A 72,089-nucleotide genomic window follows, 5' to 3' on the forward strand; every position below is an offset into this window, starting at 1 on the left:
CTCCAAGAGCATCAAAAACATCTGAACTTCATTCCACAGGTGATGCTGAATCTGGGTAGAGGTGAGCTGACACCCAAAATTCTAAATGAAAAAATTCAGCTTTCAAGTGTAAGGCTGGCCTGTCCTGACAAAACGCCAAAAAAATATTATTTAGGACGGAAAGTGTTTTATTGCTGTTGTGTCATTTCAAATACAGTTTTAATAAATGCACTGCATTGTGTGTTCATTAGTGAACAACGCACATTTTGAGTTTTCTAACTTAAATAATTGACTAAAATGAATAGTGATGAACTTAAGTAAAGTCATCTTATCCAGTTTAATAGTGTAATAAACTGGCAACCGTTTAAGCGTGTAAGTTAAAGCCTATAAGTGTGAGAAAAATTATGAGCTAGCATCAATTGGTTATTGCCTTTAAAATATTTTAAAACTCAAAATTAGCCTTAATGTATGTGTATTAGTCTACATTTGATAGAATAGGAGCAGCAAGCAAGAAGAAAATAAGAAAGCCACTGGTTGATTCTACGCCTCGACTCCCAGTTCTGCTCCCCAGAAAGAAAGCAATAAAAGGCACCAGAAATCCCATCTCAGGTGTCTGGGCCCACTGTATGCTAATAGGAAGGCTCAGACGCTCTTCTCACATAATGGGGTTTGACAAAGTGAAAATTAACAGAACCCCACTCCTGCTGTTACTGTTAGAAGGGGTGGTTGATATGGCTTTGTCTCAGACTAGACTACACACACATACACACACATACACACACACCTTCCGACAGATACCAAGGCAGCCGTCATTCTCATTCTCACCCAGACATTTATGTTGAACCCCCCCCCAACCATCATCCCTTCCTCTCACTCCCCCCTCCCCCAGCACCGCTTCCTCTATCTAGGTGTTTGTGTCCCCGGCATAAACATCCCTCCATCCCTCCTCCTTCCCTCTTTTCTCTTCTTCTCCAGCGACTCTGTTTGCTTCAATGGACTTTCATGACAACTCATTCTGTAAGGGTCCTTTTTTCTCTCCCTCTCCCTCTCTTTCTCCTTCACTCTCCCCAGGTGAAATATTGATGGATTTTTTATGAATAGCTATGAAAAATTCATTCAAATTCCAAAATGAAAAAGCGTAAACATTCCGCATCTGCCTATGCCTCCCGCATTCATTATCCTTCACAACATCCTCACTCCCTCCTGCTCACTCTCCCTTTTTTCCCCCACTCTTTACCTCCCTCCTCCTCCCTCGCCCCCTGTCTACCTGAAAAAGACATGCCGCTCTGTCTCTTTTTCCGCCACTTGGCCTAATTGCTTAATTTGACCTGCTCTCTCATCAATTAAAAGTCTGTCAGTGGTAGACAGATGGAGGATGGATCAGAGGGCCAGTCGATGGACAGATCAATGGCAGAACAGCTCAATAAGTAAATGGAGATGGCCAGTGATGGAAAAAGGAAATGAGGGAGGGAAAGAAGTAGAAGAAGAGAACAAATTGAAGGCTGTCATGACAAAAAGGTGCAGCGCCGACGTGCCTCACTCGGATGCTCTGACTCTCTTCTCTCACTATGTCTCTCTGATGCTCTGAATCCCTCCCACCTTTTTTTACCTCTCTGAATCTTTGACTCTTTTGCAAAGCTCAACAGCACAGAGCATCTGCAAAATCAAGTAACAAATATTAAGAAAACAAAATAAATGTGGGGCACAGAGATCTCAAACAGGAATAAGGCTATTGAGACTTTAAATGAAAACAACCCTGTCAAAGGAAATAAAAGTCATGTGGGTGGAGAGCAAACTAAGAACAGACAGAAAATGAGGTGAGATGGAGAAGGAGAAGGGTTGGGAGCTAAAACACTGAAGATTTACCTCACGTTTGACTGGGTAAACAGAAAATGCAACTCCATAAAAGGCAGATTTCAATCAATGAGCTGCAGTAAATCTGCTTGCCTCATTCACTCAGCCACACGCATGCATACATTCACATGCATGCATTGCATATATGGAAATGCATAAGACACGAAACAAATAAAATACAACATAGTAAAATGAAAACTTCCTGAGATGTAGCGCGTTTAAAATGTACTTTTGCTTAGAAACGCATGATGACTTGCAAGCGAGCGAACCGCAAGTCATGTTTTGGTAAACAAACACGACTTCACTGAAACATAGTCTCACATGAATATACATAGATATTTGCACGGGCACACACACACATAACTAGAGGCGCGCACACAACCACAATAATTTTGTTATGCTCCCCTTCAACACCTTGTTTTAATTAGCTTTCTCATGAGACTCCAACTCAGACCAATTAGGGAAGATTATCAAAGAAGGTCTGGAGTAGGGTGCATGCCCACTATGACTCTTGTCCCCAGGGATAAGCCGGGATGAAAGAGACCTCAGCACTGCACGCGCGCACGCACACACACACACACACACACACACACACGCACACACAAACAAGTAAGCAAGCAATGCTCTCCAAAGTAAAAATATCAGCCCTCATTGTACCTTATAACATGTCGGGAAGCTGCCCTGCACAGCACAGCAGCATGTATATACAGCACATCCATGGTCAATCATTTGGTATTGACCAGTCGCAGATGGATCACTGAGGAGATACAGAATGTGGTCCTTCGGCCCCGTCCCTCAAGGCAAACTAAAACCACTCCGTTGGTGCAACCACTAATGGAGACACTTCAAAACATTGAGAGAGATTACAGACTCAGAATTAGGCTATAAAAACACACATTAGGTGTTTAGGATGAACACAGGACTGGAAGAAATTATAATGGTGATGCCAAAACTTGCGTTCACTTGCTCTTATCTTATGACAAATCAATGAAAGCTCTTTTGGGGTTGTGTTCTGTTGAAAGATGATCTGATGTTTGATCAAGGGAGTTACCCCCAAGGAGAGTGTGCCTGTATAATTACTAAGATGTCATCATTTATCTCTCGCCCTCTACATTTGTTTCTACTCTAAAACAAGAGAAATATCTACTTAACTGCAGCCTTAATAGCGTGTTTATCTCACTGTGATATGTCAGTATAATACAGTGTGTGTGTGTGTGTGTGTGTGTGTGTGTGTGTGTGTGTGTGTGTGTGTGTGTGTGTGTTGTCACAAGCTAGTCTATAACCTGATGGTAAGTTAATAGCACTCAGTGGTATTATGTGCAACAGTGATTAGATTGGGAGAGGCTGATGGCGCATATTGGTTTGGTCCCTGAGGGCCTGCCAGAAGAGTCAGAGATCAAAGGTCAATCACCAAGGGATCAATGTCACTCAAAGAACCTGTGTTACATTCAAATACAAACAATATGGCTTATATTGAGTTGTTCTAATGTACTGTATATGAGAACTTATATCGGTTGATGTTTGATGTAAGAAGCCCAAGAGAGACTATCTGCCTACTAACTTCCACCATCCAGGGAAGCAGAATTGTGCAGGATGTAGTACGCTGAGAGAGTGGAGTTGTGGAGTGGAGATCCGTCCAAAGGGAAAGTGACTTCCCCGGGACTTCATTAAGCTAATCTGGCCACCGATACTAACAAAGTTTAGAAGAGGAGGTGAGGAGAAAGCTCAGAAATGAGATGAACACTTATTAGATCAAACCAAGCAATTGTCTTTCGCTGCTCATGGCAGAATTCACACTCATACACATACATACACACATAGTAAAACAGGCTCAGACAAAAAAAGACAGTTTGGGTTTTGACAGAAAGAATCAAATGCACCAAACTCATGATCGCATTAGAGCTGCAACAAACAATTATTGTCGACTAATCTGTCAATTTTTCTCATTATTTTCTTATTTTGGTCTATAAAAATTCCAGAAAATGATTTAAAAAAATTTTATTAATGGTTTATCAAAATACTAATTTCGTGGTTGACAATAAATCATGGTTGACAATAAATCAATATCATACATGCAACACTAAGATAAACGCATTTAAGCAATGCATGATTACATAGAAATGTATGATTACATATAAACAACATGGAAAGAAAGACAGACCTGAAGAAGATAAATAATAAAACTAAACTCAAACTGTAAAAAGACAAAAAGTGATACGATCTTGTCAGAAAATAGCCATTATAATTCCCCACTGCCTAATGTTACATATTCACATTGTTCCTTTCATCCACCCATATAAACACATATAAAAAAAGTAAAGGAGAAGCAGCGGTTGCTCAAATTTGGGAAACTGGAACCAGCAATTTGTTGGTGAAAAATGACTAAAAGGTTTTGATTGGCCAAATAAACTGACAGTCACCTTTATGTTGATCGACTTAGCGATTCATTCAAAAATAGCACAACCCAATGACTTACTCGGCCCATGTGTGTGGCAGCCACATTATCTCTAATCCAGAACATCAGGCCTGGTCTGACAGTCTGGGGACAAAAACAGAGTACTGCCCATGCCCACTAACCTGGGAGTCAGCTCCTACCATAGACTGTATAAAAGAAGTGGATGTAGCCACAGTGACGTCACCCATTGGTCTGTGGACTACTGTTTTGAAGCCTCGAATTTGGCGTTTTGGCTTGTTTTTTTTAGAACCAGAAGTGACCACATTTGGATGAGAGAGTGGAACTGGGGAGAGATACACATTGCTATGCCTGACAGGTCTCCATGGTAGCGACTTGTCAATCACAAGGTAGCTATGCCCTAAAGCATACCCTGCTTTATCATCTATTTTTACTCTGAATGGGACCATAATTTACAAAATGAGCATCATGCTGTATCGAAGAAGACTTGAAACTAGCGACTGAGATTATAAACTCATCAGGAAAGTGATTACAGGCTAAATAAATCAAGTGAGAAGTAGGGTCATTTTGTCATAGACATCTATACAATAGGACTTCTTTTTGCAAGCAGAGGAGTGCCCCCCCGCCCCGCGGCCATTAGTAAGAATGCAGGTTTAAAGCACTTCCCGCAGTGGCTTCAATTTTCAGGTTGGCTCCTGCTCACCAGTGAAGAGGAGAATGAGCCAGGATGCCGTTATCAACCACTATATATCCCACACACCAGTGCGTAAGGTTAGTAGAAGGGGAAAGCATGACATAACAGTTTCTGCTCGTCTTAGCCTAGGCCCTCACCCTATAGTGAGGCACCAACAGGTGGTAGCGCCACTCTTCCTCCATCTGACTACTAGGGCTGTGGAGAAGGGGACAACAAGAGTGTGAGAGGAAAAAATGTTTGATTCTGAAATATTTTCACACTCATTACATTTTTAGAGAGAGGATGTGAAGGAGAGGTACCACTGACAGTATGGCAAAGCTAGGGCAACTAAGAGGTAGTCATATTCTGTGCCTTTTCCAGAGCGACTCACCTCTGCCAGGCTGGGAGTCAGAGAAGAAGCAGGGGATTTCTCCATGTTACTTGAACAGGCTAGAGGCCACTGAGCTTTCCACACTGCACCTCAAGGTACGGGCGGGGAGGGACCAGCTGCACAATGTTCCAACCATCAAACTCTTCAAATGTTAATTAGCCATTGGAGGCACCACCTCCATTTTGCACATATTGTCCCCAAACACACTAAAAGCTAGTCTAAAGGAAATAGGAGGTGAGGAGATCTGAGGAGATTGCTGGCTGGTAAAAGAGCCACTGCTGCTTACAAGCAATCTCCGACTGGTCCTGGATTCTGTTAGTGCCGCATTTAATACCAAAAGCACTGCGAGAGTGGGTCAATTGTGACAATCATGCCAGGGCAAGAACTGCAGAAGCTTGCACCATCTTCCGACAAAGTAATCTGTGGTTATGAATCCAAGCCTGCTGTTGCATAAGAAAGGTGGGTTTTTTGATGCAGCACACATACATCATGTGGGCTCATCCTGATTGGCTGATAGCATATGCAAGTTTTTGTTGGTGAGATGCACGAAAATGAGCAAAGACAAGTTGTAGAGTGCCGTTAGAGGACAAAGTCTGTGTGAAACACAACAGCGTATTCAAAGACTACAAGAGCAAAGAGGAATGAAGGAAGGAGAACAGGGTAGACGGAGAGGAACAGAGGGTAGACAGAGAAAGGGAGGGAGTGCCACGTCGTTCTTAATCTAGTTTGTCTGTCGTAATCGTGTCAATGTCACTCTCAATCAGGCAGCCACAACTAGGGCTATACAACTTCAGTTTGATTGGCCCAAACCTTGTCTTTAAAATGACCTCTACAGGGAAGGTGTGTGTGTAGATGGAGAGAGAAAGAGAAAAAAAAAATAGAAAGAGCGGGGCCAGATAAAGGGGAGGAGAGTCTCCCAGAGACAATATGAGAAAGACAGAGAGACGGAGCACAAATTAACTTTAAACCTGTTACTCCCCCACCTGTCTGTCAATTTCACTTTGGTCTCTTTCTTTTCTCTGATTTTTCAGTGTGACAGTATCGATTGCACTCTCTTATTACACAAGAGGATACAGAGAAGTCTATGTGAGTGGGTGGTGTACAGGTGCTTGCGTACATTTCAGTCACATTCCTGCCTGCTGGCATTGAAAACATTTAAGATGGGCGAGGGTTCCATGGGTTTGAAACACATCATTAAATTTCAAATTTCTGTCTTATTGTGGAGTTCGACCAACGTCAGAGCATTCGTATTGGGGAGCAAATGGACGTAGATCGTCAAGCAGCTGCTCCCGTTTGCATGCACATTTGGGTGTATGATGTTACATTTGGAATGAAGTTAGCATGTGAGAGTATATGGTTACATTCACAGGAGCAAGCCACAACACTGTGGTTGTACATAAACAGGGTGGATTTTTGCTAAATCTGCAAGTGTCAGCAGACCCACTTCCCTAAAAATGTGTACAAGCAACCAAACATCTGTGCTCACCAATAACAGGCATACTGACATTAAATTTAAAAATACCATTTGTTAAAAATCTTTAAAAATACAATTATGTAACAGGTTTAACAGTTTTAGTTTGATCACACACAATGATATTCACACTGCGGGGCATTTGATTTTGTAGGCGGTTATTCTTTTCTGATGCTCTCTTTAAAACCAATTTTCCAGCCATGATTTGAGAGATTAGTCTTTCACCACAGAATATTTACTGAGACCCACTAATCCCACTGTGGCGTCGAGTTTGTTTTATTGTAGTTGTCTCTGTGTTTGAGCATGTTGCATTAAGCCACATGCAGATTAGCAAGAAAATGTTTGTACACTGTTGGTATTTGCTTTAGTCTCCTCCGTGCACAGTAGAGTTTTTTAGTACCACTTTAGAATCACTGGTTTTGATTATGTAAATTCTATTGTACTGAAATGAGTATTTCTGTCTTTTATTGATTATGGCAGTTTTTGGTTGATGGCAGTGCATGGGAGGTACATTAAATCTAAATCTAAAAGTATTTGTGAAAATGAAATGGTAAGTTTGTGCGGCTTTTTTATTGTTTGCAACCACTGTGGAGAAACTGGGTTGTAATTTGAGCTTCAGTGTGAGTGGAAAGTTTCAGGATTAGTGGCTCTCTACCCTATCATCGGCCTTACCCTCCAAGAATCTATGAACACATGCTGTAATTGATGCATTCAAAATAAATCCCAGTTTTAAATTGTTAGCTTGATATCCAAACCCATTTCATGATACTGGCCTGGGCGGTTTGGGTCTGATATCTCCTGCTGCCATGAAAGCAAAGGGGCTCCAGTACAACAACATAGTTCATTGTTCAAGATTAAAGTTTGTCTTCTGTTTACTCTGTTGGGCCAACAGGCCAGTAAGAAAACATTAAAATTACCACTATGTCATGAATTTAACTAATGCATAATGTATGGGCCTAATAAATATGGTTAAATGAAAAGACTGTTTCTTTACATGTGGGAACTTTATGGGAAAAACTACACCTACCTTAATGCTTTGCTTTTTATGAATTCCAGTGTCATGATTACTTAGCCAATGTGATTTCAGTTTTTTTTTGATTGATGTAAACTGAGCCAATTAGGGATCACTTGAGAGGATTGCCAGTTTAGACAACAAGCGCCGTTTTTACCGGGAATTCTACCAGCCTGTGGATTCTTTTGAACTGTCGGAGCCGCGTGAGTAAGGGGAAACTTTTTCTGAACATTGAACTGAACTACCAAGGAGTTTAAAGATTTCGCTTTCATATATGCACCACCATATGGGCCCTAGCGTTTATAAATCCAAGCGCTTGGTAATAATCTGAACATTTCTTTGAATTTGAACTGTGATAGTACACATCTCTGTACTTGGGACTTTGTTATATTGAATTGGTACATTATTGTCTATACCTACTTATCCTGCCTGAAGTCACTCTAGCGACTATTAGTAAATAGGGAATATTTAGCCAGCTCGCCATCAACAGCTAAGAACCCAGGATCCTGTCTTGTTTTAATCAGCTGTTCCGGTGTTAACAAGGAGTTACAATAAATAAATAAAATAATTAAAAATTATAAATAATTTTATTAATTGCAAATACCAATGGCCCTTGATCCATTGTATTTGTAGATTCCCCTGTTTTATAGGTATATTTGATATTTTTTTCATTTTCAGATCTGTTCCTGTTAACTTGCTGTTGCTGCTCATAATGCTGCGGTTAATCCAAACTCAACACTTCCTCAAACCGTTTCACATTAAATGTCTTCCATTCGTTCAGAGGGCATAATCCATTCCTGGAAGACTTTTATTGTTTAACATGCAGCAGAAAGTAAAATGAAGTTCCATAACATACATAAGAAATGTAGATTGTGCTAAATTGACTATGTGAAGCATTATAGTACAAGAAAAACAGAGGTGAAATGTTGATGAGTTTCTCCCACTTCATCTGATTTGCCAATGCAGTAATAGGACACTCTGAAGGGTTGTCAGCTACCATGTGCCAACAGCTGTTGTTGTGTGCTTCAAGTGTGTGTTGAGGTGTAATTATTGGTATTAACATTCAAGCTGTACATATTTTACTCAAAATAACTTAGTAATAAGGATGGCTTCTATTCAGCAATTCAACTCAGGGATACTGTTTACTTCTGAAGCAAAGCAGCAAAGAGTATTTTATTTCAAATAAGCACTGGGTGTCAATGAGCAACAGCAATGGCTGGCTAAAGGGTAAATGTTTTTATCCAATGAAAATTTTTCCTAAATGAAGTGGGAATGACCAATTCACCATGCACAATGATGCTCATCACTGCTAACTTTCACTGCTGGCCTGCGGAGACCTACTACCAGCTACTTCTTTTCAACAAACACGAGCATCACCAGGAGGGACTGACACATAGAAGTTCATGCCACAAAAAAAATACAGATAAAAAAGGTACTGTGGCCACACAAGACATACTACATCACTTGGTAACACATATGATAGTGAAAGTGCACGGTAAGCTGGCAACTCAGCTGATCACAGTGGACTCCTAAAAATTCCTTAACAGGATTTTAATATACAGTTACTAAGTGTTATAGCAAAATATTATGAATAGTGCATATTAAAATATATTGTACATTAAGGATCATATTTTGGGAATGCAATCATAGTGTTAGAGGAGCGTGATGATGCAGTGTCATTGTTCTATTCTTCAAGAAAATCTCTGGATTGGTCAAACCATAACACAGGTCTGAGTTGGACAATAGCAGATCAGATTGCAGTAGAAAGACAAAGATACAGGCTTAAAGCCTGTGAGGAGCAGCAAGGCTAAAACTTTTTTTTTTCCAGGCACTGGGTCAATTTGGCAACTAACTAACCAGGCAGCTAGCCCAAATGAACCTCCAACTGGCCCTTGGCCATTGGGCAATCCTTATTGTTGAACTTTGCAACAGTGCTGTCTGTTGTGGCCTACTGCTGCATAACATATGGTCCTAGGCTTTTCATCTCTCCAGGGATGAAACACCCACACAAACACATGCACAGACTTATTCACACACGCATAAACACACACAGAAGTATCAACGCAGAAAGAGAGAGAGAGAGAGAGAGAGAGAGAGAGAGAGAGAAGGAATTGCGAACAATCACACCAAAATAGCCACTAAACACATCCACACACACATGCCGGGCTTCAGAGGAAACATTAAAAAAAAAAAAAATAACAAGCCACCCCGAGTGACAGGCTGGATGAATAAAACATCCTTTTGGGGCGACCCCGCTCTGGCGCGCCCAACTCCTCAGAAATATTGTACAGCAGGAAATATTCCCAGGGGGCACCAGCAACAGGGGCTATGTGAATGATGACCAGCTCCAGTAGACTTCAGCTTTGTTTCACAAGTGAAGCTGTCTGGCAGAGGTTTGTCTCGACTGTTGAAGAGTTGAAAAAGGAAGCATAGGACATGTTAACCTTTTTCATTCTACTGTGGTGAGGAATCCTCCTGGTATTTGTTTTGTATGTGTAATAATACTTGTGGAAAATGAATATGAGAATGAATTGAACACATGAACAAACAAAAACATACAGACAATCACAGAAACACTAGCAAACACAAACATTCCACACTCAGCTCCACTTTGCTCTAAATCCCGGTTCAGCCAGGCTAATGCATGGATCCATACTGCTCTGGGTGAATTAATGTTAGTAATAAGATATCATGGCTCTGATTGATCCTCTATTTCCATGTCCACACCATAAAATGACCCAAGCTCAGCCACAGCATGCCATCACTCTAATACTGCATTGAATCCACTCTGGGCTGCTGTGGATTTAAGTTGGGCTACAGATGAGGATATGGCTAGAAGCGGGCATGGGACAGGAGCTACTGATAAATAAAGCCTGTAAAACAAGGCAAGAGTTGGTGTGATGACACAGCTATAGTGGGGTGGTGTAACAAGTAGAATACTGTCTAAAATAAAACCTGGGCTCATGGCCCAAAAGAACATTTTCCAACAATGATAAATGCACATTTATTTTAGCTGTTTCTATTATTCCTAAGGATTGGTGTCTGGACCGATTTTAAAGGATTGGTATCAACTACCTGATCAAATGCAGATCCTTTCATTACTCTACTCCTTTGAAATAGCCTGCAGTGTGAGCATTTTGTTCAGATATGCGAGTGAAAAGTATAGTGTGTGAATGGGAAAGATTATTCGGAGTGAGTGACCATTAATTCTGACGTCCAAGTTGGCAAAACACACAGACTTGCTATTTCTCAGAGTAGCAGCATACAAAACATTCAGTTAGCATCTTCTCGCTTTTTTCCTTTCCTTAATTCCCAGATTTAGTTGATGTCAAGGCCAAATTTAAACTGGTCCGTGGTTGGGTTTGTGTGCTCTCTGCCGCCACTGTTTCAACCCAAGATCATTTGTGAGAGAAGAACCTCCACTCTGCAACACCACCCCTCAGATACATTTAATCTACACTACATAACTTCTGCTGCTATGTAAATATGCATAGACAAGTATCGAATCGGACTCAGTATCTGCAGCTATCCAATATTAAAAGGACTTGGATAGGGAACAGTGCCAAAAAAACGTATTACTGTTAATAATATTACAGATTAATAGTGACAGGTCAATCAGTGGCAGATTATTCTTTCCCAGTAATGAGTAGTGAGGCAAATTATCGTTTCAATAGGAATTATGATAACTGCAATTGAATGACCTACTACGAATAATTACCTATTATACAATTTCTGTCCCAGTATTATATCTCCCAAATTCGGTTAAACTTTTTCTAGTTCAAATGTTTTGGCAGTTTTTCATTTTGCTATTATATTTTTTTTCTGGTTGTGTATGAATTCAATTTAATTCTTCATAAATTTCAAAAATGTGATTATTGAATGATTATGCGTAATAACCTTTCTTTAGTTAATTGCAATAAGGGCCCAGAATTAGCACTTGCCACATTTGAGTAAATAAAACTCTCATCACTACAACACACAAGTTGATTGACAACATTTTCTGACTCTACAGTCTGTCACATACACAGATTACCCACAAGGCTCAGCCAGTAACACACCAGAGTAAGGGGTGTGCTAACCTAACTTGTAAGAAAATATAGTAACTATGAAATATAATTATTAAGTGTTTGTTTACCTTGAAAGGCAGAGAGGGGCAGTGGGGGAGGAAGTACTCAGATCTTTTACTTCAGTAAAAGTGCAGAGACCACACTGCAAACATACTTTGTAAAAATAATCAGGAAAATGTAACTGATGACTCAAAACAGAAAAATGCCCCACCCCGCCCATTTTGAAGTATTTTGTAAAGGACTGCAACTAATGATTATTTTCATTATGGATTGATCTGTTGATTATTTTCTCAATTAATTGATATATTGTTTGGTTGGTTGGTAAAAATAAAAAAAAATAGTGAGAAATGCCGTCACTATTATCCAGAGCACAGTGACACCTTCACAATGCTTGTTTTGTCCAACCAATAGTCCAGCCCCGAAATAATTAACAATAAATTAAAACCATACAAATCATCCAAACTAAAGCACAAAGTCTGAATAAATGCTACACTGTGGGAAAATGATCTCAATCTTTAAAGCTAACAAAACCAACAGAGGAATTACAGAACATAGTCTTGCAAATTAGTGAATAATCAGTTATGTAATAATACTAGCTTTTAAATAAGATACACATTAGGTTTCTTAGGAAAAAAGTCAGAAAGTGATTATTATGATTATGGCCTTAAGGACAAGATACAGCAGAAACACAGTAAGTTGAGACTAGAGGTTGGTACTGGTGCACGATGTTGGCACTGGGTTCGAACAAAATCTTCAGCAAGGATCTATCCGTCAACCACTAATGAGCCTCGGAAACTGCCAGCTTGTACCAAATACATCAACATGGAGCCAAAAAGAAAAACAAAGAGACTGAGCGACCCATTTTTTATTGTCCAAGAAGCCTTGGGCGGACGGATTCACCCAGTATCGTCACACGCCAACTCGCCTGATGACAGAGCAGAAGTCATTGAAACCATGTGAGGTTATTTAAGGGGATCAGATTGTTCCAGGAAACTGGTAGTCACTGTCAGAGTTTGGGTCTGAGTTTGAAGACCTGTGATTGATTTGCAAACCACCAGAGGGCCAGTCAAAATCACGCCAGTCCCCACTGGACGATGACTGGCTGGATGCTGACCAACTGCCAAACGCACCTACACACAAACACACACACACATACATAGGCACAAACACACAATCACATTCCTCCCTGTCTGAATTACATGCTGGACAATATCCCACGGTCATTAAAACCAGATTGCTTTGAAGACAGACACCACGCAAACACACACATGATCTCACACCCACACACACACACACGCACGCTACAGGCAGACACATGTGCACACGTACATATTGCTTCAAGGCAAATTGTTTGTTTCCACTGTATAGTCTGTCTGTTCACATGGTACACAGACTTATCAGACAAGTCAACGCACTGCTGTTAGTTAGTATACAGGAAAAACAAACCAATTGGCAGACGAGACAGACAGACAGACACAAACACAGACAGACACGTTCACATGGCTGCAGACATGAAGTGAGTAATACAATATAATATCAAACAGGTGAAAGACTGAATCCCAACTGGTGGGAACAGTGCTGTATAAGCAACTCCATAGGCCAGACTAAAGCAATAATACAAAGCATACACAGATACAAATGCACAAACACGGCAGGTGTAATCTCTCTCCCACACACACACAAACACACACACACACACACACACACACACACACACACACACACTTCTGCCTATAGTTACAGACAATAGCACGCAGAACAAAAGGCATCACCATGTTCACATTAGTGAGCCAACAGGACTATTTTTATATTTTACTGAGTCACAAAGAGTTTTCTCCCAGCAGCATGTCACTATTCTCATATCAAAGCTGCGTTTATAGCAGACAAAGCTTTGAAAGTGGGCCATGGCTCATAAAATGCCTTTATGTCCCTTGCCGGTACACAAAAAAACCCCAGAAACAATGCATTTTAAGTCTGCAATTGGACTAGTGTGTGTGTCACTGAGCTTATTATGTGTGTGTAAAGAGTGTGTCTCAGTGTTAGTGTACTGTATGTCTGTGTGCCTATGTGTTCACGCACATGCATCTGTGCATATGGGATTGTACCCCCCCCCCCCCCCCCCCCCCCCCCCCCCCCCCCCCCCCCCCCCCCCCCCACACACACACACACACACACGTGTTTAGATGTGTGTAGGTGTTGTTGATTTAATTCCCTCCACTGATATTGTTCTTTTCCAATCTTTTTTTTTCTCTCCAGCTGACAGAATGTGCAGCCTTAACACTCAGCTAACAACCCTGGCTTCCTGAATTGCATGTAACCTAATCACTAACGCCATCTGTTAATTATGTTAATACAAAAATGCCTTGGCTGCTATTCCATTCTCTGAATTAGCACCCCACTTCCCCACCGAGCACCCTCTCTCCTTGCTTGCTCCTCTTTCTCTTGTCCAATCCTTTCCATCATCTCAGGCTCCCATTTTCCTTTCTTTCAAATCTCGTCTTTCTTATCCTTTCTAATTCTATCTCCTCACTTCCCCTCTGTGTTTTTTTAACATCCTTTCTAATCCCTTACAACCTTGCTTTTCTCCATCATCTATTCCTTTATTCATGCCATCAGACTCCCTCCAAATGCCTTCATAGTCCTCTCCCCTTTTGTTCCCCAACTCTTCCATGTAGTACTCTTTCAAAAATCTCTCAAACTCTTAATTCCTCGTCCTCACAATCCCATCCCTTACTCAGCCTGCTATCCCCTGGGTAACTGTTGTTGCTCCCAGCAGTGAGTCAGAGGCTAAGCTGGCTGGAAATCCCCAGAGAGGCTGTCTGAAGCCAACTTATTTCGGTGAGCGATATTGATCCACTCTTGCTCTTAATTGTTATTCACTATGCTAATTTGTATTTATAAATCTAAGTTCCTATCGATCTGCAGGAGACATAATAAACTTTGTCTTGAACCCATGCGCGGAATAAGCATTATTGTAATGCAGGGAAAACATCATTTAACAGTCGTATACAGTGATGGTCATTATATTAACGCAATCGAATGGTGGACCTAGCGGCATAATCAGAGGTATAAGTAGGCCTGATGGCATTGCGATTGTCCCCAGGGAGGCCCTGTTCAAGCCTGGGGATTAAGTGGCCAATCTGCCCAGGAGAGGCAATGCACACAGACGCACACAGTCGAGAGTTTACCATCTGCTTGACTCAAGAAAAAATAATAATACAGTGGTCAAGGATTCATACCATACCTATGTGTGATCAGGCACTAATGATTAAAGTTAATAGGACTACATGGAGTGCAGTATTTTCATGTGATATATGTATAATAACTAACAGTCTACAGCCTTCAGCGCAGCAGTGAGTAGGCAGTACTACTCTTATCAATACTCAAAGAATAAATTCAGAGAGGATTAGGATTAGAATTGTATATTTTAAACATGACTAAATCTTGTTTTTAGAGCAGCAACAGCAAAGTCACTATATAAACTCAATAACATCTCAGTGGAAGCAAATCTAAAATGTCTATAAAATAAATCATATTCGTGACATCAGTTAAGTAAGTTTGGAAAAAAAATTAAGAGCTTGGTCAGTACCAGTCTTCCTCCTGTCCTCTGCTGCTGCAGGTACAGCTGGCAGAGAGAGGAGGGGTTGACTTGCCTCCGCAAGCAGCTTTTTTTTTTTCTCCCTAGTTTACAATAACTTGTCAAATTTTAAGATACGAGTCAAACTAAGCTAAACAGTTAGACATACAGACAGCTTTAATTTTAACTGGTTTGTAATAATTCACTGTTACCCTAGCTAGCACGCTGTGTTTGTGTAAAACACAGCAGGAGTGGATGATTGCTTTCTAAATGTCTACAAGTTTATGCTTGTTGAACAGGTGATTTGATGAAATACTTGCTTTTTACTTGCAAAGGTGTTATTGCATGTAGCCTGCTTTCACTAATGAGCGTCGTCAACTCAAGTAATCTTGGAGTTATCTTCACTGTCTCCAACGCGGCCTCTCTGTTCTGCTGTCTGCTGAATCTGTGTGTGTATGTGTGTTCGTGTGGAGGAATCAGCGCTGACACAGACAGCAGGTGAGAAACGTGTTCATAAATTAGATACATAAAATTGGCATTAACTATTTAGAGTATTAAGACTTCAATTAAAATTGATTAGTGAAAAAACATTGCAATTTTACAGAGCCTGAGGTGACAAATTAATACAAATTAAATTGTCTTTTTTCATATATAGAATAAAACATTGGAAGAACTAGAACAAGGGATTTTTTTTAAGTTTTTGCTTAAAAAGTGATAACAACAAAAAAATGTATCAATCATTGAAAATAGTTGCCAATTATTTTTCTGTAGTTCAACTAAATAATTAAAGGACTGATCATTGTAGGTGTAATATGTATGGTACTGGTTTTAATTTCTGTACAGTTTAAACAAGTGTTTTCATTAATACATAGCAGTACTAAACACATAGTACAGTTGGGGGCTGATAGTAATGTTATTCATTTTTAAACAACAGTAATACCCCATGAATCAAATTACTGGACAACTGTAAATGCTGACATGATGGTGGCGCAAGAGGAAAACTCAGTAGGCTTCATCATGAGGGGACCACAGATGCCTGTTCAAAATTTGAGTTGTTGCTGAGACATTTCAGTCTACACCAAAGTGGTGGACCGACCGACACTACCATCCCTAGAACCATCAGCATGGCTAAACACACACAAGGAAGAAAAATAGTTTTCAGGAAATTTCTACCCAGTAACACAGAGTCCTGTTGTCAACGTACTGGTAAGGGGGTAACCTACTGTAACAAACACAGCACTCTGGGTCAGGGGATTTCACACCACCACCTTCACTATAATAAAACAAATAAATATCACTGGGGCCAATCAGCCTCTTCTGTTCCCAGTCCAAAATCCAGCCACACACACACACAAAAACACATATACATAAAGAAACAATCATTTCCATTGCTTTCACACACCCACACATACAAGCAGCCACCCCTCATACACACAGGAACCACACATGCAAACACTCACCACCCCACACTCTGATGCCCTGGCCTCCCACAGCTGGTTGAGTGAGGCCACAGTTTGGGTGAAGTCCAGAGTTTCTTACACTTGGCTGTGAATGTTATTTATCCTGTCAGTGCTGCGCGGTGAGGTGCATGGTGGGAGGTCGGTGCAGCTAGTGCAGGACCACTGAGCAGATCTACGGTATTGACACGGCAGAAAACATATGCATTTGCAGATACTGTGTTCATGCATACTCTTACATACAACTTACACACAAACTCACACAGGCAAGCTATTTTTCTTCCTCCATGGCCTTTACTATCGGCATCGCAGTGTTCTACTGTGCAGCAGGAGACTGTCCTTCACTGTTTAATGTAGTATTAGTGAAGGCACTGAAGGGAAGTTCAAGACGGGGGTCTGATCCCTGTGCCCCTCCCTCAGGTGTAAGGTGAGGACACACAGGGTGAAGGAGGGGACGGCTCCCAAAAACAGCTGCCAGCCTGTAGGATGCCATGGTGCCCCTCTGGGCGTGGTGAAGAGGGTAGGAGGTTGGCAGAGAGGGGGCCAAGGTTGAGCCCACATGAGGAGACTCTCGAGGAGGCAGTGTCACCTTCACCACTGGGCCTCCATCTGTCTGCTCCTGTTGATCCTCCTCCTCAACCTTTCTTTTATTCAGGGAATCGCGAACTTTCCTCATTTATCCTACAAACTGATACATAGTAAAATAGATTCTAATTATCTCATCTGCTTTGACACAGAGCATCTGTTGCCATTAAAATAAGACCTAATTATGCATCTACTGTATACTGCAGTCTGTGCCTGCTGATTTGAAGTTAGACAATAATAGATGGATCAACATATACTGACAAATATAACAATTAATTAATCATTTAAAAGCGTAGTCCACTGATTTCACATTGCACGCATGTAACATCTCTAATACTCAGAATGGACAGTCCACGCGTTCTTCTTCCTTGCCAAAAACTGGCGACTACATGACCAATAATGCAACTAGAGCACCGGCAGTTTGCTTGAAGATTCAGGCGTGTTAAGATAGTAGCAGCTGGGGGGGCGCTAGTGAGCAATGGAAGAGTGAGACGCACCTCCTGGAAGAGTCTAGAGTTATCTGGAATCCCAGGAATATCTAAATTTGTACAACTTACATAATGGTAAAACCAAAAGGCAGGAAGAACAACATGTCTGATACAGGCCCAGAAGCCTCGGACACACACGACCCGGAGGCCAGAGAAACTGATGACAAAAGTGATGGCAAACCCTCGAACAAGACAGTGCTGGCTGCTATTGCTGCTCTAAGTGCGGAGGTAAACTCAATAAAATCCGATGTCTGTGCCAGCATAGAGAGTCGCAGAAATATCGGTGGCCATCAGAAGTGAGATCTCATCCCTGAATCAAAATATTCAGAAGTCCATTTTAGCAAACAGAATTAACTGTCAGAGGCCCAAACCAGGAGACCAGTGTACCCGGCAAGGCTGATGGTGACACATGAAGATGTAAAAATGTCATTCACCGACCCGAAGGAAGCTCATGAATTCGTTGAGAAGCGTTTTAGTCTACCTCCGTAGGCTGCGGAAAGATGTAGGCTGCTTTAACGCGCGGAACCTATTCCATGATGGAAAATTGTGAGTAGGCCTATGTGGATTCACACCACCGTTATATACATTATTTGTTTGGTCATTATTGTAATTATTATTTGAATACTTTCTGGAGTAACATTCACGCAACACTAATTTGTATGGTGTTGGCTAGATATGTTTTTGATCTTTGTTTATAGGTTACTTTTCCTGGGAGAATGCCACAGGTTGCTTGGGAAGGGGCCCACCCAGTTCACGGCTTTGAGAAGCTCTTTCCATGGGTCAAATCAATCTAATCAAACAGATCCTCACTTATAGCACTCCAAGATGGCAATGCCTGATGACCGGAATATAGAGGATAAGTGTAAAGGTCTAACTTTCGCTAGCTCGAATGTGTGAGGTTTAAATAATCCTATAAAGAGAGGCAAGGTTTTTGCTCATCTTAAGTCATTAACACCGGATATAATATTTCTACAGGAAACGCATTTGAAGAATGATTCTCATACTAGGCTAAAATGTAAATGGATTGGAAATGTATACCAGTCAACATTTCCCTCTAAAGCAAGAGCACAGCAATAATGACAAAGAAGGGCGTCCCCCTTTATTCATAAAGCCACAATATCTAATAAAGAGGGCAGATTTGTGATCGTTAGTGGTGAAGTGCATTCTACTTATTATACTTATATTATTTTACTAATTTTATATTATTTTACTAATTTTATATTAAATTTTCATGCTCTTATCTTTTTTTTGTATTATTCTTTACACTTGTTAAAGCACTTTGTAACTTGTTTTTGAAAAGTGCTCTACAAATAAGGATTATTATTATATTATTATTACTTCCCTCACCTTGGTAAATATATATGCAACTAACACAGACAATCCATCATTCTTTAAGAATGTGAAAGGGAGTGATGTCTATATTCCAGATATGTCTCAAACTAACCTTATTATTAGAGGGGATCTTAACTGTGTGCTGGATCCTTACCTAGACAGGTCCTCCAATAGCAGAACCGAGAGAAGTAACTCAAGTGTCTTCCTTAACACCTTCATCAACAACACTAATATGTCAGACATCTGGAGAACTGCTAATTCGTCTAGTCGAGATTACTCCTTTTATTCCGCAAGACATAATTCATATACTAGGATAGACTATTTCCTCATTGATGCGAAATTGATGCCACACGCTGCAAATGCAAAATATCACAATATTGTGATCTCAGATCATGGCCCTCTCACCTTCACCTTAAACATTCAGAGCATGATGAAACCACACAAACTGTAGGCTTAATACATTGTTACTGACTGAAAAAGAGTTCTGTGACTATATAAAAGCACAAATAGCTCTTTTTTTCGATACTAATGATAATTCAGAGACCACTCCCTCTATACTCTGGGAGACATTTAATGCTTTTCTTAGAGGTTGTGTTATCTCATTTGAAGCGTCCAGAAAGAAGAAAAATAGGGCAAAATTACTTGAAATAGATCAGTCAATCAGTCAGTTAGACAGTCAGAACGCTCGGACACCAAGTAATGACCTGTACATAAAAATTTTACCCTTGAAATATGAATATAATAAAAAAAAAAGTTGGCAAGGCTGTTTTTCCAAACAGAAACACTTTGAGTTTGGTGACAAACCTCACAGACTTCTAGCACAGCAACTTAGAAAACAAGAAAATGATCGCACGATTCATAAAATTAAATCTGATAGAGGGGAGATTCTGAAAAAGCCCAAAGAAATCAACGATCGATTTCTCCAATTCTACACAACTTTGTATGCATCCAGAGATAATACTCTAGACTATGCAAGAATTCAAGATTTTTTAAATAAATGCAATCTCCCTCAGTTAAGTGAAGAAGAGACAGCTCAGTTAGATTCTGTAGTATCTCTGGAAGAAATCAAAAGGGCCATAGCTTCACTGAAAAATAATAAAGCCCCAGGTCCTGATGGCCTTCCTGTGGAGCTATATAAAAAATTCAAAGAAACTCTATGTCCATATCTACATAAGATATTTGCCCAAGCCCACGCTGTTGGGAGTCCTGCCTTATCTGAAGCAGTTATTACAGTAATATATAAAAAGGGTAAGGACCCAGAAGAAGTTGGCTCTTATCGCCCTATCCCTCTATTAAATCAGGACAGAAAACTGTTTTCTAAAGTCCTTGCTAACAGATTGAATCCCCTTTTACATAAACCGATACATCCAGATCAGACTGCATTTATACCAAATAGAAACTCTTTCTTTAACCTTAGACGACTATTTAATATTATATACTCGAATGATAGATCAAACAAAGAACAAGCCATTTTGTCTCTCGATGCAGAAAAGGCATTTGACCAAGTTGAATGGCCCTATCTGTTTGAAATTTTAAAAAGTTTCAAATTTGGGAAAATATTCATCTCAATGGTCAGACTCCTTTATACCAATCCATCTGCACGAATCCTCACGAACCATGTACTATCTCCCTGTTTTAATCTGCACAGAGGAACAAGGCAAGGATGCCCCCTATCCCCTTTAATTTTTGCCCTTGCGATCAAGCCTCTCGCTGAGAGTATCCGAACAGACCCCCTGATTCAGGGTTACATTACAGAAAATGCTGTTCATAACATATCGCTATATGCGGACGATGTTCTGTTATATATCACTCAACCACAAATTACTATTCAACGAATACTCGATCCAATTAACTCATTTGGAACTTTCTCTGGATATAGGATAAACTGGGGCAAAAGTGTACTTATGCCCATACGAGTACAGAACATGTCCTGGCTATTGAACCTCCCTTTTAACATTTCTCTTGAGAAATTTACATATTTAGGAATCCAGATTAAAAAACACCACTTCTCTCTATTCAAGGAAAACATCCCTCCATTATTAACTAAGCTGCAGTCTAATATCCAATTTTGGATGAAACTTCCAATTTCATTACTTGGCAGAATTAATGCCATTAAAATGATTTTTCTGCCCCAGTTGTTATATTTATTTCAGAATAGTCTTTCTTCCCAAGTCTTTCTTTAGACAATTAGACACAATTGTGGTTCCGTTTTTGTGGAGCTATAAAACACACGGAATCAGCAGGAGACACCTTAGTAAATCTAAAGAGAGAGGGGGCTTAGCATTTCCGGACTTTTTGTTCTATTACTGGGTTTCACATATTAGAATCATGACATATTGGTTACATGATACCGCAACTATACCAAGCTGGCTTGTTAAGGTAAGGGACACATGCAGACCTTATTCCATGGGAGCCATTCTTCTGTCTCCCCTCACCATAGACAAATCCTTATACCAATCCAAGGTAATGATACACACTACACTGTGTATTTGGAAACAAATCAGGTCACACTTTAATCTGGAACTGATATCTTACGCTTTACCAATTGCTAAAAATCCTACCTTTATACCATCTACTTTAGATAACACTTTTAAATCCTGGAAGAAGGTAGGTATCAACACAATAAGAGACCTGTACATTGAAGGCACTTCCTTCACACAATTACAGAGTAAACACAGACTGTCAGGAAGTAACTTCTTTAGATTCCTGCAAGTAAGGGACTATGTGAGAAAACATCTAAATGATTTTGAGACTTTTGGAGGCTCCAGTCTTGATAGGTGCCTCGAGCTTTCACCTTGCTCTGAATCTACATGTTGCATATATGACATCCTACAATCCATCAACCCAGCTGTTTCCACTCCAATAAAAATTAAGTGGGAAGAAGGTTTGGAGAACATCCATTGTTGCTCTAACAATGCAAGACACCGTTTAATCCAGTTTAAAATCTTACACCGCCTCCGCTACTCTAGAGAGAGGTTACATAGAATATACCCTGAGATTTCCCCTACTTGTGTCAGGTGTTCTTTGACGGACCACACATTACTTCATAGCTTTGCTCTATGTCCTCATGTCCAATCCTACTGGACCAATATTTTTGAATTACTATCCAGAATGATACATATAGAGCTGAAACCGGAAGTACACGCTATTATCTTGGGAGCATACGACGATACTATGAAATTGAGTAATACTCAGCAGTCTTTTCTATCCTATAGTCTCATTTCTGCAAAAAACTAAACTGCTTCTTACACATTGGAAAAGAAAAGAAGTCCCCACTACAAAGATGTGGCTTAGTGACTTCACAAACACACTACACTTAGAAAGAATAAGATACTCTTATGGACAAGCTTCCTTACTTTGACATGATTTGGACACCTCTCACTCTCTATCTTGAACATGTGCCCCAAGAGTAATATTTTCCCTCTGACATCAGCTGAGCAGTGAGCCGACGGTGGGATAGGGTGGTTGGGGTAGGGTGGGATCAAACTGTTCTTGTGTGGCATATTATTATTATTACAATTTTTTTTCTTTCTTCCTGTATTTTGTTTTTGTTTGAACTGATTTTTTTTTCTTTTCTTATTTAACATGTGTTAATGACGCATCCTCATTTAACTTCATTACAACTAAAGAAGGAAAAAAAGAGCACTTTATGTTGTGACCATCTACTGTATGTCAATATGGCTGTATAAAGTACAGCTGTACTTGCATAAATGCCATTTGCTCAAGTAAAACATACATGACAAAAAAAAAAAAAAAACATAGTAGCAGCTAATGTAGCCTCAAACAGAGATAAGAAGGGAGTAAGAAGGGGGCTACAGAGGTCGGGTAAGCCCACATCTTTCTAACTCCACACCCATAGATTATTTTCATTTTCAAACTTGTTGTTGCTGCTGAATTGTGACCGCCGCTGCTAAAATTTCACCCATCACACTCATTATTATATCAATGGGCTACTACTTTTCACTCACACACTACGTGGCATGGTAACACTCATCGCTTGGCTCGCTTCCTCTCCTCATTCTTCAAAGGACATCTATGTGACAGGTGTTGTTATAAGAGCTGTGTAACTCCGAATCGGGAGGTGCGTAACAAGTGTTTGATTGTTTGAGCGGCAAAAAGTGATGGTGAACTTGAGCGGAGGAAAATATTCTGGCAGTAAATGTACTGTGCTGGTTACTGTGCGTTACCTTCTCAAGACCAAGAAAAGGCTGTCTGTTGTTTCCCCAACTGGTGGAAAAGTGAAGCCGGTTTGCACTAGCTAATATCTCCCCTCCCTTTCACATTGTGCAGCTGAGTAGGAAAGCTTCTACAGAAGGCTGCGTCTTTTGGCTGCTATGTAACTTACTACCTACTTGTAAAATGTAGAGAACATCAGGTAAAAACTTCAGACTAAACTGGTGTAGCCTACAGCTCTATCCTGTACAGACTGGTTCATCCTAAATTATTTTTCAGTTTTCAGATGAGTCTGAAAAAGTGGTTGTTAGGAAAAGAAAGGACAGTGGTAACTGGAGGGCAAAAAAAGCAAATTAGTGATGCAAAGTAGTCCTTTTAAACTAATGAGGAGATGTTTCTTTTTGGATTTTAATGTGCAAATAAAATGCACCTCAGAAGGGAGGTGGTTTCTAATGTTGCCTATTTTTTTATATTAATGTCTATACATTAATAACCAAAACATGCTGTGCCATAAATGTAAAATCACTGTGGAGAGCATCATAACCAACCAAATTACTTTCCCCAAATCTAATGGTTGTAGTTCCTCCCCAGTAGATTGTTCTTTGGGTGTTGCTTTTCCAAATATTTGTTCAGAGATATGGTGAAAATAATGTCCCAATATGATGCAAAATCACATTTTTTTCATTGGAAAAATGAGAACCCCCAAACCCCCCCACCCCCCTGACCATGACTACCATGACTACCACCAAAACATTCATCTAAAGCTTACATAAAACTATGGGAAAACACTGAAATTTTAAAGTGGTGGTATTATGCTTTTTGGCTTTTTCCCTTTCCTTTATTGAGTTATTTATCTTTTTTGTGCATGTAACAGGTTTGCAAAGTGAAAAAGCCCAAAGTCCAGCCCAAAGGGAGTTCCCATCTCCCACAGAAAGCACTGCTCTGAACCGCTTGAAAACAGCTCGTTTGTAGCCCAGCCCTTCACTTCCTTAACTTGTGACGTCACAATGAAAACACGCCATAAAGCTTGCCAAGCGGCTAGCGGGGTCAGGCACGCCCTCAAACCAAGCTAGTCTGAGCAGAGGTCCTTTGGCTCGACTCGCCTTTGTTTGGGTTTCCATTGTAGAAATGTTGCACCTGTTCGTGCTTCCAGGTACTTTTTTTCGTATCACCTCACTTCCATCAAGGTTCCAAGCGAGCTGAGGGATTGTTACGGCCCTAGAGCCGTGGGTCTTTTGTTTTGGCGTGTCTTTCTCCTGTAGTTCTCCAGGTACTGCCCTTCCCCCTCTTGCCGTGCAGCTGCAATTAGTAATGGGCAGCAGCTGCACCTGATCCCCCAATCAGTACCTGGAGGATAAGAGAGCAAGGAGACTGCAGCAGCGGGACTATGTGGCTGGTCTTGAGACACCAGTGTGTGAGGCTGGTCCTGTGGGGGCCAGCCTAGGTGGCTGCCGACCAGTGGGTCAGATGGCGGACCTTGGGTGCAGCAGGAGTGGAGCTGCGTGGAGCTGCGTGCTTGGGTGCAGCAGGAGTGGAGCTGCGTGCTTGGGTGCAGCAGGAGTGGAGCTGCGTGCTTGGGTGCAGCAGGAGTGGAGCTGCGTGCTTGGGTGCAGCAGGAGTGGAGCTGCGTGGAGCTGCGTGCTTGGGTGCAGCAGGAGTGGAGCTGTGTGCTTGGGACTAGCGGAGCTGTGGGCTCGCATACTCCCTTGGAAGAGGGAAGGCGTTGTGTTATTTAATTTAAGTTGCTAGTTTTGTGTTTTGGTTAAAAGCTATATCACCACCTTTGGTTAAGTAGTCTAGTTCTTGGTGTCTCTTCTGTTAATCTGTAAGACATGTTTGTTAATATATATCTATTTGTTTGCGCATAATCTGTTTCCTGTTTCTCTGTTACTCCTCTCCACCTCTGGGCTTGAGCCACGTGAGGACAGAACAGGGATACTAAAATGTAACGTGAAAACACGACAGATTGCTGATTGGTCAGAGAGAATATTCACTATTCAATCTTTGTGTGCACCAGACAGAGGCCAGCAACAGAAAGTTTTACAGTTTTCGTATGGAATTTGATCACTAAATCCACTTCTGAGAAGTTTTGAGGTGAGAAATAGATTAGTAGTATTAGTAGATTTAGAATATTATAAGTAATGGTGGAACAAAAATGCTTGAATATTTTCGGAGTTGAGGAGATCCGCAAGTGGCTGCGGGGGATGGCTTTGCCAAGCCACGGGAGGAGCATGTGAGGCCGGCCAGCCGCCCGCTCACACAGCCCTCTGCTCCCGCCGTCACACAGACCACTGCAGCAACAACGGCAGAGGAAAACACAGCTGGAAGGTTTTCATACCGCTTATGTCTTTACATTCTGAGTAATATTGCAACGTTTTACCCGTAGATATATTTTAAGAGCTGGTGTGTGTCGCATTGAACATTATGTCGCGGCAGTTGTGTGTGGCATCGCTATGACAACAAGCTACGTACTATCTCTGGGTACTGTCTGCAATGGAAAACGGAGCAGGGTCGAGTAGAGTCGAGTCTATCGATTAGCGCTATTGCAGCATTTTTCGGCAAGGCAGCATAGATCGTCAGAACACCGGCAACAGTTCAATGTTTAGTCCTAATGGTAAGATGTGGAACAATGATGTGTGGTTGTGGACTTGTGAGAAACTTATACCATCTGCTAGGTTACAGTTGCAGTCTGAAGCGGCTTTGATTTGGATCACACTATCTTGTTTCTTACGACCCGCCCTTCTCTGCTTCTGATTGGCTAGTAGTCTGGAAACTGCGCATGTGCAACTCCCAACTCCCAACACTCTGTAGCTCAAGAGCGTAGAATACAACACATAGGGTGAAAAGAAGAACTGCAGCAATGTGCAGTATGAGGAAAAATATGGTGTTTATTGAAAATTAAACCATGTAAACCTGTTCTGGTACAACCCCTAATTAAGATTTTGAACCTGAAAATGAGCATAATACCACCTCTTTTAATGTATTGCATGCTCATGGACACAAGAGCAATGCTGCTGAGACAGGTTGTGACAGTTTTCCATTCAGACATACTACGCACTATGCTCTCAAAAAAAAATTTCTTCACCTCAGCTGCTACAACTCCGTCCTAGGGCAAACACTGACAACATTTATACAACATACTGTAAACAGACAATGATGAGTAAAGTCAGCAGAGTTCCCTTTTAAGACATGTCACATAACAAGATAAAATGCCAAACAACTTTTTATTATTAGGATTATTGTCGCTTTTCTACCTGTGCCAAACTTTATATGTTTGATAACAGTCCCACCCCGATTTCCTGCAGAATTAATTGGATGGACTTCAAATTTTTTGCAGTGCAATCTAAAGACCTTCAAGCTGTTAACTATGAGTTTTCATTGAACGGCATGTCCATGGTATGGCATCAAAATTCAGTGTTCTGCCATGAAACAGGAAGTTTGTGTAACTAATGTGCCCTAAACTTCGCATTTTTAATAAGACTTCCAGCTGGAGGACAGCTACATGCCAATCACGAGGCATGGTCGTTGTGCCAACTAGTGGCAGCAGGAAGTCCTGGCATGACACAGTGTGGTCCACACTTGATGTACTGGGACATGACATATAATTAGCTAGTGTTGTCTAGCGCCACATAGGGGACACAGTAGGTGATGTGCGTATCACTCGTGCAGCATCCAAAACATACAAATTCAGAGCTGTGATGACTGACCTCAGGCAACTGCGCGACTGCTCGCCCCGACGTGCATGAAGGAGCGAGGACCAGTTCATTCCTGCTTGCAGCTTTAACATATAATTGCAATTGGACACATTTTGGGTTTGGACTGACAAAACAAGAAGTTTGAAGACAATGCCATAGGGTCCAGGCATTAATGAGGGGAAATTTTCACAAATTTCTAAAAAAAAAAAAATTGAACACATTATCAACAGATTGACCCATAATACCAAGAATCATTTAGCACCTGTCCAATTTGAATTCCAAATAATTACTCTTGGAGGCTCAACAATAGCTAATAGCCCAGAGCCAAACTTTACTGTAAGGCATGCAGTAAAATGTGGGGTTTCTTCGAGTCTCATAGAAATACTAGAAACAATATGGACATGAAATTTTCTGTAAATTTCTCTGCAGCAGAGGGATATATGATATTTTGTGGCCCATGCAGTCTTGGAAACTGTAGTTAGCCTCGTTAGAAGTGAGCATATGTTACAGGTGGTGTGGAAAGCAGTAGAGAGTTGGCAGCTGTGTGGAATCTTCTGCCAGGGTGAGAGCGTTGGTGCCAAGGTGAAATCTGAGTGGGCCATACAGCTGAGCTCTTCAGCTCAACACACACACACAGGCACATCAAGTATGACTGGTGGGGCAAATGCACACAGACAAAAATGTTAAACTATGAATGAGAAACAAGCAATGCACAGAAGACTTTGGCAAGCACAATGAATCACTCACAATTACAGTATAGCTGAAACAACAACAAAAAACTGTGGCAGCTTCACACTTTTACTGTAAGTCTCCATCTCATGAGAAAAAATAATCTATTAGCTATAAATATCCTTTAGTCTGTGTTCACAGAGTTGGTTAATGTGGACCATACTTGAGTGTGTGAATGTGTGTGATGTGGTTGTACAGCAGCTGTATTCTTCAGCGTGTGTGTTTGTGTGTGTTTGCATGTGCAGGTTTCCGTGCCTGTATGATAAATGGCAGCCAGACATCGGGTTACAAGGCAAAGCGGCCCAGATGGACTACTGTTTGCGGTCATTTTTTGCCAACATAACACATAACTCTACACATACAACATACACAGGGGTGGAAATTAACATCTTCCAAGCTCCAAAGGCGGACAGATTTACATTTTGGCAGCTAAATGTACGTATTCAGTACGATATCGCCATATAACAGGCTAGCATTTTGACAGTAGCTAACAGCTATCAGCATTGATTTTTGCTGTGTGTCGCACTTAAATAGTTCCCCGCTGTACCCAGGGATCTAAAATTGTGTAACACACAGATGAGGAGCGTTCATAGGTTGTGGCTTATGTTCATTTCAGGTTACATGTGTCTGATTGGCGTAGATTTGTGAAGGGTGGGAGTTGAAGTGGAAGCAGTGAAGTCGTGCTTGGAGTACCTGTCCTCCCATTAAAATATTTTTATTTATAAACAATGTTTGCTACGTTCCCCTCCGTTAAAGCCAGTGGCAGTATGTAGAACAGCTTGATAACAGTGAAGGGAATGGAAGCGGTAGGAGTTCAGGACAGTGATGCATTGCTAAACAGAGTATTTCACATGCATTTGCCCCTAAAATAGATACGTGCGAACCAGAAAAATTATTTACGATTTGTGAGTAAAAACTACAACCTACAGTTACTTCTGTGCATGAATGGTTATGATTTTTTTTGTTAGTACTTATCATTAATGAATTAGAAACCAAAGTAGACTGTTTCTTGCACAAAGATTTAATAAATAAAAACAACCCACAATTAATATTAGGCCTATAGTAGTGATACACTTTATATGAAAGTTTAATGAATATAGTAGGGGGGGGGTTCCCTTATTTTCAAACCCCAATGTTAATGGGTAATAATAATGTTGGTGACATTTATGAGGTTTAGTAACCAAACCAACAACACATACACCGCCGACAAAAAGGATTAATTGATGATGAGGTTTAAGTTGAATGATTAATAAGTATCTTGTAAGTTTATAAAACAATTTACTGTTATGTCTTAAGTACATTTAATAGCAATAAAATAATTTTGCTTCAAATTTCAATTTGGCATCTTCTTTAAGTTTGTATCTGACAGAATACCTGATTACCTCAATTAAAAGTACTAACACAAATGTTTATGTGACTTAAAAAGGCATATATTTTGGCCAGTAAAAATATGTTTGGCCGGTGGATTTTTTCATCTACCAGTCCCATTGGCAGGTGAGCCCAAAAGTTAATTTCCACCGCTGAACACACAGATGAACACACACTGAGGCAGGCAACACATACACAACACCACTCAACACCTCTTTCACTACTTCTGCACTACAGCCAGTGGGGTTTCAGCACTATGACGTGTTTTTAGTAAACGCAAACTAACCTGAGGAAATTAACCCTCAGTCCTTACAGTTACCACTCTGGCTTTTGGCATTGTTGTGCACCCTCCCCAACTCCGCCACCATTTTACTCCTTTCATTTTTATTCCATTTCCCCTCATCTGTTGTCCTGAATGAGCACCTTTTACTGGAAGAGTAATTTTCCCACTCTCTTTACCTCTTGAGACTGACTGTGGGGTGAGGTAGTGTGTGGGTGTTGGTTGTAGGGGGTGATGGAGCTTTTTAAAAGGGTGGGATGAGGGGTGTCTTCTGTCTACCACATCCTCCTTCCTGATCCAGGAAAACATACACGATTCCAGGACTCCAGCCCCCCCAGCCTGCCAGCCCCATGCTCAGCCAGGGACTTTCCAGAGCTGCCCTGCCCAGCTAAGGAGAGTACTAGTCAGCCACTGTCAGGCTATTGCACCCTGTGCGTGGCTCAAAGCACTATAATGTGAAATAGCGGGGTAATTGAAGTCATTTAGTCATAGAATCGAGCAATTTAGTCTTTAATCGTGACTATCAAAGAAAGTTAAAATAAAAGCACACTTGTGGGGAATAGAAGAAGTTTAAAAAGGTAGTTAATAACATGTGAGTCAAGAAGTTAATAATCAAGATGTGCCAAAAACCTTTTCCTGGATCAAAAGTATTGGGTTACTTTTTGAACTGGTTCTCTAATAAAACTCCTTTAGATGCTGGTGTGATTCAGCACTACAGGTGTGATCACAGATCTTAAACCGCTGTATATCAAACACATGTGCCCTTTGTGATAAACCCCCATCATAAACAATACTGTAAAATCCAGATTACACATCTGACCTTCTCCCAGCTTCTCTCCTTTACAACTCTTGGGTGATCTTACATTCACTCACACAGCTGAAAATCAAATCACGTTTAGGAGTGCTGAAGTAGAGTGAGTTAATATGGTCAATTTGACTATGTGATTCAATCAGCAGTCAAAATGAAGAGATGTGCTTGGGAGTTTTTCACTTTCCGCTGGTTAAATTCAAGAACGGATGTCTTTTAAACAAATTTTAATCTTAATTTGAAATTGCATGAAATGAAGCCTGAAAAAGCAGCGCAAGTAAAAATATAAAATGAACACATATCCAAGAACAACCATTTAAAAACAAAAAAAGCAGCAGTTTTAAGACGTCCAACAGTGATGTAAGATTTAAAAGCAAGCTTTTACCACCTTTAAGACCAGTATTGAATTTGACGATTCAAAACTTAAGACATTTTAAAGGCCTACCACACATACGCCACCCTGTGATATATTACCTGATGCCAAAAACAGCTACATGGGAAAGTACCTATTTCTTAAGTTGTGACTAAAATGAAGTTGACCACAATGTAAACACATGTGAGAGCGATGACTGACCATTTTCCCATTATAACTCTCTGTCCACTCATCCTGGTAGTTCTAATTCTTGTCCTCACTGCTCCCAGAAAGCTAAGCGAGATTAGGTTGTCTGAATATAGCACACACAGAGCCCAAACAAAACCCACAGACCATGGGCTTCCCGCTCAGGCGCAGGTGAAGGGGGCGGGTTGCGTTTCCCAGCCCGGGAGAGGGGGCCTGAATCTGGGGAAGATACGGAGTCAGCTGCCCTGACAGAACGTGACACAGGGAGGCTTTGTTTGGAGAAACATACGAGAACATTCAGCCCCCAGGCAGCACTGACACATTGCTCTTATCTAAGATAGTTCACAACACTGACTGACAAACACCTGACAATCACACATACTACATACACACCCAGAGCCTAGTAGATCACAGAGTAACCATTACAGTTGAGAGTGATTTGACCACTTTAATGTAACATTTAGTACATGGTATAGTACATAGTGTTATAAGGGCCAATAGGGAAGGAATGGCCATGTAGACTGTCCTCCACATATCATTACAGCACTTCCAGTAGTGTGTGACAGGACAGAGAAGAGGTCAGCATGATAGCAGCATCCTGGAAGGACCCAACCAAAATACCACAACGAAGGACATGATCTGTAAACAATACGCACCCACGCTGGCATATAAGCTTTCAGTGGGCGACTAACACACACACACACACACACACACTCTATCAAGCATCTCCAACTCACTCCTTTCACACTGTCTTACACACATACAACACACACACACACACACAACACATTATACAATTGACTATGAAAGGACGTCAGGCTCATAACTCTGTTCCCCTGGGGCAGAAGAGACCCAGTCACTGTCAGGCGAAAAACAAAACAAAGAGATGGAAAAATAGAGCAAAATAAAGGCAGGAGAGGAGACAGCCGCCGTGTGATTAGAATAAACAGGGGAGAGATGAAGGGAAGCTGGGACAGAGGCTACTACTACCTCTCCTTTAATATACTTGGGAAATCTCCCCCCTTTCTTCCATGACTGAGGGGACGACAGGTTTGGGTGATTTTCTAATAACCGGCGGCCTGAGGTTATTGTGTTGCTGTGCTGTGCGTGTGTGTGCTTATATGTGCTTTATGTGTGTATGTGCCTCTGTGTGTCGCCTGAACAAAAAATAAAAATACAGTCCCAGGTAATGGCAAGAGATATTGTGAGAGGGAGCTAGGAGGAGAGAAAGACAGAGAGGCACTGATCTGCGCTGAGATGATGGAGAGAGAAGACTGAATAGAGTGACCGATTTCATTGCTGTTCTGTGAGAACAACGTATCTCCAGAATGAAAACTTTTCATAAGCTAATAATTATTTTCGGCTTTATGTCAGTGCATTTCAGATAATCCAGCAGGTTTTGAAAGGCAAAAGAAGTAGAATTTTCTTTATCTGAAAATGGTTAAATCCCCAAATTTGGACATGCATGTTTTTTTACTGGAATGTGAAAAGTATGGTTCAAAGTGGGGGAAGTGATTTTGGCTCTCTAGGGTTTCGATTCCTATTCATTTATGGTGTAAACATTGTTAGGGGAGTGGCAGTGGGTTAAATTTCAAGGTTTTGGTTTGAAATTCTCCCTTCAGAATCATCAGAACAAAGTGTGTTATACTAGGGTTTATGTGCATTAAACCAAGGAGAGAAATTAACTATGAATCTCATGCAGCATTTCCATAAGAAACACAAAAAATAAGCTTAAAATTCTGCTTAATGTGCCACAAGGCCATGTTATACCTACTTAAGCTCTACATGGAAAAGATGTAGCTTTTATATACTGTATATATATATATATATATATATATTATATATATATATATATATATATGTGTGTGTGTGTGTTGTAAAAAGAGAATCGCTGGTTAAAAAATTTCTGTTTCTTTTCAGCGACTATAAAATGTACTGCTGATGGAGAAAGTCTGCACACCACTACCACAATTACATTGTTATTCAATGGGAAACACTGTATATACAGTATATACACACACAATATAAATATTTAAATCCAGTATTGTATCCAGTATCAGGCTACAGTAGAAACCTGACAATACAAATAGGAGCTTAAATCTGTTTACTTTAAAATTCTGGACCTGTGTAAGATGAATAGAACAACTACAGTCCAGTGTTTTGTTCCCAATTCAATGGTCACCTGAGAGTGAGCCTTAATGTTTAAACAATTAAAACTGATGGCCATAAAACAAACCTATACATATTCTTAAATTATCCAAAACAATGGTGTGCATCTGTGTTGACAAACTTCGAGGATATCTTTAAAAGAAAACTTTTAAATGGGAATTTACAATTAAAAATACTTCCAGAACCAGCAGGCCATCCCACGTCGCAGAGTCCCAAGCTCTATTTCAGCTTTTGGATGACCTTCTGCATCCGCAATATTCCAACATGGCTTTACCATAAACTAAAAGGTCTCAAGTGTATTTATCTGGAGACAGGTCAAACCACAGCTCCTGTGTGTGTGTGTGTGTGTGTGTGTGTGTGTGTGTGTGTGTGTATATGTTTGTATGTCTTTGTGTGCACATGCCTGTGTGTGTTCAGGTTTCTGACCAGAGGGAACGAGCACAGCTGTGAACACACACATACACATCATGTGTGTGTGTGTCTGTGTGTATTTTGGACATGCACCAGGAGGGGAATAAAAAGACCACAACAAAACGAGCACAAGGTCTCTGATCTCCCAGAATGAAATGGCTCAAGTACGGCGGGTGTGCGATTCAGTCATTGAAGTGTGTATGCGAGAGTGTCTGTGTGTGTGAGTGTGTACTCCCTTAATGCACTGTTGTGGATCACACAGCGAGGGCAAACACAAACTCACACAAACACACAAATAGTGCGTAGCCATATGGGCAGATCATGAGGATAATGAGAAACACTTCTGGAGGTACTAATAGCGTGGGGGGAGGGTGGATGCTATGAGACATGAGGGGAAAAGAACAACGAACAAATTGTTAAGTTTCATTGGAAAGCAAAGATGTGTATGAGTGAGGGAGAAGTTTGTACTCAGACAGCAAATGAGTGTAAACTGAACAAATAAACAACGACCCCAGAGGGGATCAGATTTCTCACACTTACTCCTCTGACTCAACCCCACATGTGAAAAACATTACCCTGTACTGGCTGTCAACCTAAGATTCATCTCAATAGCTTAATGTCACAAAGATGTCAGAGTCAAGTTCATCGTGTAAAATGTTGTCACTGAGACGAGAGAAAATTCAGGAAAAACATGTAAAAGTGAAGTAAAATGTTTCTGCTGAAATCATGTAGTAAATTTACAGAACTGAACCAGATGTTACAGTTGAATCATCTTTCCTCTGAATCATCTTTACTGCATGATCCAAGGCTCATAACCATGAGCATTTCTTTTTATACCAAATCTGTTGATCTTACCACTTATAAGTTTCATACCTGATTTCACCATCTTTTTAAATGAATAATGCTGTCTCACCTCAAATTATAAATCAATCAAATAAGTTATAAGAGTTTAGAAAAGTTTTTAAAGGCCTCAAAAGGTCATCATCTTATGAAATACACCAAAAAACTACAATAATATTGAATTATAGTGCTCATGTCTTCAGCATGGCCATGGCCTATGTGGAATGTTCTCTGAACTGCGGTGGATGTTTTGTCTGGGCACTGAAAAATAAAGTTTGTTTATGTAAAGTGCCACAGCAGAGGGGAAATTTCGAGTGGTGTAACATGTTTTTGTCCACATTCAGTGGTAAGTCAAAAGACCCCCGTCAATACACACATACACACACACACCCCTCCCTGTGCTTTCTCTCTCTTAAACACACACACAGTATCAGCAGTGTTTATGACACAGAGAATTACAACATAACTACCACAGCCCTTACACTCGTTTACCAGAGTGTGGACTTTGAAAGACCCCAAAGAGAGAATAACAAACACACTGCGACCTTCAACTTGCAACTGAAGCACCATGTCCAACTTAAAATAAGTTACACAAAATCGCCAATAAAAGGATTTTAAAATAACAGTGATGTCCGTTTTATATGGTGGAAGTCAAAATCAAGATGTGCTGACACAGGCCGGGCCACTGCTCAGTGAAACAGATGTGATGACTTCTGCCGTGGTAACATGGAACTGCTTCCCAGCCTGCCGTGAACGGAGAACGCCAACTCAGCTGGATGCTGCAGCACCTACCTGTTGACTCACGCTGGTGACATCATCATGACTATTCTGGTCACATCAAACCAGACGCCGAAGCGTGAAAAAAAGAGAGAGGGTGGGCGGGACAGAGAAACACGGAGAAAAGTGAGAAAGGAAGGGGAGAACGATGGCGGCAGTGAGGGGATCAGATGACCATTAGGTCATCAACTGTTGGTCCACCGGGACAGTGTGGACAGCCGGGTCAGCAGATCCTACACCTGCATGAGTGAGATCTACTGCTGAGTAGGACTCATGACTCCATCATGCTGCCGGAGAATTTAATTGACTGGCACGGAGAACTGTGTACTTTGTAGAGTATGAGCAACATCAAAGACAAGTGAAGAAGGGAAAGAGAGAGAGGAGGGTACTGCTAAGTGTGTTAGCCTGTGGTGTGTATTCTGTAGCAGCATATACAATGAGTCTAGTTGAACTGAGTGTGCATCTGCTTATGAGTAAGCCCATACAGTACGCTATGTAATCAAGACAGAACAGTGTGTATATGTGTGTGTGTTTTGTGAAGATCACAACCAGAACTAAGTGCTGCTGAGTCAGTTATATCTGTTCATTTCCTTAGTATGGGATAAGCGCCACTGATGTGGTCACAACAGGCTGGTACAGAGCAAACCGAGCCCAACCATACCAAACCAGACCAGGAAAAACAACACACAGCTCGCCAGCTGCCTCCCGCCAACTCAGACCGGCATGCATGAGTCCATCGCTCCAATCAAAGCTCCCACTTAGGGGAAGACAGCGGCTTTCCAGGCAGAGCCACAGCCCAGTCCAGGAAGCAGCTCTCTGCACCTGGATCCAGACACTGGGGTTAAAAGGCATGTACGGTTATACTTAATACTGAAACCAGACAAGCAGGCAATGAGTCTACAGACAGAGTTTTACACACGCCCTAATGTCAAATCTAATTTTCTATTTCAAATTTGATTTTGCAAAACAATGGGTGAGTCTGAGAGTGACAATGTAAACACACCATGAGTAAAAGGTGACTGGTCCCAGTAGTACCTATGACTATTCCCAGTGAATCACCCTCTAGTGCAACATCCTTTCATAAAAACTGGCGATTCAAATCTATTTTCAGAAGAGGAGTGAGCTGCCACATTAGCACTCAGAAGCAAAGACACATTCATATGTTTCTGATTTAATTCTCTTTAAACCACACCCACACATACTCATCTTGTCCAAATAATGAACGTATGCACTGACACACACACACACACACACACACACACACACACACACACACGCTCAAATAAGTACATAGGCTAAAAGGTTAACTGCTTGATCTAACCCTATGTTTACATTTGTGGTGTTTCTATCAGTTTTAGGAATCAGCTGTTAGTCTGGCTTATGCACATATCAGCACATGCTCCCACACCAGTGACTGCTGACAGCTGCAGTCTCTTTTTTTTTGAGTTGGCATAATTTTGCCCCTGGTCAAAAAGTCCCAACCCAACATCAAATTTACTCCTCCACCTGCCCGTCCCCAAGCCTCTACCCCCACGGGCAACCTCGAGAGCGCCACAGCAACCAAACACAACAGAGGTCAAAGGGATGAAAGGTACCAGGCACCAGTCTGTGTTCCTCTCTGAGTTTGTCTGTCGGCATATGTGTACATATGTGTGCATACATATAAACAGATTTTGCAGGGATATGCAAACAAAACAGAAAATGTTTTACATCATACTGACATACACAGGAACACAGAGCGCCAAACTATTTTGTAGTGGACATGGCAATTAAAGTCAAAGCACATTTTATAATCAACCCTCACTGGCAAAAAAAGAACATTATACATTGTCTACCTGCAGCACTGTGCGCTGCTCCTAAACTAAAACAGATCATTTCGAACTTGTGGTGAAATGCAGCGCTAAAACAATTAGTTGCTTAATTGATTAGCTGACAAAAATGTAATGTTGGTAATCAATTAACTGTTTAAGTCATTTACGGAGCAAACATGTCAAACATTTTCTTGTTGTAGTTTCTCAAATGTGAACCTCTGGGAACTCGTAATGAGCATTTTTCCCTTTTACTGACATTGTATAGGTTGAATGATCAATCAATTAAATTATCAACAGAAAATTCAAATGATCATTGGAAAAATTGATTAATCACTAGCGTCAATGATCAAGCTAAATGCCAGGTACTCACTGGCTCCAGCTTCTCAAATGTAAGGGTTAGCTTTTATATAATTATGAATGGAAGATTTTGGGCTTTTGGACTGTTGTCAGACAAATCAAGCAATTTGAGGACATAAAATTTTTTAGATAATGAAAACATTAATTTAGTTGTAAGTCAACTTAAAACTATCTTGATGCAGGAGCCCCAGTAAGAGTACCGTCCAGTAAGAATAATGCAACTATTTGTATTAATAATTCGGCCACGTTGTGGAAATGAGAGATAAGGAGAGAGACAGATTTACAGACAAAAAAAGAGAAAGAGAGAGGAGCAACGAGAGAAAGTGGGGGGAGAGAGGCATCCTAAGATGACACACGGAGTGAAAAGAGCTTTTTGTGTAAATGAGGCATTTTCCTTTCGTGCACTTGGCTGCCATACAGCCTGCATGGAGAATGAGACACACAAGGAGTAAGGGAGGGAGAAGATGCAAAAAAAAAAAAAATATTGTTTGATGTTGGTGCGCCTTTGTCCGTGTCTTCCTCCACTGCAACCTGTCACATGCTCTTTCTTTACCCTTGTTCATGGTGGGGAAGTAAATCCCTGCACCTCACATCCCTGTTGTCCCACACTTCTCCCCCCCCCCACCCCCACCCCCCACCCCCCTCTCTCTCTCTAATTGCCTCTTTTACCCTCTGGCCTGCCCCAGTCCCACAGTAGGCTGGATACAGCAGCTCTCTGTAGACTGCTGGGAATCCACGTGGACAGGATAAGAAAGCTCTTCCTGTATCTGCCAATGGTCCCCAATGCATTAAGGCTAGTGTGCCACAGCTCATCGGTGACAGAATCTCCCTGGGACATGAGACACTTCTTGGTGGACTGGACTGAATACATTAATCCTGGAGGAACTGGGGATCTGAATGGAGATACACACTAAGGAATTTTAGTTAGCATATTGCGATCAGTGTCTTTTACATTGCAATACATTTAATGCTTTGAAGTAACTTTTATTAGCGACCAAAACAGCGGCTGTAACACGATGGATCAATATATTTGACCGTCACAGCCCAAGCGAAATGACTTGTTTCACTATCAGAATGTGATCCACTCGGTCAATAACATTTGAAAAGGCTACACCAGCCGCACGTATAGCCTGGCTGTGTGCGTAGCTACGCCGTAGGCTACGTAGACCCTACGCTGGAGTATAAAACAAGCTTAAGATTCTGAAAAGGGGGGGCTACCATTTCTGAAACAAAGTTTCACATTCACAACCACTTCACACCATGATGGCCAAGCTGTGCGGAGGTGAGAAAGTAACCAGGGTTTGAACTTCTCTCTTTCTAGCACTGGCTTGTATCATTTTTTTACACAACTACTTGTGACACTTTTCGTGTGAACACCGAATGCACCACTTTGGATGACTTCCAGGACAGAAAGAAAAAAAATGTGCACCTCTATCCCCATATTTAAATGATACCAAGACTCTCTGTGACAGACGGATTTTCACTCCAGCCATTCTGTAACTATAAACACTTTGGATCTCCAACATGATTGGACAACACATCTTACTAAGTAGTTCTGATGGAGCATAACTTGATCGTTAATGTGCGAACGTTTCTGGATTTTACAAACAGATTCAGCATGCCAAATTGGCCAGACAGCCACCACTAAGGGCTGCCTCGTGCTGATAGTACACACCACGAAAAAAAACTACAGGTGGTGGTCAGTCACAGATGCTCTACAACACAGCCAACTGTCAGTGTTGGTGTGTTAGCACCTGAAGGGGTTACAGAAAACAGAAAATAACCCGGCTACTTGAGTGCTTATGAAAGAACAAACTGTGGATGAAGACTGGTTAAATAAAAGTAGGCTGAGAGCATCCGTGCTGTAGCTCCAACAGGTGCAGATAGAATGAGAGAGCAGTTATGGTGTGTGTGATCTGCTCGTCAGGCAAAAACAGACCTGCTGTTTGCCCTCCCCTCAGGCCTCTTTCTGTGTTTCTCACCCTCTCCCGCTCTCATTTCACCGTCCTCCCTCCTCCTCTCAGCAGCAGTGGCAACAGCCGGTTTGGTATATCTGTACATTTCTGTGTGTGTTTGTTTGTGTTTACTTTCCAACAGCTGGATATGGGTTATACTCTTAAACCTGGCCATGGGACTCATCATCACTGTGAAGACACACACATACAGAGAGAGACACGGGGAAGAGAGAATTGTCGGCAATGTCGGAAGTGTTTTGCAGTTTTGCAGAGACAGAGAGAACATAAGGTTGAGCGTGAACTCACATATGTTGATGATATATTTTACATGATACTGTTATTGTTTTACTTTGTCACCAAGAGTGGTGCACATCTGGATAGCTCCCAGCAAACCCTAGTTTGCCAAGGGTTTGTGGTACAGTGAAAGTGTATGAGTGTACTGCTTGTGTATTCGCATATATGGTCAGTCTGTCCATTTGTGTGTGTACCTAAGTTTGTCTGTCTGTGTGTGTGTGTGTGTGTGTGTGTGTGTGTGTGTGTGTGAGTGAGTGAGAGAGAGAGAGAGAGAGCACACCACGCTGTGATCCTTAATAAGTACACTCAGTGTACGATACAAATTCCTACAAGGTGGAGATAAATACACAGCCGTGCCCCCCCCCCCCCACCTTCCCCCCCACATCCCTCGTTCTTTTCTTCTCCTGTCCTCCTACACATCCCGGCCCTTTCATGTGCAAAGCAGATTGAGTCAATTGACATGCTAATGAGACAAGGGCTGCTTCACAGCAGTCCTGGAGCCACATCACCACACACACACACACACGAGTATACAGTGACTTGATATCGGCATGCACTTTTGAGTAGGTACCCCACACACCCAATTAAACCACCCATAATCTTACCCACACACAAACAAGAACACATATGTATCATTTAACTCAAACAGTAAATTACTTTTCTGTGCATGCGGTGAAGTAAGTCCATAAGATAACTCACTACAAGAACAAAAGAGTAATGAATTATGATGCTGACTGATACATGTCAATCAAAGCCAACAGTTTAAACTTTGTTATTCATTATGGCAAAGGTCATGGCCGAGAAACATACGTCTAACTGAGGTTTCTGTAATGGTTAAGAGGCCAATATGGAATTCAGAAAAATGTCCCAGGGTTACGGTGCTTTCAGACCAACTGCAAATTTTCGCCTCACGACACTTTCCTCGCGTGAGTACATTCACTGCAAGTGTTCACACACAACGCGAGAAGGCGATTTTAACACGATAACGTCAATAAACACAACTCACCATTACTACAACTGTATGAACCCACAGTAAACAAAATAGCAATAAACGGATGAAACTAATGACGAAATAACTACAACATGATGCAGATTTGTTAAACATATGAATTTGTGCTTTGTCAGGTCTGTCAGCAAGACAGCAGGACAACAACTGTTTGTTTTCTGAATGGAGTTTGGATCGATCAAGGCTATGGGTCACAGTAAAGTACAATGATAACTGGAATAAAGTTACAGACACGTTTTCTGAACTCACCAGGTAGTTCAACCTCCTCGCTTTCTTTTCTCCAAGTAACGTCCAGTTTTGTCCGGTTTTTATATAAATATGAAATCGTAGTCCGACAGAGCTAACAACGCTAACAACAACACTAGAACCAGATGTGCACGGAAGCTAGCTGCTGAGAAGCTCCAGTGAAGATAAATCAACCCAAAAACTAAAGTAAAAAGCTAATTTAATAAAAGCAGTTAACTCCGAGTTCCTCCCGCGAGTTAACGGCGTAGTTGTCAATGGTTGCAGCGCTTCTCCCTGCTCCTCTTCTCCAAGTTTAGCAGCTCTCAGCCGGCCAGCAGATTTTCAATCCCCCGCTCTGCCTGGTCCTCTCCACACAACGCTCTGAAGCCTCGGTGACGTGTGGACAATCTCAACACTGATAGGCTATCGCGACTCAGCATCATGTGACTTCTTCGAAGGCAACATGAATTTCTTCACGTGAGTTGAATATTTTCAACTCAAGCGAATTTCTTCGCGTTGCATTCGCGTCGCCGGCCCTGCCCCCTTCGCGTCGCATGAAAGGAAATCGCAGCTCTATGTGTCTTTGCATTGACTTTGTATATAAACTCACCGACCCGAACGCTCGCTTCGCTTTTGGTCTGAAAGCACCATTAAGCTTTGTAGAGCATATTTTCAGCTTAATAAGATCACCAAAGAGAATCATATTAAGAATGTCATTACAGGATCACTGAGGGCAGTGCCTGTTTTATCAATCCATCAATCCATAAAAAATTAAAAGGTACCAAAAGGTTATCCGTAAATGTTCAACCAAATGTGATAATGAAATGTTTGAGCTTTAACAAGACACCAATCTGGCAAGACAGTGTCAGCCTTGGTTAGAGACTCCTACTTGTTGAATTTGCAATGTCAACATGGCCGTAGTAGCATTTCTTTTGGTGAGCCTTGCAAGTTTTCAGGTCAAAGCTCACATGTGAATTCCACACTAACATTAATGGCTAAAACTTGGTTTGCAAACTGACTTTTTCCCCATATCTTGTTTCAGTGGACGTAAGGCTAAGCTGAGAGAGGTGAGAGGCAAAGCAAATATTTGTGTTTTTAGTGCATAATGCCATGGGCAGGCCAATATCACTCACCAACTGGGTTAGTGCTCTGTTTCCTGATGTGTATGTCACTTAGAGCCACCAGCTACTTTTTACTGACTCCATATTGGCCATCAACACTATGTGCCCAAAACCTTGCCTCAACCACCACTTGAAGAATTTTCAAGGTTATGGTTTAATTTTAAGGAAACAAAAGGTCAGATGTGCAATAATGTGTAATTGTACAACATTTTGTAGGTGTGCCTCTGTACTGCCTGGCTGTTGTGTGTGTATGTGTGTGTTGTGTTGCTGTGTATGCGTCTGAGTGCATTTATGTTGCCTAGCAAGTATAGGTGTAAAGCTTAACCGATATTGTATATGAACCCAACAATGCCAATTCTGCATGGGAAAAAACTGCTACATCCAACATAAAATATGTTGTCCAACCTCGTCGTAAATCAAATGTGCTTATAGTTGTACTGATGAACGGCTACACTGGAAGGTGGAGTGAAAAGCCGGCCGTCATAGAGAGGAGTAAGACGCAATATCATTTTGATTTCAGGATGTTTGCCAGCTCTTCCCAGGGCAGGAGGGCTTCTGGCCCAGATGGTGTGTCACCTTCCTGCCTGAAAATCTGCGCAGACCAGCTGGCCCCTATCTTCACACAGATCTTCAACAGATCACTGGAGTTCCCTCCTGCTTCAAACACCCCACAATCATCCTGGTCCCCCAAAAAAACTATCTCTGGATTAAATGACTACAGGCCTGTCACCCTGACATCTGTAGTCATGAAGTCCTTTCAAAGACTGGTGTTGGCCCATCTGAGGGACATTACAGGCCCCTTGCTGGACCCCCAGCAGTTTGGCTACAGGGCTAACTGGTCAGTGGATGATGCAGTCAACTTGGGACTGCATTACATCCTGCAACCTCGGCTCTCCAGGGACATATGCAAGGATCCTATTTGTGGACTTCAGTACTCACAGCTCACTGTGCCAGCCTCCACCTGTCAGTGGATCACAAACTTCCTGAATGACAGGAGTCAGCAGATGAAACTGGGGAACACCACATCCAACACCCGGACTATTAGCACTGGCGCCCTTCCGGGATGTGTGCTCTCCCCACAGCTCTTCTCCCTCTACACCAACGACTGCAACTCAAGAGACCCATCTGTCAAACTCCTGAAGTTCTCTGACGACACAACGGTCATCGGTCTCATACGGGACGGTGATGAGTCGGCCTACAGACGGGAGGTTGATCAGCTGGCTCCCTGGTGCAGCCAGAACTGTGGAGATGATCATGGACTTCAGGAGGAGCCCCCCCACTCTGCCTCCCATCACCATACTCAACAGCCCTGTGTCTGCTGTGGAATCTTTCAGGTTTCTAGGATCCACTATATCACAAGACCTAAAGTGGGAGCCCAACTGGACACCATCATCAAGAAGGCACAGCAGAGGATGTACTTCCTGCGCCAGCTCAAGAAGCTTAACCTGCCTAAGGAGCTGCTAATCCACTTCTGGACAGCCATCATCCAGTCTGTCCTCTGAACGACCATTACCGTTTGGTTTGGATCTGCCACCAAAAAGGAACGGAGCACACTACAACGGACAGTCAGGACTGCAGAAAAGATCATCGATGCCAACCTGCCCTCCATTCAGGACTTATACATTTCCAGAGTCAGGAAAAGGGCAGGAAACATCACTGTAGATCAATCTCACCCCAGATATAACCTGTTCCAGCTTCTCCCCTCTGGTATGCGTCAGCTTCCCAAACCACATCCAGTTTCTTCCCACAAGCCATCACTCTGATGAACAACTGACTTCCGACTCACAGTGTCAGGAACAATTCCTGTGCAATAACCCAGTAACTCTGACTCTAATCAGCCACCTGTTTACTGGTTACCACCTATTATTCATTCATCATTTTCTATTTCAGAGCTGTTCATACTGTTATATTGTCATATTGTAGATTGTATATACTGTATACCAAATCCATCTACCTCATGTACATAATACTTATTTATTCCAGCATCCTTTGCACTATGCTCCATCGCACTGTGTACATGTGTACATTCATGCATGTACGTATGTGTATGTGCACCTGTATATCTCATCCATCTCTGACATGTACATAACAATAATAATAATAACAATAACAATAACAATCTGGCAACCTGTCCAGGGTGTACCCCGCCTTTCGCCCAGTGTAAGCTGGGATTGGCTCAAGCCTCCCGCGACCCTGTACGCAGGATAAGCGGTTAACGATGGATGGATGGATGGACAACAATAATAACAATAAAACTAATACTAATAACTGTAGCCTGTGTCTGATTTTATTATTGTATAAGTAAGCACATCGTGAGCAATGTACAATCCAGAGTCAAATTCCTCGTATGTGTACACATACCTGGCAATAAAAGCTGATTCTAATTCTGGCGCACATTCTCAGACAGTCTGTCCAGGTAGATATTCCATCATTCAACAAGCACTTCTAAGGTAATGCTTCCACCAACTTCCCCCTTAGCTTCTCCCAGTTGAAGGCCAAACTGTTTTTGTAGGATCATAGACTGTGTTTCTATTAGGTACACATATGCCAGAAAAAAGAAAAAAATGCTATTCCATGTCAGATGTCCGTGGCAGCCTGTTTTTTTGACCTATGACCTTAAATGTAGAAGCCTGAACAATTTTCATTCTGGGCTGTGTTGTAGAGTTTAAAGTGAAAGTGTGAGTTTGTGTGTGTCTGTGTGTGTTTAAGTACTTACATAGTATGTATCTACAGTATTTTATTGCACAATGAGTGCACGTCTATGTACAGTATGTGTCTATCACTAACACATTCTCTCTTATTCAGGTGAACGCCTCCAAGCATCTCTCTCAAAAGCTCAGGTTGTTGATGGGTGAGTGCACTGAGCAGCACTTGAGGCCAGATTAACAGGTGACATTTACGAGGGTGTGAGTGTGTGTGCGTGCAAGACTGGCAGGACCGAGGACTGAGTGATATAGGGCTCCTATCAGCAGACAGGAGTCAACTACTCCCACTACTCCCCGCCCTAAAGGGCAGGCTTTATAGCCAGATCCTGATATATGCTCTTGCATGCAGCAACTTTTATTTAGGAGCCCCCTGTTGAACCCCTGTCTCCTCTGGCTCACTATTTATGAACTTATTAAAAGACCGGTTTGGTATTATTCACTGGTTAGTTACATTTTATTGGAAATGTAATGAACTAACCTGTTCACACATTTGTCTTGTTTTGTAGCCATTTTTCTTAGACTCCAAGCCCTGATGTCCTTTTTTTGTTTTCACCCGTAATTGATTTTAAAATAATAGAAGATTCTAAGTAGATATGAAAAATTTTTAAGTATGAATCTCTTGAGGCATTTTCTGCAGTTGTTTTAATCGTACAAGAGGTCAGTTTACAATTCTGTAAAATGGAGAAAAGCGGAAACTTTCCATGTTTCAGAAGCTAGTACCAGCAAATATTTGGCATTTATACTTGAAAAGTGACTCAAACTCTTAACTGATTGTAAAAAAAAAATGATTTTTCTGTCATCAGCTAACCGTTTCAGCTGTAAACGTTCGACTTTCGATGGAATTTTGTCTCATGTAATGCATTACAGTGGAACACATTTCATTGCATTGATTATTTAATGTGTAATTCTGTATACAGTATGTATATACAGATGGGGAAAAAATAAAAAAATAAATAATATATATATATATATATATATATATATATATATATATATGACTCAGTAATCAGGAGGCCTCTTTAAACATTCATTGTAAATACTGGTGGTGCTGTGCAGTGATCTCTTTCCAAGAACAGGTGGAGAAGGAGGGCCACACACCTACCCTCTGACCCAGGAGACAGTTAACCAAGCCTGGGCAGGGCCTTTACACGCTGCCCCTGGCCCACCACATGGCAGGAACTAGGCCTTTGCTATTAAGAGAGATCAATGCTGTTTTATTTATTCACCTCAGCAGCCTTCAGTGCAACCCCCCCAGGCTCTGTTCCATTCTGAAGGCATTGTTTTAGATTATTGTGCATTATCTTATCAACTCCATTGCCATCAGGACAGTTAAGTTTTTGTAGCATCTACCCTTCAGTCTTTTTCTACAGCTCATAGCTGTAGTAGCAGTTGCCAGCATCATCATCATCATTATCTCCATTACCAACATCACACCTGTTTCCAATCGCATCCACTCATAGGTTTCTCTTTGAACTACATTATTACATAAACTTTCCCTGCTGAGTCAAAAAGATTATAGTATAACTAAAGCTGAATGAGTCATAGCTTAGGTCAGGGATTAGGGTAGAGTGTTCGTGTGTGTGTGTGTGTGTGTGTGTGTGTGTGTGTGTGTGTGTGTGTGTGTGTGTGTGTGTGTGTGTGTGTGTGTGTGTGTCGTGAAGCCTTTTGATTGGATGGGCCAGATGAGAATACAGTCAGGCGTAGGTGGAGAGCAGAGGGGTGTTAATTTATGACTAACACTTAGACACAGGATCAATTGCCAGTAAATGTCCATAGGCTCAGAATGGACAACGCTTTAAAGTAGGGAATGCTTTAGACATAAACAAGATAGTTTTCATACCATAATGCAAAATGCATTTTAATTTTTCATTTTGGTTTTGATTTCCGTTTTATATTACTGCATCTTAGTTTTACAGTTTATGACGTGTCCCAAAAACAACTGTGCTGCTTTACCTCAGGCAGTTGCTTGGTAACCTTTTACCAGGTGGAGAGCCCTGCTCGTCTTCTCTGCTGTGATGAAACATGCTTCAGTATGCAGATTGTTGTCTCTCAAGGAAACCTTAGGGAATGTGGGTTGGAAATATTATCCAGCACAGAATCAGGCAATAAGCACATCATCAAGACTTTCTATCAGCCCTCATTAGCTTCATCATCAATTCAATCCATGCCTTGGACACTTGGTGTCACATAGTATCATATGTACAAATAAATTTAAAAAAGCTTTATTTGGTAACGGGTGCAAAAACACACAGAAGCAGTACAAAAATGCACAAATTAAACCATAAAAGGAATATCAGAAAAGGCTGTACATTGTCAAATCAGGCTCCTATAACTGCTATCTTCTCCCTAACTACCCATCCTTCGTGAATAAAATAAAAATACAACCCTCTAACTGACACACACACACACACACACACACACACACACACCCATTTCCCATTAATTAATGAGACTATGGTGGCCCGCCAGTCTTTTTTTTCCGCCATAGTTTCAAAATGAACCAAAAATATATTAACACTAAAGACTCCCCGCTGCTGTGAACTCACGTGCTCACGCAAAGGTGTCTGGACAAAACTGGACAACTTGGAGAAAAGAAAGCGAGGAGGTTGAACTTCCTGGTGAGTTCAGAAAACATGTGTCTGTAACTTTATTCCTGCTATCATTGTACTTTACTGTGACCAAGTTAGCATAGCATAGCCCTGATCAATCCAAACTCCATTCAGAAAACAAACATTTTAGAAGTTGTTGTCCTGCTGTCTTGCTGACAGACCTGACAAAGCATGAATTCATATGTTTAACAAATCGCCATCAGTTTAATCCATTTATTGCTATTTAATCACAGCAAAATGTTTACTTTGGGTTCATACAGTTGTAGTAATGGCGAGTTGTGTTTATTCACGTTATCGCATAAAATCACCTTCTCGCGTTGTGTGTGAACACTTGCAGCGAATGTACTCACACGAGGAAAGCGTCGCGAGGCGAAAATTCGCGGTTGGACTGAATGCCGCATTAGAGCCTTTATGGTAAATGCAGTTAAAAGGAGCAGAGCAAGCTGACAGGCAGGGTTAACAACTTTATTCTGTCATTTTCTGACTTTGTAACAAGTGTTACAGTATGTTACAGAGAGGCTATTAAATTTTAATTGTACACAATACGAGCATATTATATACAATATAATTTATCAAATTGCATCGGACTTGGTGAATGTAGCACGAGGATGGAGGATACACATGTGACAAAGCCCGGTTTTCAAAATAAGGTGTTAACACAACACATGCAGTATGGAAATTAACTGGATTAGATTCACAGGAAGTATAAAACATGTGTCCATCCATCCATCCATCCATCGTCAACCGCTTATCCTGCATACAGGGTCGCGGGGGGGCTGGAGCCAATCCCAGCAGACATCGGGCGCAAGGCGGGGTACACCCTGGACAGGTCGTCAGTGTTACATGTGTCTATTAAAAGTAAAATAAAACGTTAAGAAAAAACGTTACAAATTATTCTTTGATTTAGGGTTGCTGGAAAATTATCAGTGATTAAATAAATCAGTTGACTTTTTTTGCTGTTTCATCACCATTTATATCTATGCAGTGTGTTTATGATCAACTTGTTTACTAGGCCTCTAAATTGTTAACAAGAGTGCAAAGTTCTTTATAGATCTAGTCTCTTTATTGTTCTTTTAATGGGCACCAAATTAATGCACTTCACTTTAAAATGCACAAATTTTTCTTACAGGGGGCATGCCCCCGGACACCCCTAGAGGGTCGATGTCCACCTACCATAGTCTCACAAAATCCTGTGGGAAACACGGCACACACATACACTACTGCAGTTATACAGCTGTTATATAAATGGGGTACTTTGCAGAAGTGTGTAGGTGAAGGTGTAGGGACAGTTATTGCAATACCAGTTATAGTTATTAGATATGGTAATAATAATAAATAATAAATATAGGGCTGACCCCTAATAGCCGCTTCGATGGGCGGAGCCTGATTCGACTGTCAATCTAACAGTCGAAGCTTCGCAGCGAAACAAGGATCATGCCATTTTGGTAATATGGTGGTGCTCAACGTCTGATTTTCCATAGAACTACCAGTTTTCTCCCAATAACTTAATATACAGCCTATTACAATAAACATTTTGACGTTTAATGCTGTTAATAAACATGTAAAAAGAAAAAAAACTTTGTTATTTTTAAAGTTCCTGAATGAATCCAAAATTGTAACCCTAACCCTGGGTGTGTGTGTGTGTGTGTGTGTGTGTGTGTGTGTGTGTGTGTGTGTGTGTGTGTGTGTGTGTGTGTGTGTGTGTGTGTGTGTGTGTGTGTGTAGTAGTAGCAGTGGAGGAACACTTCCTGACGTTGTTGTGCCGAGACTTTTCTGACAATTTATTACCGTTGATGAACCACACAAAGAATATTATATAGTTTTTAAATAGCCAGCTACTTGAAATAGACCCGCGAGGAACCGCGACGTGCATGCAGTTGTCGGCAGCACGGCGTGCATGCAAAACTCACACAAGACCGGTGAATGGCAGGCGAGAGAGAGAGAGAGAAAAGGGTCAACAATAAGCGCCAGTTTAGCTGGAAATTTACAGTGTAAGTTGAATGAATAGCGACTGCAGCTCTGCAGCTTTTCAAGATTAAAGCGGAGCCACCATGTGTTAACTTTAGCCCAATACAGGCCACACTTTGTTAAGTTTGTGATTAAGTTACTCCAGAGAGATGATTTTGTTTAGCACCTGTAGATAACTAAGATGGTTAGTCAAAAGAAGAAACTATATATATATATATATATATATATAGTGCATATATAGCAGTATCCCTATGGTTATCTGTTTAGCTATTTTATGGTTCAGCTGGTTGAATCTTGCTTTTGTGATCTGACTGCTCAGCTGCTTGTTTGAAGTCCTTGTGAGCATTTTGTGGGACAATAAAGAGTTGCTGGCAAGCACAATGTTTCCTCTTGTACTTTTGCTCTATTGAATGGGCTAAATACAGAAATCTACAGTAAATCACAATATGGCAGTTATAGTGTTTGCTGCACGCAGAACAAGACACGTATCATTGCAGTGATTTGGTAAACTTTACAGTGATTGAACCAACTTCAAGGCCATAGAGAAAATACCCGTTACCTCCGGGTATTTGTCATATTTTGCAACACACTTTGGAGTGAACTTTTATTAAAACTCATGTAATGGCCACCTGTGGAATAACAGTTTCTCTCTTCCCAGACCACAGTGGCACAACTTCTTATTCCCTGAGCTGAATAAGTTCAGCCTTTGCCTGGGAAAGTCTTTTTTCTCCTCCCCTGGGCTCTGTGAGAACTCAGGGCAATTCCAAACCATACAAACTGGAGATTGTGAGTGTATGCATGCATGATATTTTGTGTGTGCGTGTGTCTGCGTGTATGAATGTATGTCTGAGTGTTTATATGCCTCCCAGAGGGGCGGAGGTCTGTGTTTTGACAGTATCAGGTGTACGGGCATTTAATCTCCCCCTTCTTCAGCTCTCTCTCCGTCGTTCATATGAAAACGGTTCAGACAGACAAAGAGAGAGAAAACTATTTCTGAATAATAACGGACAACCTGACGTGAGGACCATGCCCTTAACATAAATAATCTGTCTCAGGTATCTGTGTCTCATATCTGACTAATGCATGCTATTGTAAACAATCACACAGTGAGCTCCAATAGGCTCAGGAAACTGCAAGTGCTTGGCAGAGGGAGGAAGAGAGACTAAGAAAATGTGTCTGAGTGGAAAATGGAACAACAGAGACGGCTGATACTCTGAACAGGGTCAGTGTTGTATGGTGGGTGGTTGTGGGAGGGTAGGGGGTTGACAACATCAAACAGTCAGCCCAGCCCTCCAGGCCACCTCTGACCTGGGCCCTTTAGGGGTCAGGAATCTTAGTAGATACTTAAACCTTTCTGCAGGATTTTGACCTGTCCTTCCCTTCTGGCCCGCTATTCCCCAGCCGCGCCCTCCCCATCCCGCTATGCAGCCCACCAATAATCCTCAGCCAATCAATAGTAACTGTTCTCTCGATAATTCATAACATTAACATACACTCAATGGCCCAGCGGATGGATGGGGAAGACATAGGAGGGCCATCATTCCAGTATCGATCCCCCTTGGAGGGAGTCGATAGGCGGGGAGGTGATGGAGTTATAGCCTCCTGCCTCCTGGAGGTAGAGCTACAGCAGAGCACAGCCTCCAATAAACTAACAACACACACACACACACACACAATATCTTCTCATGCCCACAGACGACAGATACCGACACAAGCTTTCAGTGTGTGGGACATACATGTACGTGTGTCCTTTGTACATGGCATGTTGTGCCACTAACAGAGATAAGAAGGAACCATTTTAATTACCCCCCCAGAGCAGGGACCTGCTTTTCTATCACCACTCCAGCTCTGCTATCGCATTTATTACACACCCTCCTTCCGCTGTCTCCACATCTTTCCATCTTCCTTTTTTTTCCTGCACTCCCTTTGCTCCTCTACGCCACTCCACAGGGCCCGCCTGTCCCCTAAGATTTCTTAACTACCATTATCGCCTTTTGATTTCATGTCCCCATCGCTCCATACCTCCCCAGATCCCATATATTGCATATCCCCTCGTGCCTGTTGTTACCTCTCCTCTTAGAGAATCAGCTAGCAGCAATCCTCAAATCATTTTTGCCTTTGCTGTGGCAAAGTAAGCTAAAAGTAACTGAAAGTATTCCAAACACATGAATTTAAAAAATGGAGTGATCTCTTGGAAAATGCTACTGACTACAGCTGAGCCATCTTTCCTGAAATCAATGTACTTCGATTATAAAATGTTAAAATGTGTGCAAAATGACATACAAAATAATTGGGGGTTCAATGAAATGAACTGTATCCCACTGATGTGTAATATATCAGACACACATTTTCACAGATTAAACATCAATCTGAACAAATTTTGTTAGCTTTTAACAACAATTTGCTTGGGATCAATAAATTTGACAACAGAGCTTTGCAGAAAGATAACACGATAAATAATATTAATCCTGTATATTCATTAACAGTAGACCAACTTTTTAGTAACTTTTCCTACATGTTGCCACAGATTAAAATACATATATTTTTTCTTTCTTAACTACTTATTTATTATTTCTTTTTTGCAGCCAATGGGTATAGGTAGAGGGTAGATGGGTACAGATTTTATTTTGTTATTTTGAGATTGTAAAGACCCCAAGACAGAGATCTTGATAGAGACTGAATGCAGGCATTTAATTATGGAGTCTGTCTTCCTTGTATGACTGCATTCAGTCTCTTCTGTGTTATGTTATGTAACCTCCATTAATTAAATGGGAAAAATTAAATAATCAGAATCAGAATCAGAAGGAGCTTTATTGCCAAGTAGTGTAGTAGTAATATAAACATGGAATAGAACAACGTTGCAGATATATACATGTGCATTATTCTGGGTAAATAAGTATGCTGGTCACAAAAATCTCTCTCTCCCTCTCCATACACACACACACACACACTGAATATATACTGAATTATTGCTCCATCCTACTGATTTCAACGTTAATTCAGTACCCAACCAGAGTGCAGATACACCACGACTGTGTCAGCTAAAGCTTTGCCTTACTGCAGTCGACAATCCTCCTTCTATTGCTGAGTGTCTCACTCAAAGTGCCTGTGCCTGCTCTTTCATTCCAGTCAGACAAATAGTACAGCGCGTAGACTTACCACTCTTTCCTCCTCTGTTCCTGTTTCCCTTGTGAGACATAAAGCACCTTTCACCTATTTCCTCCAGCTTCTCATCCTCACTTTCACACCTCTCCCAAAGCCCCACAAGGGCCCTACACACAGCACCCTGAAATATAGACTGGCGTAATGGCCCACTAAATTAACTCCTTGTAAGCGTGGTTTAGGAATGACTGTAATTAGCATATAATAGGTGTGGGAGAGGAGGTAAAGGGCCAGGCCTGCCCCGGGGGCCCCGAGGCTCGGGCTGCGGCCCTCTCTCGTCTCCATCTCTAATAGCGCCGCAAAGTTCAGCCATATAAACATGTCAGTGAGACGCGTGATTAAACGGCACGGTCATTAGATAATGGATCCTGTACCTGTGGGCTGCCTATCACTCCCCTGTCAGGCCAGCTCAGCGCTACCTTAGCTCAGGCTGTCACACGCAAACACATACACACTGATCCACACACGCAGTTATCCTGCTAACTCCACACCAAAAAATCCACAAGAAGGAGATAAGTAAAACTGAGAAGGGAGAGAGAGAACAACCCCAGTGCAGAGCAGCAGCCTGACTGATGTAGGTCCAATAATTGCAAGGCCCTGCTTCCTCATCCAAGTGCCTTTTACTTATTTAAACTGTTTGCTTTAAGCGCCACTGAAGCCAATTAAGGGAGGCATAATTCAATGGGGCAGGGAATGAAGAGAGTAGAAGGGCTGAGGGAAGGAGGAGGGGAGAAAAAAGAGGACAGGACACTGCGTTTCAGAATGCCTTTCTTCATTTTCCTGACCTGCACTCTTCCATGCAATTTCATTCAGACGACCAGATTTACTTTTACACCTTGATTTTGACCATTCTGCGCCTGGAGTCATGCATCTTATTTATAAAACAGGTGTAACAGCCTGAGGTCATTAGGGTTATTTAGCACTATGTGAAAAAAACAGATGTATTAGAAAAAGAGTGGTTGAGGAGGAACCAAAAAAACTTAATACATCACTAAGAATAGATTATGCAGGGGGGAAGGTAAGGAGCTGTGTTTTTGTGTTTATGAAAAGTAAACTCAAACTTGATGTTCAGTGAACTGCAAAATCACTATACTCTAGTAATTCTTTTGATAAGACACTGAACTGCATTCACCTCAGGTTCTAGTACTGTTTTTAATTAATCTGGTCTTCCACTCTCTCTTTTAATATTCGGATGGATACTTGGCCAGTGAACCTAGCCCTTGTTTTTCTGTCAAGGCACTTCCCCAAGAAGACCTGCTGGACTTGCACAAACAACAAGGTTTTACAAATGCCATTAAAGATAATGGTATTGCTCATGTTAACGAGCCATCAGTTCACATTCATACACGAATGAACACACTAACCCACACGCTTACACACAAGCTTGAATCCTAATAAAGTGAACCTCCGTTACAACCCAAAAGTTATAATACAGCATTAATTACACTAACACTGCCGGAGTAAAGACAGCAACACCACAAAGTGTTCTGAGTGGATATGCACAGTAAACAGCGGGGGCTGTAAACACAACAAGCATTTGGTATTGAGTATCATACATATTACAACTCAAAGATCTAAGTAACTGCGGTGGCAGAAAGACAATCCACACTGAGGAAGGATAACAGTTCACTTTGCGTGGGAAACCAGTGGATGAGCTATTGGCAACGGGTGGAGCACTCAACATCTAGGTGGGATAGAGAGTGAGAAACCACATCCAATCATTCCATCACATACTTCTTCATATCTCTGCGTGTCAGACATTTATCCATTCTTTGGTGGCTTTCAGATTAATAAGAGCTGAAGCTGGTGGAGCAACGTGGGCTGGCCCAGACCTTCACTCATTCTAACAGCCGCTTAATAAATGTGATTGCAAATGGAACTTGTCACTTGCACTAGGGAGAGCTGGCCAGTCAATACCTCAGCTGGCAGGTGCCTGGGGTCACATATAAGTCAGCAAGTGATGGATATGTATCCAATAATTGATGTAGGGCAGCAGTTATTGTCAGTTTGGCTCCTGCCTCTATTGCTTATTAAAAGCTGTTGGCCTTAAGTACCAGCCAGCCAATTACTGAGGAAGCGAGGTGACTGTTTAGGAGCCTAGACCCTTAGGCTCTCTGTAGAGAAAAGAAATTAACAAGTCTATTGTTTTAGTGCGTGCATGTCTCTCTGTTATGTGTGCGTGTACGTGTGCATATGTGTGTATTTCATCTGAAATCCTGAGCGTTTATTTTTTCAGAGAACTTCCTCTACTTTTTTTGTGGGGCTCTGTTTCATTGTTCTACCAAAGTGGTTTCCTCAAATGTACATTTACTGTAATCCACCGCACATTAATCTGATGTGTGAACTCCTGCCTCTCATCAGGTCAAAATAGCGCCACTCTCCCTCTATTGTTGTGTTTGACCTTGCAGGTTATGTCAGAGCCTGAGAAAAGTAGAACGCAGCCAACAGCGCTGCTCCATGTTGACCTCTTGACCTCGCCTTGCACTGCTTAGTTATTAATGAAGTGGCAAGTTTCCTCCAGTTCCTCCATCTTGGTTCAAGGTTAACTCATCCGGAGGTGAACTTGTTTGTACTGTGTTCCACATTTCCAAGCAGAGCAGGAATCTCCACAATTAGAGGGCTTACAGGTCACCGTGGGAGCACCTGTGTGGGCGACATTTAGCGTGACATCCTGGTCAAACAGGCACAGTCCAGCACTAAACACAGTAGCACCAACGCTACTGCAGCCAGCTTACCACAGCAGCATATCTCCCTAACACAATCTCCCGGCTCTATGCTCAGCAGGGAGAAAGCAGAATGAGCCATGATAACACTCACCACCGCAGGCCCTAACCCTAAGACTATGGGGAGAGAGGGAGGGGAAACTTTGGATGTGACCGTGGCGTGTAGTAATTGTAAAACTCAGAAAGAGCTGCTGATGCAGAATTCTGACATGTAGCGCTGCTTTTCAGTTCTGATCAAAGGGTCCACCAGAGCAGCAGCTGATAACCCAATCAATTCACTCCTTTTGTTTTTCGCTGAATGATGCACGTTTAGCGCTAACCTCCAGGCAAAGAATGAAGGAAAGAAAGGGAGGTAAGGCAAGGTGGGGGGGGGTACGAAGGGGGAAGGCAAAGAGGAGATTGAGGTAAGAGGGAGACGATGTGAAAGCTGCATTTGAATTCGAGCAAAAGTCAAAAAAGCGAAAAATGGGGGGAAAAATGTAATAAATTTAGCAGATTGTTGGTGAGTTTGATGGATCTATAGAAAGGTATTAAGAGGTGCTGCAGGGGATGTGACGCGCACAGGAGCCGATTAGAATATGAAATGTTTTAGCAGAGAATGCACTTAAAAGGCAGGGAGATGGAGGGGAGATTAAAAAATTACCTGTCTACTGCTCTCGTCCTTCAGGAGCCAGGCAGACTGAGAGCGCCCTGACTATAGAAGACAGCCAGTAACAGACCAAGAGGAGGCAGAAAGCGTGTGCCTGCTTGGACGAGGAAAAGACAAGGAGAGACACCCGGGAAAAAGAGAATGACAGATGCTTCTGTAAAGGCAGGCGGTCATAAAGACGGAATGAGAGCAAGGGAGAAGCTAATCATTACAGTTTGCAATGAAAAAGGGGCTTCCTAGACACCAATCAATCAATTGGCCAGACAATCAATCAGTTTGTATTTAGTAGGCATCATTTCCTTCCTGGCAGAGAGAGGGGAGAGACATATGAAGAGGTAAAAAACAGACACCCAGCTTAGTGGAAACAGTCCTTATTGGTAGCTAATAAAGCGCACGTCACAAGAAAGAGACATCCCAGAATATCTGGCAGTGTGATTCAAGACTGTAGACTGGCACTACAGGCAAGTTTTGGCTCACCAGTCTTCCCTAGATTAGTGCAGCCTACACTGAAACTCCGTAATGGGAAGACTCGCCAAGGGGTCGCTCGTAGTGAAAAACGCCACACAGAATTATCAGCTTCCCCTCTGCCCTACAGACTGTTTTAGTTTCTTTCAGGTCACTTTTGGTTTTACTGTTTTGGTTCAGTTAACCTTTCCAGCCACAGAAGGCAGCCATTTTCAGGAATAATAAAAAAGAAAAAGGTCTGTCAAAACTGCTGTATGCATCATGCCCAGCACCAAACTGCAGGCGAACAAAACAGCGTCTGTGAAGTGGTGAAGCATTTAGCAGTTTCAGAGTCATGTATTTCCCTCGGGAGTTAGTAGAGACCAAAAACTGAGCTAAAAGAAGAGTGAATATTGGATTTCCGTTCATCAGATGGACACAAACACGACTCCAAATGAAAGCTAACATTGCTCCATGTCTGCTGGATGTTTACACTTTGGCCACAACAACTTGACAAGGTGGTTGGTTCTTCTGCCTTGATAGCTCTTGGGAAGTCATTCATGGTGTAATCTGTGTTTGAACTGCACACTATGCTTATAAAATATTCAACAGGGCAATAAATAAAACAATATAGTGTACTGTATTAGCTGGCATATTTGAGGAGATTGTAATTTCACAAGCTATGGAAGAAAATAACTTAAATTGGCATGGGTAATATTTCCATATGTATCCATGTGTGGTGGATTTGTGTGAAACACTAACATTTATTCATGCTATTAGGAATGTTGATCGGCTCTTCCTGGTTGACAAAGGCTATGTGCAAGTTGAATGAAAGCAACGCATTTCAAATTTATCAAGAATTATCAATTCAACCAATTATCAAATCAAGGATAAGCCCGACAGCATCACACTTCATGTTTTACAATTTTTGTAGAGGCACAATCATATAAAGGTCAAGACTTCCACAAGAATCTGCCACCTTTGCTCTAGCTGGAATATAATTTTCAGTCACTTTTTTTACAGCAGCATAAGGTGAAAATGTGCATAAAGTTACAGAAGTCAGCTTTAATGTTTATTTTCTGGGGTCACGCCTGTGACTTATGGTTTAAAATCACAACCTTAAATGGCAACATCCCAGTCCAGCTGTGGACCCTTGTTGCTCTCTCTCCCAGTAATTTTTTGTCTCCTTCATTTCCTGTAATAAGAGGCACAAAAATCCCCCCACAACACTGGAAAAAGTTCAGTTTGTGAGAAAATTCACTGTGTAAATAGATGACAGACTAATGAATGCATTAGTTAATGATATGAGTTTGCTCATTGTTTCACTTGGAATGAGTACCAGTGTTCTGTTGCTGCTTTGTAAGCTTAACGAGTTTTTTGTGTATCTAATGATTGTTGACTGTTGAGTGAGGATGTAATGAGGGTAAAGGAATCACACAAGGAGGAAATGTGTGTATCCACATGTCTCCACTCTGTGTTCCGCAGCACCCACCTGCATGGTGCTGGCCTGCCCTGACGGATGGGGATTAAAAGACGCTAATGTGCACGCGGGGGGCGCTGACCTTCCACAGAGACAGACTTTACACCAGTGGAAATGGAAGCCAGTAAATCAGTAGGCTGCTGTGGCACTCATCCCAGAGCGTCACTCCCTCTGACACTGTCAGCCGAGACAGGAGCACATTAATCACAAATATAGGCCCAAATGCTGCGCTGTAGGTACAGCAGAGTCCCATCCATTTATCCATTTAGCACTGACTTTAACAGACACAATGTACACACAAACGATGCGATGGACATGCAAGGACAAGCATTCCTGGACAATCTCACACATACACGTGAAACATGAAACACCTCTTAATACATATTTCACTGACAATTACAATACAATATTAATATTTTAATATTTTAATACTAGCTACTTTAACTTTCAATGCATTCAGTACTTTTATAGTACTCTGATTCTAATCTAAATGTCTTCCTATTGGTGTGTTATCTTTTCAGACAGAGGCTCGCAATCAGTTAGATTCTGCCTTTTGGTTTTTATCTGTGTGCAGAGATGAGTCTTTTGTTTGTAGCCTCTGGCAGCCAGGCCTGGTTAGGGAAGAGGAACATCTGTGATAAATTTCATATCGAACCAAATGAGATCTGGCACAGCAGAGGGCCTGTGACAAACTTCCTGCAATGTGCTAATATGAAGATGGATTTGGAGCCAGTCAAATGCAAGCTGGCAAACACACATACACACTCAGACACATAAACACACATGCATAAGTCTGCTTCAAAAGAATAAGAGACAAATAACCACGTGTATAATTTAAGTGTGAATGTAAAAAGAGAGGAGGGACATAAAAACAGCATTTTATCTTTTGAATAAAACAATCGACAGTGGCAAAGATAAGCACCTGCAGAAAAGTAAAGTATGTCCAGTGCGTTGCTCTCCAGGCAGTGTTAGTAGAATTATCAGCAGGGCAGTTGTTTCACAGGGGTAGTTGATAGAACTCATTCAGTCTTATTGACCAGTAAAGGGCCCTACCGAGACTGGAGTCCCTTTATGGACTGACCCTCAGCATTTCACCATACACAGGCCAGGGGCTAGTGAGGGCCAGGGGGGCATTAAGCCTCCCACAGGTCAGGGTCCTGACCCACAACAGCCTGCCAAAGCCCACTCCCAAGCCCAAGTATGACCCACTCCACTCAATACCCTTTTAATTGCATCAGGATGGTTTGCGACCTATCGATTAATACGTGTATTTATGTCATCCCAGGCCCAGAGGCTACATTGTATTTCTACGTGGCATATTCATTTATTTACCTATCTATCCCGCCCCTCATGCATCATCCATATATCTATCCATCTCTCCTCCGAGAGCACTTCAATTCAAGGGCTCCCATAATTACTGCAGCCCTATAATTGAGTGCTTTGATTTAGGATTTTTCTGTTCCCTCTCCCCTGCCACTGCCATCACTCGCTCCCCGCCTCTCCCAATGAAAGACAGAGGGATGAGATATGGAAATAGAAAAATGGGAGATGGAGAGTAGAAGATACCCCCCCACATACATACACACTCTCTCTCTCACTCTCTCTCTCTCTCTCTTATCAGAATCTACTGTTTCTGTCATCCAAGGGGGGAGGGGTAAGCTGATAATTACTGAGGGAGATTCATGCAAATCGATGCCAAATTAAAGCATTATAAAGGCTTTTATCAGCTTTTCTTTTCCAAATTGAAGACGATAAAAACCCATTTGAGAGGCGGGAGAAATGGCCCCCATCCCTTCATTTAAAAAAGAGAGAATTGTAATTATGTTAACACCAATAGAATCCAACCCCCCTTTTCTTAACTCACTTACTCATTCATAATTAATTAATTTCTCACAAAACTGGGCAGGAAGAACAATGCCGCCCAGCGTCTCCACTCCTCTCCCCTTTCTCTATTTTCAGGAGAATAAGGGGGGAGTGCAGGAGATATTGTTGAGTATTGTGAGAGAGGGCTCATTTCCATACCTTGCCTTACACTAGGATTCTCTGTTTCCTTAGCTTAGCTCTATCCGCCTTGGGGCAGCAATAAAAGCGGGCTCTGTTTTAGAAACAAAGGTGGGTGGACAAGGACGGGACGGTGCATCTGGAACTACGCGAGGCCTACAGAGACAAAGATAGCGAGACAGAGAGAGAAACGGAGACAGACAAATTAGAAGAGATGTCCTTGACCACACATATTTTCTTACACCAATAGACCAGAAAGTTGTGTTGTTATTTTACCCATTCACACAGCCACCAGACCCGTTAAACACGGAGTTCCCCGCATGTACGTCACAACCAGTTAGTGAATAACAGTTCAAGGCTGTGAGTTTAAGGAGAAACAACTCGTCTGAGTAAGAGAAAGAGATAGCTACAACACACAGACACAACAGAGATAAGGCCTCGCAGAGAGCGACTGAGAGAACGAATGACTGACAGTCACCTCGGGGCTGCCTCGTCTGATCTATTAAGCATTCAACACTTCAGTTCGCTCAACGGCAACAGCCAGGCTCCTGCTCACGCATTGACACACGTGCAGAGGTCTAGACTGGGTCGGGTGCAGAGAGATAACCTGTCACTCCACAGGGTCTTTACACGTAACACATGGTCGGCACATGTACATACATCAACCCTTGCACCGTAACCAGCCTGACGTGTGTGACGTGTGAATGTCTGACATCTTAACTATCGCACCCCGTGTCACTCACACACCAAATACACGCACGAAATGTTCACACTATTGACAGGTAACAATAAAATACTGAACAGAAAAAGAAAGTGTATGTTTTGTATGTGTTTCTACCTACCTACACACCTAGCAATCTATCCTTAGGCAAGAACGCTATCATTCTCACTAACACACACAACACACACATACACACACACTCAACAGCGGGATTTGGCATCTCTGCTGCTGTCTGCAATTTTTTTTGCTGTTTATGACCTTATTTGGCCTGTGTTTGGAGGGGTCAACAGTGCCAGCCAGAAGTCGCTACGCTGCTAATCCAGGCTAATGTGCTGTTGACAACAGCCCAATTACACAGCACTCCTGCTGAGAGAGGAGAGACGAGCAGGAGGAGGGGGCTGAGGACGGAGGGTAGGAGCGATGAAGAGTAAAGAGAAGAGCCAGGGAGGTTTAAGAAATAGGAAGATGCCAAGAGAGCATATGAGACAAAGGCGGGAAAAAAGAAATAAATACAATAAACATTTAAAAGGGGAAGTAAGGGGAGACTGTACGTGTGTGTGTATGTTTGTGCACGTGTGGTTTAGTGGCGAGGTGTGGTGCTGTGCAAACACAAGCCTGCTGGGTGGAGAGACAGGGGGAGACTTGGTGAGGCAGTGTGGAGCTGCAGGGAGCCTCATTACACCCAGCAGGAGCCTCACTCTGCCTCATCACTTCTCACTGTATTGGGAACAGCCACTGCTTACCACTGTACACACACACACACACACACACACACACACACACACACCACAGCACAACACCTGATAGCCAAGCTTTCAATCTCACAGCTAGGCATCAGTTATCTGATACACAAAGCCACATTCGTAATTCAAAACTCATATTCTGGATGAATCATCATGGTTTATTATCTTAAAAAAATATGTATACGAAGTGAGCAGGAACGCAAATTCCTTCATTAAATCATTAAAGATTCAAAAAACTGAACAAATTTGTGGAGAAACATAACAAACGCAGATTCCTCCCAAAAGGAAGGAAGAGTTTGAGAGCTAAATACACTTATTCACTTCCTTGTTGAGAGCAAGCGGAGAAGATCGATACCACTCTCAAATCTGTCTGTTAAATATGAAGCTACAGACCAGCAGCCAGTTAGCTTAGCTTAGCATAATGACTATAAACAGCTATAATGTGTCTCAGTTCGCCACCCTTCCATCCTTACCTTTGCTATTTGAGTGCATAAGTGCATTCACACTGACAAGTTTAGCAAAATGCAGTGCCCAATGAGTATCCGGATGGGTGTTGAGTGTGGAACGCTGGATAAATCTCACCCCAAATAGTCGGCATCTTTGATACGCAGGGGAAGGGGAGGAACTACCAACATTTGCCTCGGTGTTAGGTGCGCTTGTTTTGTTTTGTTTTTGTGTGTTAATTCAGTTTTCAGCTGTGATTCCTGGTTCTCTTTCTCCAGGGAGGAGCTCATGAACATCAGGGGAACAACTCCAGCGGATTTAATTCCCATTTTTCTCGCGTCATCAGTGGAATTATTGGACATTTTGGTGAAGGGTTCTTTCGCTGTCGCTCGCGCTGTGAAGCACCGCAGGAGACGAAAAGAGCCGGGTCGCTCGTGCGTCTTCGCCGGCGGGGACTCCGCACACCGCTACCGGCAATATTTCTCTCCAATGTGCGCTCACTGTGCAACAAACTGGACGAACTTCAGCTTCTGGTGGGGAAAAACCGAGACTTTTATTCATCTTCTGTTCTGTGCTTCACGGAGACGTGGCTGTTCTAACTGATACCGGACTCCGCGCAATGGCTGGTGTACCGACGTGACAGTGATTCAGCAGCACTGTTCTCTTGATCTGGAATTTCTTATCATTAACTGTAAACCGTTTTAATCTCCCCCGTGAGTTTGCTTCATTGACTCTGGTCGGTGTTTACATCTCGCCGCACACCAACGTGCACAACGCACAGCACATGCTGGACGACCGGATACTGTGTGTGGAACCTTGTTATTGTTCTCAGTGACTTTAACAGGGGAAATCTCAGCCAAGAACTCTCCAAATACAGACAGTTTATAAAGTGTCCAACCAGAGAGGGGAACACTTTGGATCACTGCTACACCACAGTTAACAGTGCCTATCACGTCGTCACACGCGCTCCACTGGGACATTCTGATCACGTAATGGTCCATCTGATTTCTGCTTACAGGCAAAAACTAAAGCTCTGTAAACCTGTAGTGAGGACATCAAATAAGTGGACTAGTGAAGCTATTGAGGATCTTCAGGCGTGTTTGGACTGTACTGACTGGGACGTTTTCAAGAAAGCTACCAACAATCTGGATGAGTTTACAGAGGCTGTGACGTCCTACATCAGCATCTGTGAGGACACATGTATACCAACACACACCAGGGTGAGTTATAACAATGTCAAACCCTGGTTTACAGCTAAACTCAGACAGCTAAGGCTGGAAAAGGAGGAGGCTTTTAGGAGTGGTGACAGGGCCGGGTGCAGGGCGTTAAAGTACAGGTTTAGCAGGGAGGTGCAAGAAGCTAAACGACTGTACTCAGAGAGACTAAAGAACCAGTTCTCTGCAAACGACGCCACTTCTGTCTGGAGGCGGTTCAGACAGATCACAAACTATAAACCCAAAGTCCTCCACTCCATAAACGATTCTCGCCTGGCAAATGAGCTGAACCAGTTCTACTGCCGCTTTGAGAGTCAATCGGACACCATCCCCCGTGACGCCTCTGCTCAGCTGCAGCCTGAGTCCTTCTCTTCTGGACCTGTACTCCTCGAGGACTCTGAGGCGTGCAGGAAAGATTGCAGCTGACTCCTCCCATCCCGGACACAAACTGTTTCAGACTCTCCCCTCTGGCAGGAGGCTGCAGTCCATCAGGACCAAAACCTCTCGCCACAAAAACAGCTTCTTCCCGTCTGCAGCTAGCTTCATTAACAAGGCCCGGGTCCACTACTGACACTCCCCCCTTGCAAATGATACAAATGTCTCTGCACATGTAAATACTGTTTCATCTCGTGTAGGGCACAGACTTGGCATGTCGCACATATATGTTGTTGATTGTTGATCTTGTTGTATATTTTGTCAGTTTATATATTTATATGTACACAATATTCTCTTCCGTTGCGTTACTTCTGCATGGCACAGACCCAGAATAATGCACATGTATATATCTGCAACGTTGTTCTTCTATTCCATATTTATATATTTCTACATTTATTTATGTCGACTGTATGTTTGTCTATGTGTAGCACCTTATCACCACAGCAAATTCCTCGTATGTGTAAAACACTACTTGGCAATAAAGCTCCTTCTGATTCTGATTCTGATTCTGAAATGTGAAAATGGTGCCGCGGAAGCTACAACAGTTACAATGTTAATTATTATTAATTTCTAATAAATTTAATTGAAGTGAGCAAACAAGCCGGCACATATTTGGGCTAATCAGGGTGAAATGATGAGTATGAATATTACATAAATCATGAAAAATATGCTTTCACAGCCACCAGATCCCAAACCAATAAAACAATTTTGGGGAGATTTCAAACAATCTCTACTAGCTTCATCAAAACACTGTAATAAGACACATTTTCTTTTGTCACCCAATTGTACATGCTCAGGTAGTAAGTAGTAAGATATTTTTGTATGTGCTAAGCAGCACTCTACAATAAATTGGCCAATGACGTCTTCTTAAACCAATAATGCTCTAATCTTGCTTGTGATGCTATACAACACGTCCCCACACATGAAGGGGGAGCTCACCAAAACAACAAGAAGCTGGTGGAGATAAATAAATGAACAGAGAGCTACAACCAATAGCTGAAATACATGACCCATAAATGCATTCTAACAAACTCAAACAGGAACACAAATATGAGACACACACACACACACAAAGTCAAAACAAAGCTCATCAAGCCACCGACAACAGCCCTCTTCAAGGCCACAAATCCAGGAGCATAAATCAGGACTGGCAGGAAAATGAGGCTTGAGGAAATGGAGAGAATGAAAGGCAAGACGCGAGAGGATGGGAAAGAGGGGAGGCCAACGTTAAAAAAGAGAGAGAGTGGATAAAACAGGCAGGAAATACAGAGAGGAAGCAGGATAAGCATCAGGAAGGAACGACGAGGGGAAAGGATGGAGTGGTGAAACTGAGGTAAGGGCAAGGAGGAGCAAGTGAGCATCTGAGAGAGAGAGAAAGAATTAAATAAAAATGCAATAAAGCAGCCGGTGTGAAATCAATCTGCTTAGAGTTTTGTTTAATAAAAATTCATGAAGGGCTGGTGGCCGAGAGCTCGAGAAATATTGGTGGCAACGTGGCGGACGCCAGACTTAGAGGGGAGGGTAGCACGGAGAGAGGGGTGGGGGTTCCTCGTGTCTCTGTTGATCGTGTGTGTTTGTGTGTTTGCTTTTGCCTGTTTATCAGTGTGTTTGTTTTGACATCGGTGTGAGTTACAGGGCTGCCGTGAGTCCGCAAGAGAGAGGGGACAACGAAGGAAGGGATTGAAGGTCTTCATAATAACAGCGTTCCTACAGTGGAGAGAAGGAAAGGAACTGGGGCTGTAAGTCATGTCGTCTGCCTCCATGTCTGTGCACATCTTTGTGTCTGCCTCGCTCGTGCACTCGCTCCCTCTCCTACTTTCCTGTCAAGGCCTCAGCGTGTGAGGCATGGCAGGGTTACACTAACGCGGTGTAAATCTCTGTCTTTCATTGCAGACATCCCAGGATGGTCAGTAGTTTATGTGCAGTCCTGCCGCTGAAGCCAGATGTCTGCATGCCACCAGCAATCACGGTCAGTATCCATCTATTGGTCCAGACCCAGACTGATAGCGCTGTTATCGAAACCATACTCTTCCTTTTTATCACAACATACTAATGGACATGGAGTCAATAAAGCACAAGGCATGACTATATGTCTTCAAACAAGCAGACCTTTACACAAACACACACACACACACACACACACACACACAAAACACACACACACACACACACACAGAGCTATAGTACACAGAAGTACATAGAAAATGTATTCAGGCTGCTCAACTTTCATAGTTTTTTTTTTATTTTCATTTTAAAATACATTTATGAAACACAATAAGAAGAAGAATAAAATTTTAAAACGTAAGCTAAATTACACAATCAAAATATGTTCAGGGCTGCAAAATAACTATAATTTTCATTACTTTTCTGGATCAATCAGTTTAGCATTTATTAAAGTGAAGTATTTTGTGACCTTTGGAGTAGGCTGCAAAAAAATACATTATTTTCATTATTATAGATTAGAGTCAGAAAGTAGTGAAGCCCAAGATAATGTATTCAAATTTAGTTGACCAATAGTCCAAAACCCCATATTCATATTCAATGTTCATGCTACTCGATCATATTTTCACGCAAAAACTCCAAACATTCACTGGTTAAAGCGTCTCAAGTGCGATGATTAGCTGCTTTCCTCCGTCAAATTCAAGTAGTTGCCGTCTTTCAACTAACCAGTCTTTATCATTATCGTTTAATCATTTTACTGTCTTTATGCTAAGCTATGCTAAGAGGCTGTTAGCTGTAGCCATATATTTACCACACAGAGCGGTATTGACCATCTCATCCTTTCAGAATCAAACTCTATATCCTTTACAACTGTGATTACATATTCTGATACAACCAAGATCCTAAAAATCCCATTTTATCCCACCATGATGGAGATGAGGGACGCTGTCAAGACTTTTCAAAAGGAAAACATCACATCTCAGTAACAGATGCCATTACAAATCTTATGTTAGTCATGCTGCTTTTGCTTAGTTAAGCGAAAAGATTGAATATAATTTATAGAAATTTGATGGAAGTTTTTTTAAGCTTGTTTTGCACAGAACTCCTGTATAAATGCATTATGAAATAACTTGATAGCACAACAAAATGTGCCAAAGGTCATGGTGGGGTGGGGGTGGGGGGCACTTCTCCAAAGCACTGAAGACAGGATCCAGCTGCAGGGAAGCTCTTGATGCCCCCGTCCTTTCATCACACACTCACACACGCACAAACACACGCAGAGTTCATGCATTGTTTCGTCATCCATTGCACCACTCCAGCTGCTTTACATGTAATGATATTTAACTGTTGAGTTTTGCTGTTAACATGTATTGTATTGTAACTTGTTTTGAGTAGGAATGCTGTTGGGATCCCTGCAGTCTAATCTAATGTCAGAATAACACGTTCTGCAGACCTTCGAGCACCGTTTACCAAAGGCTGATACAGGCTGCCAGGCAAGTCTGTAGGTCAGATAGCAGGGGGTCAGAGGTCGGAATACAGAAGTGATTTAGTATCTATAGTCATAAGATCTAAGGGTCAGGGCCAAGACAATTTAGATAATAACTCTTTATCTGTGTCAACTTCCTTCCTTTATTTCCTCCTTTCTTTGCCTTTTCAAGCAAAAAAGGTAGAGCCAGAGGTTAGAAAGTAAAAGCCATTTATTGGACTTCCTGTTCTTAACCACTGCTTTTGGGTAAGGCACACCAGGAGTTGTACAAAATTGTAGTTTTATTTTTGTTTATAAATTCCCTCAGTTTAGAGGCACAAGCAGCTCGTGCTCCTCAAGGCCAGGCTGTGCTGTTGACGCTACTTTGCACTGTGAGTCATGTTACAGTAAGTCGTGATATCAGACACTTGAGGTAGCATGCAACTGCCTCCAAAAGAGAAAGAAAATGCTTTTGTAGGGCAAACTGAAATCAAGCTATGGGTCCCACCCACAATCTTGGAAAAAAGCTCAAGGTCAAAACAAGAGCTGACTGCGGCGATTTCAATTTTGGAAACAACTCCAGAGCTCTGGGAGACTTCATCTCTTTTTCTCTAGTTTCACCCCAAGAGATGCAGGAGGACACCATATTAACAAAGAAAACAGTCTCAAAAACTTGAAATGGGGAAATGTTAATGAACATTAAAACATGGATAGTCCAAATCTGGTCATGAGAGATGTTAGCTTCTCTATAAAAATTGTGTTACAATAGCACAAACAGAGATTTGTTTGTCAAGTAAAACGGTGCTGTTTAAGGTTAAGGATGTAGTTAGACTTAGTTAGAAACTGAAAGGGTTATGTATGCTACAATATCCGCAATACAAACATTGCATTTTGGAGGCTTTATTAGCTGAGGTGCTCCTCTTCCTCTTCTCCACTTACACCCCCCAAAGTCCCACGCATGTCTCCCGTGTAACTCTGTCCTGTCTCTCGTTACCGCCTGGCCCGCTCCTGCAGCCTGCACATTCCTTCCTTCCTGTCCCATTGTCAGAGAAGGCTGGGGGAATCCCTCCACTCGGATATGAGGCCCTCTGAATCCTCGTGATCTCTGATGTCCTCGCCGCCTCTTCACCCTGTCCAGCTATTTATTCGGCTAAGGAGCCTGCTGGTGAGGGACAGGACACGCTTTCCTGCCCCTGTCAGAAAAAGAATTCTGTGGCACGTGCACACATACGCACAATCACACACAGACACTAAACGGAGGTGGGTTTAGAAGAAAGGGAAAATGTCTGAGATGGAGAAATAAAGGGGAAAAAGAGAGACAGAGAATGAGCAGCATAGAGGGGAAAAAAGAGCAAGGAAAAGGTGAGACGTGCAAGCAAACAGTATCATGCCCACATAAAAAATAAATCCTTCTCTGCTGTAAACCCAAATGCAATCTGTTTCAGACACACAAAAAGCTAAAGAAAGAGAGAGGTGTGGAGTGAGATAAATGTAGAGGGTAGACAAGGCCTAATGAAGGCAGGAGCCTGCTCCCTGACAGCTGTAATGAATAACACTCAATACTATTAATTGGTACAATCGCTGTTCATTTAGCGAAATCACTAGCAGGGCTACATGAGAGTGGAGCTGAGCCTCACAGTCACACTCAACCGAACACCTTACTCCCCCTTCCCATCATCCCCCCCTTCATCCGCTGTGTCCCTTATTTTTTCCTCACTCTCACTACAAAGGACATACCTGTCTTTTTTTCCACTCTTCCTCCTGTTTCACCCCCAAAACAACGCCAAACTCTTGCTTTCCCTGTCATTAACCAACTCACTGTCCCATCCCCATCTCAATTTCTCTGTCTCCACCAGCTGTTCAGGACAGTGTGTAGGCCATTGGTAGTGATGTGCTAATAGCAGGAGGGTAATTGTCTCAGACCATAATGTGTAATGGTTTAATGTCGAACAGGACTGCTCAGTTTCCCCTGCTGCCTCCACCTGAGACAGTGGTCTAGATCTGCCCATATTTTTACTATTATATTTTAGTAAAGAAAGGAACAGAGGAAAGAAAGTACATCTCAAGTTTGTGTGATCGCCAAGATCATTTTAAGCACCCCCCCCCACACACACACACACAGAGCTTTGCCTTAAACTCATTTTGGCAGGGATAACGTTAAGAGCATAAGGAGAAGGAAATATACCCCCTCCTTCCACCTGAGCAATTAAAATGGGAGCCAATTAAAATGAGTGTAATAGTCCCTGCCGGATGAGTTGTTAAACAAGATGGGGGTTATTGTCCTTGGAGGAAATGGCCCAGAACTCAAGAAATCTTTGCTCCTCTGTTTGATACACCTGCCCCTCCTGTCCAAACTTTGCCACGCCACAAAGAAGTGGCTTGTGTCTTAAACCAGATCTTCTGAGATCTCTCTGATTTGTTGTCTCTTCCACAGGGGGTACAGAAAAAAGAAACTACTTTTAGAAGCTGCCACATTTGCCATGTTCAGGCAATAAAAAATAAAAACAGACAGGAGAGGAAGAGGGTCTACAATGGCTCAGTGGATAACAGGGATGACTTTCCACCTCCAACGCAGGCCAGTTTCACCCGTGTGTGTGCGTAGAGATTACAGGAAGGCCCATCCCCAGCTTCCTCTGCTGCCCAGTGCTCCAACAAGCTCCTACTTAATGACCCTTATGTAAGCAGGAATTGTGGGAAACACATCTGCACTACAAAAGCTAGTTTACTGTAGAGGTCCAAAGGCAATACAGAATAGATAGAGGATATAATATTAATACTGAACAGTAAAACAACCCAACTGCTTTATCATATAGCGAGTGTGATATGGCTGTTTTGCAACAAACATGGCACCACTGTGGCAGATGATTTTTCTCTGGCTAGGTGTGATACTGTGTGACTGTGTGAGCATGTGTGAATACATCACTCCCGCTTTAATGTCTCAATCTCAGGAGATTAAGGGCCTAATCAAGCCAGCGTCTGCCCTAATGGGGGGAAATTGAAAGATAGATATGGTACTTTACACAGCTGATTAACCAGCAGTCTGTGTCTGTGTGTGTGTGTGTGTGTGTGTGTGTGTGTGTGTGTTGTGTGTGTGTTGCGCACACATGTTTACGTGTATGAGCACTACAAGCTCATTAAACCAACCATATTTGATTTTTGCCATGTAGACATCAAAATAATTATAACACTATAACACTTTATTTGTCAGTAGACATTAATATATAGAATCGTGGCACTCTCACTTTAAAATGTTTTTTCATGCTGCATGGTTACTCCAAGAGCCCAACTAAAAACTGGCCAGGTAATATTATCGGTCGCTATTAGCTTTTTACAGATTGATATGGCATATGCAGCCAATGCCAAAGTACAGACTAGGGCTGTAATGGCACGAATGTCCAAGTTAATGGTCTGCCTCCGAAGAATGAGGGAGAGCCATTCGACAGACTCTCGTTCAGCGAGCTAACCCAGTAGCACAAAGAGGCAAAGAGGGGCAGCGGGGAAAAACAGCGTGTAGAGTCAGGGTATTTTCATATCTAACTCAGAATCAGAATCAGCTTTATTTGCCAGGTATGTGAACACATACGAGGAATTTGACTCAGGATTGTACATTGCTCACGATGTGCTTACTTAAGATACAATAACAATACAATAATAAAATCACACACAGGCTACAGTATAGAGAACACATATATACACAGTATAAACAAAAACAATATAGACAGATTGACACAATAGTGCAATGAGCAGAGTGCAAAGGATGGAGTAAAATTATTATATTATTATGTACATGTCAGAGGTTTATCTCTTTCTTTCTAGTTTCACCCCAAGATATAGGAGGACACCATATTAACAAAGAAAACTTTGAAATGGGGAAATGTTAATGAACATAAAAACATTGATAGTCCAAATCTGGTCATGAGAGATGTTAACTTCTCTATAAAACTTGTGTTACAATAGCACAAACAGAAAGATTTGTTTGTCAAGTAAAACGGTTCTGTTTAAGGTTAAGGATGTAGTTAGACTTAGTTAGAAACTGAAAGGGTTGTGTGTGCTACAATATCCACAATACACACATAAGTAAGTATTATGTGCAGGTGTTATGTACATGCGGTAGGTGGATTTGGTATACAGTATATACAATAGACAAAATGACAATATGAACAGTATGAAGACCTCTGAAATAGAGAATGATGAATAAATAAAAAATAGTAACCAGTAAACAGGTGGCTGATTAAAGGCAGAGTTACTGGGTTATTGCACAGGAATTGTTCCTGACACCGTGAGTCAGAAGTCACCGTTTCATCAGAGTGATGGCTTGTGGGAAGAAACTGTTCCTGACTCTGTTGGTTTTGGCGTATAGTCATCTGTAGCGCCTACCAGAGGGAAGAAGCTGGAACATGTTGTGCCCGGGTTGAGATTCATCTGCAGTGATGTTTCCTGCCCTTTTCCTGACTCTGGAAATGTATGTAGTGTGTATGTATGTGTGTAGTCCTGAATGGAGGGCAGGTTGGCACCGATGATTTTTTCTGCAGTCCTGACTAGGGATGAAACAATATGAAAATTTCATATCACAATTATAGTGACCAAAATTATCACGGTTATCAGTATTATCATGGTATTGTAAAAATGTGCCGAAAAAGATTCAAATGTACTGATACACAAACTACAAATTCAATTGCCATTTTGTTTGCATAAAAAATAAAATAACAGCAAACACCTTTTGTAAACAAATGAAAATCATCTAAGTGTGCATTATCAAGATTTTATATTTTATATTATATAGGTAATACAATGATCCCGTTGGACAATTACTTGAAAACAAATAAGTCTTTAAAAGACAGTGATAGTAACTGCAATGAGCCCAAAAACTGACATAAATACAGAGGAGTCTGTAGCGTTTCTAGATATGCTGGTTGGTTGACTAAACAGCGTAATGTGTTATCATGTGCAGTGGACGAATAGACTCTGCCGACACACGACGCACACATCAACAGAACAAGGGCTGTTGAGTATGGTGATGGGAGGCAGAGTGGGGGGGCTCCTCCTGAAGTCCACGGTCATCTCCACAGTTTTGAGCATGTTAAGCTCTAGGTTGTTCTGGCCGCACCAGAGAGCCAGCTGATCAACCTCCCGTCTGTAGGCCGACTCATCACCGTCCCGTATGAGGCCAATGACTGTCTTACCTGCTGACTCCTTGTCAGTCAGGAAGTTTGTGATCCACTGACAGGTGGAGGCTGGCACAGTGAGCTGGGTGAGTTTGGTGCTAAGGATGTCCGGGATGATAGTGTTGAACGCTGAGCTGAAGTCCACGAACAGGATCCTTGCAAAAGTTCCTGGAGAGTCGAGGTGTTGCAGGATGTAATGCAGTCCCAAGTTGACTACATCATCCACTGACCCGTTAGGTCTGTAGGCAAACTGCAGGGGGTCCAGCAAGGGGCCTGTAATGTCCTTCAGGTGGGCCAACACCAGTCTTTCAAAGGACTTCATGACTACAGATTTCACGGCGAC

The sequence above is a fragment of the Micropterus dolomieu genome, linkage group LG08 (genome assembly GCF_021292245.1).
Source record: "Micropterus dolomieu isolate WLL.071019.BEF.003 ecotype Adirondacks linkage group LG08, ASM2129224v1, whole genome shotgun sequence".
NCBI lineage: Eukaryota > Metazoa > Chordata > Actinopteri > Centrarchiformes > Centrarchidae > Micropterus > Micropterus dolomieu.